The 72,089-nt window shown below is 32.2% G+C and overlaps 2 protein-coding genes, 2 long non-coding RNA genes and 2 pseudogenes across 6 annotated transcripts; 2 read left to right on the top strand and 4 right to left on the bottom strand.

The window, feature by feature from the left end:
- Positions 1-627, bottom strand: part of LOC144554483 (COBRA-like protein 7 pseudogene) — a 2,061-nt pseudogene extending 1,434 nt beyond the window's left edge.
- Positions 628-15,426: 14,799 nt separating this feature from the next.
- On the bottom strand, positions 15,427-17,294 carry LOC144554557 (uncharacterized). Its single transcript, XR_013511644.1, has 2 exons — positions 16,610-17,294; positions 15,427-16,162 (listed from the first exon to the last, which is right to left on the bottom strand). It is a non-coding gene; the product is annotated as an uncharacterized LOC144554557 (long non-coding RNA).
- Positions 17,295-27,392: 10,098 nt separating this feature from the next.
- Positions 27,393-29,704, top strand: LOC144554839 (uncharacterized). Of its 2 annotated transcripts, XR_013511777.1 has the most exons (4): positions 27,393-27,603; positions 28,183-28,602; positions 28,832-28,937; positions 29,122-29,704. It is a non-coding gene; the product is annotated as an uncharacterized LOC144554839 (long non-coding RNA). The 2 variants fall into 2 exon arrangements; XR_013511776.1 differs by having other exon boundaries at positions 27,393-28,602; positions 29,122-29,682.
- Positions 29,705-30,567: 863 nt separating this feature from the next.
- LOC144554734 (receptor kinase-like protein Xa21) lies at positions 30,568-34,494 on the top strand. The gene is made up of 2 exons (XM_078303055.1): positions 30,568-33,499; positions 33,798-34,494. Exons 1-2 carry the CDS (start codon positions 30,604-30,606, stop codon positions 34,151-34,153), a joined length of 3,252 nt encoding a protein of 1,083 aa, XP_078159181.1. The 5' UTR covers positions 30,568-30,603; the 3' UTR covers positions 34,154-34,494.
- Positions 34,495-58,118: 23,624 nt separating this feature from the next.
- LOC144554254 (COBRA-like protein 7 pseudogene) lies at positions 58,119-60,385 on the bottom strand (annotated as a pseudogene). The gene has a single exon (XR_013511588.1). The product of XR_013511588.1 is annotated as a COBRA-like protein 7 pseudogene (transcript).
- A 10,666-nt stretch (positions 60,386-71,051) lies between these two features.
- Positions 71,052-71,867, bottom strand: LOC144553932 (dirigent protein 23-like). Its single transcript, XM_078302107.1, has 2 exons — positions 71,581-71,867; positions 71,052-71,481 (listed from the first exon to the last, which is right to left on the bottom strand). Exons 1-2 carry the CDS (start codon positions 71,865-71,867, stop codon positions 71,289-71,291), a joined length of 480 nt encoding a protein of 159 aa, XP_078158233.1. The 3' UTR covers positions 71,052-71,288.
- Positions 71,868-72,089: the final 222 nt, after the last annotated feature.

Here is a 72,089-nt window from a genome sequence, read left to right as displayed (position 1 = left end):
CGAGATGAAATTCTCAAACTGGCCTTTGTAACGTGAGATGTCAGTACAATCCCAACTTGGGTCGGCCAAGTTTAAATTGGTAGGTAAAGGATTGGTTGAACCGAATAGTGTACCGGTGAAAGAAATATTAGCAATGAATTTACTAGGGTCACCACCCGTGGCAATCGGAGTTGGAAGGTCAGGATTGGGATATCCAGAGAAAGACACAAATGGAGATTGGGTCGTGGTCGTGTTGTAAGGTAACGGGTAGTTTTCGGTTAACACACCACCGGCCATAGTTACAAGAATTTCATGGTGCGAAAAGGCAATAAAAAGAGTGTAATTTCTGAGTGTGACGGTGTACGAGTTTTGTAAGGATGCGGTTGCACCGAATCCAAAGGGTTGAGACTTGCTATCGGCTATAAACGGGCGGATACGGGTGATGTTATCTAAGTTGTATGATAAGAGAATACCGTTGCAATCGACATCTGGAACTATTGCATTTGTGTCAATTTTTGAGGAGCCTTGTAATAGGTGTCTTTGAATGTTGTTTGGGTAATTAGAAGCTGAAGTCAGTGTTGGAATTACCAGAAAAATTACCAGCAAAGGAAGGAGCCTTAGTACCTGATTTCCACATGCTACACCCATTAGTAATGCCTCTCTTTTCTTCTTTTCTATGTATGTATGTATCTATGTATATGTATGTATCTATGTATATATATGTATCTCTCTAGCTACCTTTCTTTCTTGTTATACAATATCAATTTATATTTATATATATTTTTTGGACGGTAGAGAAGGAAGGTGAGTATAGAAAGTAACCGAGTGAAGAAACTGTCTGTTTCCTAATTTTATCTTTTATTCTTTTTATATTTTTAATTGGGCAACTGTTGCGTAATTTGAATTGGTATATGATTTGCCTAAGTATATATCATCTCCATTTTGAATTGGTGTATTATTTATATAAAAATTTAAATTTTGAGAAAAGCATGCATACAGTTTATAGGCTCAAGATTTCTAAAGTCTTCTCTAAAACTGGATCAATCTTTCATTTAATAGTGGAATGGAGAGGATTAGCTATATTTTTTTATTTTTTTATTCTGGTTGTAAAATTTAAATGGTAATTTCCCATGGTATATTCGGTTCTTTGACTTGGTTAATATATGCATGGACTTGGTGTACGAAGGCTGTGTGAGCTAGGCCAGTAGATCATAAGAGAAACAAACTCTAACACATATTTATAGTCTTGTGGTCTTTGTTGTCTGAAATGGACCAGATGCAGCTAGTATTTTTCACTTCAATTCAGTGCCTTTCAGCTGTTTGTTAGTATATATTAACAAGGGGCTGCTGCTTATAGCAGCTTGGTAAGACACCCATTTTCTTACGGAAGAAGTGTGTTTGAAAAATATTATTTTAGTTTTGTGTGACTTTTTCCAGTAAAACAAATTATTAATTAATTATTGGATTCACAAGAGAGAAGAGACCATGTCTAAGAATTTCCTAAATAAATATATAACATGATTATTTTTTTTTTTAATTTTTTGTAGTATTCTCCTTCAGAGTGTAATGCAATATTCATGATCTTAACTTTCTAATTAACGTGTAAAAAAAATGTTATTATTTTGTAAATAAAATAATGCACCGTGTATCTTATATTAATTTATCCCAAAAGTCTAACCTATAAAATGCATTATTTTGAAGCATTCTATGCAAATTATTTTTCTTTCCGGGCAACATACGTGAAGTTAGATTTTCATTATTTTTCTTTCCGGGCAACATACGTGAAGTTAGATTTTCATTATTTTTCTTTTCAGGTTTATCCATAAAATCCACCATTTTCAGAGCAGTAAAATAAAATAAAATGTCATTTAGTGTCTCAAAACTTGAATTGAAATTTCTATTCATTTTTTTAATTTTCTTTTTTTTCCTCTTTACCGAATTTGATTCTTCTGAATTAGTAATATACACTACTACATAATAAGTGATTATACACGGACATAAACAGGGGAGCTACATGGATTTCCTACCGTGTGAAATGTGAGGGTGTAGAAATCCCTGAATATTTACACACAGATATTTACCCGTGTGCAATTATCGAGAGCTACACGGATTATTACATAAACAACTGTGTACAAACACTTGCCAGCGTCGCTCTCAAAATAACCGAGCTACACGGATTATTACATAAACAACCGTGTACGATTACTCTTTCTACACGGACATTTAGCTAAATGCCCGTGTACAATTACTCTTTCTTTACAGATATTTAGCTAAATGTCCGTGTAGCTTTTTTTTTTTTAATGTTTAAATACCTTTCTACACGGACTTTAGTTAAATGTCCGTGTAGAATTGTCTTTTTTTTCAATTTTTTTTAATGTTTAAATACCTTTCTACACGGACTTTAGTTAAATGTCCGTGTAAAATTGCCTTTTTTTTTCCAATTTTTTTAATGTTTAAATACCTTTCTATACGGACTTTAGTTAAATGTCCGTGTAGAATTGTCCTTTTTTTTCAATTTTTTTTTTGGTGGCTAGTCTCCAATTTTGCTAGCCATTTAAAATTAGAATTCCAAAACAGAGAAACATTAAACAGAGGCCTTTTAAACTCAGAATTCCAAAACTATACAACAGTATAAATAATTCATGTACACTAAATTATATAAAATTATACAAATCCATATTGAGCATTACAAAATTTAAATTGAAACCACCTTACCCACATACATCTGACATCGTCGATTTGCTCCTTGGTGTAACACTTTTGCTTTGGTCCATACTACAATTATAATTTGGTATTAGTTAGTAACAAGAAAAGGTAGAAGATTACAATTCATGCAACATATATACACACAAAGCCTTTTGTACATGCAATCCCATGTGATAAAACATAACATATACTCCTCAGGATCCAATACAATATTTGTATAAAAGTTATATCCTTACCACTTAGTAACCACATGATCAAGCTTTGGCCCAAAATTGCCAAAACGCTTGGTTATGATCTAGATTGGACCGAAATTTCATACAAACTAAGACGTATTAGATCCAACATATCAAAAAAGAGTATGCATGTGATCCATGACATGATGTCTCTTGGTTAAAGATCTCCAATATATTGCGTCTCCAAATGACATTCATCAACATATATGTACATACATAATAGAGAATAAAAATTCTTAGTTAAAATTTTCGTCCAAAATTATAAGAAAATTTTTATACATAAAATTAATTGAATCTGTATAGCTTTTATATGAACCAATGAAAATCAATTTCGTAAAAAAAAATTATTGTATATTATATGAATTTATGATTGCTCTGATATCAAATGATAGTCTTAATAATTCATGACGTGTTTTTCAATTAAAAAATACAAGCAATCCAGAATCCGTAAATCCAAAATAAAATAGCAAAGTAATTTAAATCTTACAGTTCTGAAGTGCAGACATCTTTAGGCAGAAGCGTTAGTACTGATCTTCAACGGTTTTCCTCAGATCTGATGATGGAGACCTTAGGCGTTTTCTTTACTTCTCACTTTCAAAAATCTTAGATCTGGCCTCCTTATGCGCAGAAATTAGACCAACATTCAATACAGAGAGAGAGAGAATTAGTTGATCAAAACGGCGCTGGAAGGAGAAGGCCTTTTATATAACCAAAACCCTAAAATAACATTTCTACACGGCTCTTTATTAAACATCCGTGTAGCTCTCTCAAGACTTTCTACACTGTTATTTAAACATAAAACCGTGTACAATTTCTACCTTTCTACACGGCACTTTATATAAAGGTCCGTGTAACTCTCTCAAGCTTTCTACACTGTTATTTAAAAAAACATCCGTGTACAATTCCTACCTTTCTACACGGTTCTTTAATAAATATCCGTGTAGCTCTCTCAAAGCTTTCTACACTGTTATTTAAACAATAACCCGTGTACAATTCCTAATAAACGTCCGTGTAGCTCTCTCAAGGCTTTCTACACTGATTCTTTAATAAATATCCGTGTAGAGATCCTACAGATATTTCGGGCTTCCAAAAAATTAAATTTCTACACGGTTTTTATATAAAATTGTCAAATCCGTGTACAATGCGCAGTGTACAATGACCATTTTTGTAGTAGTGATAACTGCTTGTTTTTAAGTTTTTTTTAAAGTATTTTTATTTTTGTAGTTAGCAAAATAGTAGTAATCAGTTTATATGTATATGTAGAATTTATACTTTATTTGTGATAATGAGAAGTTTTCATACTTATTTCTGATATCTCATACTGTTTATGGTCAGCTATATATATTTGCAAAACGATTATAAAAAAATATATTTTAAAAGAAAATAATATAATCACTGACGATTTTGTAGTAAAACACTAAAACTGCCGGTAAAAGTAACAATCACAGGCTGCCTGAATACTAAGGATAAATATAATGCAAATTAAATTAATTTTGAACAACTGACAACAATCAAGGTTGGTACGTGACGACCTTTTAGAAAGTTGGTACGCCAATTGTAGCGTTTAAACCTCTGTTACAACCATTTAAAGTACAATCAAGCATTTAAACCTCTACCTACAAATTTCATTTTTTACAACCATTTAAAGTATAATCAAGCATTTAAACCTCTATCTACAAATTTCACTTTTTTTTTCGCTTCATAGGCCTTTGAACCTTTGTCACTTTCAGTTTTTTTTTTTTTTTTGTTGTTGTTGTTTCATAATCATTTAAATCTCTGTTTACAATCCTTCAAAGCTTTTGTGTTAAACCTTAAATCTCTATCTAAAAAACTTATTAAGTTATTTTTGTTTCATAATCATTTAAACCTATGTCAATAGTCCTTCAAAGTATTTGTATCAAACCTACAAACCTTACATGTAACTTATCGAAAAAATATTTTTGATGGTAAAAATTTATTGAAAGTTTAAACCTTTGTCTACAACACTTATCAAAAAATATTTTTGACAGTAAAAACTTGTACCAGCATCAAGTAAATAGAAATACATAAAAAATATGCATCACAATAATAGATGTTCTCAAGGATAATTGTGACCATAAATAGAATATTTCAACAACATAGCATACAAAGTAAGAACTAATAGTTCAATAAATTCCAACACATAGCATATACAGATGTAAACAAGGCAGAACAAAACCTTAAGCTCATTTAAAATATCAAAAATGTTAAAAAGTGTTGAAATAGAACTAATGAGTCAGACCATATTGAATATAACTAATGAGTTAAGAATGTTGACCAAGAAAATCATACAGATCTCCAGAAGAACCTGAAGCAATCTTCTCTCCTATATGCAACATTCTTCGGTGTAATTCCAAGTCACCAACATTCTTCGGTCAAATTCTTCAGTCCAAATCATGTAGCTTGTCTGAAGCCGATAAATGTGATTTACTAGATAATGATAACTGCTCAAAAATTAAATTAGGAACATAGATTTTGCACATTTTTAAGTAACTAAGTTAAATTTAATTAATAAAAGAAAACACAAGAAGCAATACAAAAAAATAAGCACACATTTTTTCTTGATGCAATCTCCTTGTGTCTCTTGAGCAAATATGTAGTTGACCAAGTAGCTTTGGCTAGTCTTGGGAAGAAAAATATTATCTCATGAAGAGGTATGATTTCTGCATCTTTCCTGCATTTATATAATATTTGTAAGATTATAATTAGAACTATACTGTGTATTCAGCATGCATAGCACAAGTATTTTGTCATAGAAGTACGTCAATGATTATTTGGATGACCAATTTGTCTGATTGGTCAGAGCTTTTATTTTTTATTTTTATATTTTTCCGGGAAATAATTGATAGTCTTACAATATCTCAATTTTTTTAGGAAAAGACCCGTAGGTATAATATATTAGTAAACTTACAGAGTTTACAATATCAAAATAAAACCTAAATAAAACTGATGCAGCATAGAACTAAAAACCTCACTACTACAGAATAAGTGATTGTACACGGACATAAACATGGGAGCTACACGGATTTCCTGCCGTGTGGAATGCGAGGGTGTAGAAATCCCTGAATATTTACATGCATATATTTACCCGTGTACAAACACTTGCCAGTGTCGCTCTAAAAATAACCGAGCTACACAGATTATTACATAAACAACCATGTATGATTACTCTTTCTACACGGACATTTAAATAAATGTCATTGTATAATTACTTTTTCTACACGGATATTTAGCTAAATGTCTGTGTAGCTCTCTTATTATTAATTTTTTTTATGTTTAAATACCTTTCTACACGGACTTTAGTTAAATGTCCGTGTAGAATTGTTTTTTTTTTTTCCAACTTTTTTTCAATGTGTAAATACCTTTCTAGCTACACGGACTTTAGTTAAATGTCCGTGTAGAATTGTCTTTTTTTTTTTTACAATTTTTTTTTTTGTGACTAGCCTCCAATTTTGCTAGCCATTTAAAATTAGAATTCCAAAACAGAGAAACATTCCAAACATTCCAATCCAAAACTATACAACAGTATAAATAATTTATGTACACTAAATTATACAAAATTTATACAAATCCATATTGATCATTACAAAATTTAAATTGAAACCACCTTGCCCACATACATCTGACATCGTCGATCTGTTCATTGGTGTAACACTTTTGTTTTGTTCCATACTACAATTATAATTTGGTATTAGTTAGTAACAAGAAAAGGTTGAAGATTACAATTCATGCAACATATATATATATATATACAAAGCCTTTTGTGCATACAATCTCATGTGATAAAACATAACATATCCTTCTCAGGATTCAATACAATGTTTGTATCGAAGTTATATCCTTACCACTTAGTAACCACATGATCAAGCTTTGGCCCAAAATTTCATACAAACTAAGGCGTATTAGATGCAACATATCAAAAAAGAGTATGCATGTGATCCATGACATGATGTCTCTTGGTTAAAGATCTCCAACATATTGCATTTCCAAATGACATTCATCAACATATATGTGCATACATAATAGAGAATAAAAATTCTCAGTTAAAATTTTCGTCCAAAATTATAAGAAAATATTTATACATAAAACTAATTGAATTTGTATAGTTTTTATACGAACCACTGAAAATCAATTTCATAAAAAAAAAATATTGCATACTATATGAATTTACGATTGCCCTCATATCAAATAATAGTCTTAATAATTCATGACATGTTTTGTAGTTAAAAAATACAAGCAATCCAGAATCCGTAAATCCAAAATAAAATAGCAAAGTAATTTAAATCTTACAGTTCTGAAGTGCAGACATCTTTAGGCATAAGCGTTAGTACTGATCTTCAACGGTTTTCCTCAGATCTGATGATGGAGACCTTAGGCGTTTTCTTTACTTCTCACTTTCAAAGATCTCAGATCCGGTCTCCTTATGCGTAGAAATCAGACCAACATTCAATACAGAGAGAGAGAGTATTAATTGATCAAAACGGCGGTAGAAGGAGAAGGCCTTTTATATAACAAAAAACCTAAAATAACATTTCTACACGGCTCTTTATTAAACGTCCGTGTAGCTTTCTCAAGGCTTTCTACACTGTTATTTAAACATAAAACCGTGTACAATTTCTACCTTTCTACATGGCTCTTTATATAAAGGTTCGTGTAGCTTTCTCAAGCTTTATACACTGTTATTTAAAAAAACATCCGTGTACAATTTCTACCTTTATACACGGTTCTTTAATAAATATCCGTGTAGCTCTCTCAAGGCTTTCTACACTGTTATTTAAACAATAATCCGTGTACAATTCCTAATAAACGTCCGTGTAGCTCTTTCAAGGCTTTCTACACTGATTCTTTAATAAATATCCGTGTAGAGATCAGTGAGATATTTCGGGCTTCCAAAAAATTACAATTTCTACACGGTTTTTATATAAAATTGCCAAATCCTTGTACAATGTGCAGTGTACAATGACCATTTTTGTAGTAGTGCCTGCAGCTACTCAATTTTAGAAAATAAAACTAAAAGGTCCAATGATTCCTGATTACCAGTATCGTCCGATTTCTTCTCCTTGATCTCCCAGTTACCAGCAACCGTCTGCTTGCCTTCACTGACCCTTTTACTGATCCATTAATTCCCAATATTATGATCCATTAATTCCCGATATTATGATCCATTAATTCCCGATTAGTAATATCGCTCTGCTGCCATGATCACCATGATGCTGAAATTCCCATACAAAAAATTAGCATCTATTGTTTCTCTCAATTGCAGTTGATTGAAAAAGTATCTTATAATTTGAATATAAGATACTTTAACAAATGAGATAACCTTTTCGGCTCCAGTCAAATAACAATAAAAAAAAAACTAACCGCCATTTGATATGGCAAACCATTTTTTTGTTAGATTTATTGCCAATCTCGTTGGATTTTAATGCCAACATTGAGAATATATGTAATATAATTATGGATTATTTATTGTCATATGTGGTTGTTAATTGAAGTAATTAAATAAGATAATAAACAATTAATATATTCATTAGGATGTGGTACATAAATGTGTAACACAATTTAGGTAAAGATCAAATCATTGATGGACTGATTTAGAAATTTGCAATTCAGAAAAGTACATTTTCAGAGGTGAGAAAAAAAACTTTTCAAAGGTCAGAAAACTGCCTTATGGAGGGTTGTGCAGTATGGATGGATATCGATGCAGTCGCACAGGTTTTGATGCGCTAGCACGGTTTTTGATGCACAACACATTATACCTTTTTCAAATTGGCAGATAACCATAAATGTTATTATATATAAGGATTGGTAACCAAGAAAAGCATAGAAACTGAACATACATTTTTCTCTTAAAAAAATACAGTTCTGTGTATCTTTTATTCTTCTTCCACCATTAAAGAATAGAGAAGAGAAATCTATTAGAAAATTTGGAGATGATTTATCAAGAGTCACACCTTATTGTCTTGGAAGATTTATTTCTCAACCTGACGACAAAAGATGAGAATGACTTTTTGTCATTTAAAACTTGTCTCGTGCTAATGGAGATGACTTGCTCTACCACAGCCTTGGATATTCCATAATAATTGACATGGAATCAGGTATTATGTTCCACATTATGATTTATGTTTTGGGTCTCTTTGGCACATGACGGTCCTTAGGTTAAGGCGGGGAACTGTTTCTCCTTCTCTGGAGTGTAAGTGTTTGACCCCTAGATGAGATGTAATTGTTTGATATCTAAATAAGACGTAATTGTTTGGTCTTTATGATTTCCCAACACTTTTGGTGTTCGCTATTTGAGGTTGCGGATGCCAAAAAAGTGCTCATCATTTGAAGTTGCGGACGTGCAAAAAATAGAATTTCTAAGATTCAATTCCGGGTACCAAATCAGCCGTAGTACATATAATTTTCATGTAGACGTACATGGACAGTTAAATGAAGAAACAAAAAAAAAAAATGCCAAAACAGCCCTTGCTCACGTAGCAAAACAGTTGGTCTAAACTAAGAAAAGATCTTCACTTGAAAAACAGCCATAGTGCGAAACAGTTTTGATGACATATTGGATCCTTTAATTTAAAACATTCTAAACTCTATGAATTTAAAATTTACTGCTTGCTATATTTTTAATGCGTTGTTTACATATGTTTTTTCCTTCGGTACGTAATTATGTTAATTCTTTAATGATCTTTGTTTTCTGCAATTATTTTATTTAAATGTACAAAGAGTCCAGTAGGAATTCCTCCAAAAAAATATTCCGGAATATATTAATTGTTGTGCATTGTCTTAAAAATTATCAAAATTTGAGTTTTTCTAATTTTGCGTTTGCTTATTTCAACATAAAATATTGTAAGAAATATTATTTAAATGTATTGAGTTTTATTACTATGTTTAAGTATTTATGTTCAAGAATTAACAAATTTTATAAACAAAATACCACATTTATAATATTTTCTTCAGTAATTAGATCAAAAATTTAATAAATAATTTGTATTAACATCAACATAATATTTTCATTTCTAAAACTGATATGTACATTATCTGATTAAATCCATAAAATAAAAAGCTAATAATTAAAAAATAGTTTGACAAGATGAGAGATTTTGTTTCCATGGAAGCCTATATATATAAATAGTTGACGCAATTTAAACACTAAACGGAAACTAATTTATGGTCTTATTAAATAATTTGATGTTATCTTTCATGATTACAACAGAAAATGGTTTAGGATGCAAATGATAAATTTCAGTTGTTAGGCACCTAAGTTATTGATTTCAGGTTTATTTTGTGAAAACAAAAGAATACTTTTATACATATTCTGACACGCAAATCAGGCATGAAATGCAGATGGAGAGGTAGAGGCTTTAGAGAGAATTAATTACTAGCTTGTTTTTTACTTTGCTCAAATATTTTAGTTAACAAATTTCAGTTTCTTACTACAAATCGTAGATAAACTTGGCCATCATGCGTGGTATTATTGGGGTTAGATTGGCACTGGTTCAATTAGTGGGAAACTTAAATCTAACAATGAAATCACGCATTTCTTGTCTACGATCCGTGCATCATCAATTTTACATAAATAAATTTTGTGCTTATCAAATTTCTATTGGTTTAGTTAGTTTTCTACTCAAGTAATGCAGTACTGCAGTAGTGGATAACGAAATTAGAAAGATCGCGGAAGTAATTGTAACGTGTGATGTTATCACCATAGAATCTATGAAAAATCGGAATCGGAATCGGTCATTTGATTGGTGTATCGGAATCGGATGAATCGGTCGGAATAAGTCAAATCGGATCGGAACTTCGGATATTTTTAGCAGATGCCACTACAGCAGAAATACCCTTCTGCGACCGGCCAAATGGGTCGCAGATGGGTGAAGCGCCGGTCGCAGAAGGTCTGAGTCGGTCCCAGATGACTGAAATGGGTCGCAGATGACCCGGTCGCAGTTGCTCCGTCACTGATGATTGCCTTGCTGATGTCACGGGTCTCTGAAGGGTATGGCGCCGGTCGCAGATGACCCCTTCAGCGACCGACTAAATCCGTCACGGATGCGTGGCTAGGGACCTATTAGAGACCAACTGATCGGTCGCAGAAGAGTCCAAATCGGTCGCAGAAGGTTAATTTTCTTTTTTTGGGTATTTTTTGGTTAATTTTCTTTTTTCCAACTGGTACGAAATGTACGAAACAAATATAACATTAAACCCATTATGTTCATATATTTTTCTCTAATTCCAATTAGTACGAAACATAATTCACAAGTATTTAACATCAAATATCAAACAATTCACAAGCAATTTAATTAGTACGTACTAAGCAATTCACATCAAATATCAAAAAAATTCAAAAGGTAATGTAAAATACAACTGATTTGTATCCAACTAAAATCACCATTGTCTAATTACAAAATAATCACATATTTATGAAACAATAAATGTAAAAGGAGAAATAAAAGAGTAAAAAGACAGTAACAAGAGAATATGTGTTGATCAATTCTCCTTGGTGTTCGTCGAGAGAGACTGAGACCACTACAACTCCATTGAAATCTGCCCAACAAATAATATAACTATTAAACTACTATAATTCATGTATGGTTCTTAAAATATCAAGGAGCAATTGTAAATGTTGTACCTATCTCTGCTTTGAACCTGAAAAAAACAGGACCAATGACCTCGCTCTTCCAATCATATAGAGTCTACAATCTTTATTAAGACAATGAGAAGTTTTAGCATATCGATAGCTCTTGTTTTGTTAAGACAGAGAGTACCTGTTGGTCGATTTGCCTAGGGCTTTGTCGAGAGAGACCGGAACCATCCTCCCAGAAACCTAATGGGAATTTTGAAAGAGTCTAAAAATATCTGAGCAAAGAAAGGAAGAGCCAAAACATTAAAAACAAGAATTACCCAGTTAAGTTCTACCAAAGAAAATCTGTAATAAACATAGAAACATGTATAAAAATTGAAATTATAAATGTTTCTCTCTGATTTAAGCCTAATGTCGTGACATGATTTGTAAAGGGTTTGAGCCTAATGTCATAAACCTATAACACTCTTATAAATGAGCTGATCTGTTGCTGCCTGTTCATCTCAAGATTGATAAAATAAAAAATATAGCACCACTATTAAAATGTATGCATTTTCATACACAAAAGCTGAAGTTCTATGCAAGAAGACACCAAGACCGAAGGAGAAAACAGCAAAGGTGTCTTGCACCATGACAATCAAATGCACATTCCCGAAATTCCCAAATTTGTCCCATAATCAAGCTGGGAAAATCAACAACCCGCACTCAATTGATCAATACCCCAATTCATCACAACAACTCACAATTTATCACATCTCGAGCAACAATCAATCAAGAAAAAGGGAGGTGCTTGAAATTACCCGAGAAAGGCTCCAAATGCAAAAAGGGCAGCAAGACTCGGCCGTCAAAAAATTCAGCAAGCACACCACAGAAAAGTCAGCCGGCACCAAGGTGCTGTAACTCTTGTCATTCCATTTTTACCTTAACAATCACACACCAAAGTTAAGATATAATTTAATACAAATTCACTGGAAGGATAAGCATAAAAACAAATTATATAGATAACTGGAACTTACACCAGTATATGCATACAAACAGGTGGTGGTAATTGGAGTTTAAACTAGTATATCCATCTTTTTGTTGTAACACTCATAGATTCTGACATACTCTTCCATTTAGATCCTCCAGCTTTGCTAACCTATAATAAATAGATATGATAAAGAAATTCATTTACAGCAGCTACACTCTTGTTGTTAGGATTCTTCTCATTGAATTCCTTCCTAAACTCTTCTCTTTAAGCCAAAAATACATGACAAAAATTTAGAAAAAGATAGAAAAAACGTAAGTGCATCAATTGACCAGTAGATCAGTACAAATGTGAAGACTTACATGAAAACAAAGAAGGCAGAGGGAGGTCTCTTAGTCATGTTTGGATCCTTTTTTACTTTCTTTGAAATTTTCTTAGGTGAAGGAGCCTTTCCAACCGCCCTTCAATCTTTAAAACAAAAATTCATTTTAATTTCCTGTTTCTTGTGCTCTGAGATGGGTGTGCGATACTACCTGTGTTCAAGAGAGTACCATCCAAATCAACAATGACATGTGAGACCAGCTTGCTGACTCACTTAGATGCTGCCATTTCCAGAATTTGGAGTTTAATGCAAGTTACAAAGCTATGAATTTTATCAAATACCTGACCTGACAAGACAAATGTATCTCAATGACAAAAAAGTCTTAACTCCTTGTAACAACCTAAATGCTAATTGCTCCAATTATTAAAGATACACCATTAACCCTATGAAGCACAACAGTGACAATTACCTTACTCGAGATTACTGAGCTGAGCTGATCCAACCAAAATCGTGTCTCTACTGAACAGGATTAGCTGAAACTGGAAACATATCAAAATAAATAAAATTTCATACATATACTTTTTAAGGTAATAAAACTATCTAAAGACCAAATTAGTAAAATCGTGTCTCTCCCACCAAAAACTAGCTGATCCAACCAAAATCGTGTCTCTCCAACCAAAATCTCGTGACTGTGATTTGGTACTTGCTGATTCTTCATACCCATCAAGACAGCCAAAATACAACATTTATTGTGCATATGCATTTATGCAATTTACAAATTTGTGTTTCTAAAAATTCTACAATTTTGACCATGCCTCAGATCTCAGATAGCATCAAGAAAATATTCCAATTTTATAAAATTGACATAACAGCTACAAGTATGAAGTATGTACTATTTGGGTAAAATAGCCATTGGTAAAAATAAGAGCCCTCTTTCGTCTACTGTATCTCCCTTCAGATAGAATGGAAGTGCATTTCACCTTATTTGCTAAACCCTCTTTGAAAAGACTACACAGTACAAACCACCAATGGCTATTTTACCCATCCGCTTAAAATTTCAATGACATAACAGCTACAAGTATAAAATTCAATTTCAAATCAGTCAAGATAGAAAAAGGGAACCAGACCTGCAAGCTCGAATTCAAGCTTTAAGTAAGCAATAATGGATATTTTACCCAAATCAAATAAAACAAAACTTTAAAAGACAAAAGGACGTATACCAGTATGAAGAGAATCGAGCAAATTAAGGAGGGGGTCTCGATCTAGCGCCTCTCCCTCAGTCCTGGCTCGATCCGACGACTGCACCAGTCACCATTTAACTAAGTTTTGCTTTTGCAACAATTTGTTTAAGAAAAATGGAGAGATAAGAGTTTACCTGGAGGAGGCGGCGAGATAGAGAGAGAGAAGCGGCGCACGGCGAGACAGAGAGAGGCGGCGATGGAGGGACGGGATAGGGTTAGTAGAGACCGGAATTTTTAGAAAAAGGAGGGATGGCGATCGATGGAGGGCGATGGAGGGACGCCTCTCTCTCTCTGTCTCACCGTGCGATTAGAAAAGAGGGATAGAAAAAGGGTTAGCGGTGATGGAGGAACTAGGAGGCGGCCAAGGGTTTAGAAACGAGCGGGATTTTTTTTTTTGGCTAACCTAAAATAAAACGCGGGATGAGTACCGCACTGGGAGAGAAACGCGTGTTTTTCAGGGGCGCCCTTGTGCGACCGGGCCAAATGGGTCACTGAAGGCTATAGGCGCCGGTCCCAGAAGGCTATGGGCCAAATCCGTCCCCGGTGCTTTTTTTATTTTTTATTTTTTTATTTTTCAGAGATCTTCTGCGTCCCTGGTCTCTAAACTCGGTCCCAGACGAGTCGTTTTGCTGTAGTGTGCTTGTTTTGTACTCCGTTTGATTTGGAATTTGGATTTAGACTTAATTTGAGTTTATTTAAGACAATAAACACTTGTTTGTGATTTTAGAAAACAGCCAAAATGGTTATTTAATGGGTTATAAAACAAAGGAAAATATGATATATAAAGATAATAGTAATAATATTAAGATTAAAAAAAAAAACAGATATAAGGATTCTTTTATTGAGTGTATTAATAGATATCTTTAATGGGCTTATCAATAGACTAGTAAGTGCCAGCCACGCGTTGCCGTGAAAATTAAAAATATGTTTTGATCATTTTCTTTAAATGTGACGTTTGTACTTTAATAAATATTTTGTTAAATTTAATTATCTTATTTTGAATTTATACTGTTGTATGTGATTTATTAATTATCTCACATATATGCCGTTTTTTTTTCACTTCTTTTCTTGTGGTTAATCGTGACAGAAAGTCACCATTAAATTTAACAAAGAAATTACATAAATATTAAATGTAATTACATAGATAAATAAGGAGACACGTTGTAAACATTCCCAAGTTTTTTCCTTTTTTTTGTTTGCATTCAAATGACCGTAAGCTTACATTTATTTTGAGATACACGTTTGATTGTAAATATAAAGATTCCCTAAAATTTATTTAAAAGCTATCCTTAAACAACTGCGGATATGTAAACCCCTTATAATCCCACAATTTGTTGTCAGTGTATAAGCCGCACTTTGATATCCTCGTTCTCAACCTTTGGGTAATATTTAATTTTTTAAGGAGACCTGCTATTGAAGCCATGCTCTAGGATCCGATTAATTTAAATGTCTTCTCTTAAACTAAACCAATTACTACATAAAAATCATAAGCAGCGAAACAAAGAGATTATTATCACCATATATAATAAACTGCAATGCCAATACGTGTAAACCAAAGTGAACTAACATTACAGAAAAAACTAAAAGAAAGGGAAATTCAACAATACCATCAGGATCTTCTCCAGGGTCATCTGATCCAATGTCACTCGGTGTTGTGTCAACGATAAATTGATCGAAACTACCAGCAAAAGAAGAACGGACGCATATGCCAATGGAGGGAATCAAGCTGGCAATTACTGGACCTTCAATCTCCCATTCATTTCCACTCTAACTTACTATATAAAGGTCAAATTGTTTAACTACAAAATTCCAATTATTGAAAACTGTAATAGGTTGTTCTTACCAGATCTTTTGGTGGTAGGCATTGTAATTGCAAGGCCTATAGAACTCTCCCATGTTGTCTGAGATTGCGCCACCTCAACACGAAAACGACCACACCAATGCTGAGTAACACAGGAAAGCATGAAGAAACTGTTATCACGGCAATTATCCAAGTGTTCAGTTTCTGGGATTTGGAAGTATCCCCAACGTCTGTTGTATGTGGCTGCTGGTTAATGCCTCTACTGCTGGTGGGACCCGCTCCTATGGACGGCTCTGATAAACTTGGTGGAGATGATGGAAGTCCTGTCATGGCAAAAATAGATGTTATCCTGAGGAATCCAGATGCATTATTTCCACAAGTTTATTTACATCTAAGCTTCCTTTAATCTGATTTAATATTAGATTAACACTTTGAAACCTATCAAAATAGGTCTCAAATTTATTTGTAGCTTGTAAAATACTCAATTGTTAAAGTAGGCTACACTATCACATTACCCACTCCAACATACACATCAATCATTACTATGCTGAATGAATAATTTGTGAGGATGACAGTACCAAAATATGCTGGGTAAAATTTTGTGTTAACATCATAAACACAACAATCTTTGCTCAGCACAATCATATTAAGAAACCATTCAAGATAATATATCACTATATATTCCTACAAAACAACTGAAGAAACCTGAACAAGGGCACAACATATCTCTCCAGAATACCAGCAAAGTGGCACGGATCAAAAAGACATACCTGGGTACTCAACCGAAACCATCGCATAATCCCCAAAAACAGAAGAAGAAATGGAAACCGCTTCTGCCAAAACTGAAATTTTATTAAATTAAATGCAGATAATTAGGACAAAAAAATAAGCACAAAGCATACCGAAATTACCCCTGATATACCATTTCTCACTCAATACACTTCATTTTTTCAGACATCATAGCACCAATCTGCCTTGATCTACTTATAGCATCCGAACTACAACAACATTTAGAAACAAAATTGTTGATTTAATTTCTATTTTCATAGAAAAAGAAGTAATCACCATGGCTATACAAGAAACGAAGGATCTAAGGAAACCCTAACCTGATTTGAGCAAAATTAAAAGGGGAAAGAGGGGGGTTTCATGCAAACATATCGCACAAAAATCGCGTAAGAAAACATAACACATAGGGAGTAAACTAACCTGATGGAAGAGCGAGGCAGATCGGCTGTGAGGGCAGGACTGGTGGCTTCGTGGCGGAGGACTGATAGCGGAGGCAGATCAGATCGGTGGTGGAGCGTGACTGGAGGCAAAAAGAGAAGGAGAAGAGAAGTGAAAGAGAGGGAGAGAGAGCGGCATCTAGATTTACGCATCTGGCAGCGAAGGTTTAGGCATCGGGCGCGATGCAAACGGAGAAGAGAGAAAAGAAGATTCAGAAGAGAGAAAAGAGGATGCGGCACCAGCCGAGAGAAGAGAAAAAATATTTCGGAAGAAGATCCGCTTCGCGTGTAAGGGAAGAGGATTCGCGAGGAAGGGAGAAACCGTGTGGTTTTGTATGTAGCACGTTGGGTTATAATTAATTTCAAACTTGTACACAAATGGATACATATAATACATATATAATATCTCATATTTAACACAATGATTTAGAATAGTTGGATCTGATAAATGAAAGGCTGAGATCGTCTCTAGACAGATACACCATTCAGTCCCTTTTATACCAAGGTGCTATTATAGGAGTCCTGATATCTTTAATGGCCCAGCCCAATTGAAGAAAATATTGCCTACATCTCCTGCACTAAAATTCACGCAAGCCTCTGCCAGTGGACCCCACCTTCTCTTTAACCCTTTGATACGCCCCAAACAACATTCAGTCAAAGGGTTGGGACTTGTTATCTGGTATAAACGGGCAGATACGGGTAATGTTATCTAAGTTGTATGATAAGAGAATATCGTTGCAATAGAAATCTGGGACTGTCGCATTTGTGCCATTTTATGAAGGGAGTTGTAATAGGTGTCTTTGAATATTGTTTGGGTAATTTGTAGCTGATATCAGTGTTGGAATTAACAGAAAAATTACCAGTAAAGAAAGGAGCCTTAGTACCGCATGCTACACCCATTACTAATGCCTCTCTTCTCTTCTCTTCTATGTATGTATCTATGTACATATATGTATCTCTCTAGCTACCTTCCTTTCATGTTATACAATATCAATTTATATTTATATTTTTTTTTGGAAGGTAGAGAAGGAAGGTGAGTATAGAAAGTAACCGAGTGAAGAAACTGTCTGTTTCCTGATTTTGTCTTTTATTCTTTTTATATTTTGTCTTTTATTCTTTTATATATTTGAATTGGTATATGATTTGCCAAAGTATATATCATCTCCATTTTGAATTGGTGTATTCTTTTCTTGAGCAAAATTAAATGTAAAAATCTTGTAGCTAGCTTGACTTCAAAGGGGTAGTAATGCATGTGCATGCATGTGTTTTATCAATTCATAAAAGCTGTCTTGTCCTTCTATGCCACAATAGGGACTTGTATTCAATGAGAACACTCCTTCATTTGTAAATATATGCATGGACCTGGTGTAGGCCGTGTGATCTAGTCCAGTAGATCATAAGAGAAACTATAACATATTTAGTATTGCGGTCTTTGTTGTCTGAAATGGACCAGATGCAGCTAGTACTTTTCACTTCAATTCAGTGCCTTTCGGCTGTTTCTTAGTATAAACAAAGGAACAAAATATTATTAGTTTCATTTTTTTTCTAAAATCCACCATTTTCATAGCAAAAGAGAAATATATCATTTAATGTCTCAAAACTTAAATTGAAATTTTTTTTTTTCAGTTTTTTTCCTCTTTACCGTATTTGATTCTTCTGAATTAGTAATTTAACTGTATGTTCTTGGTTTTACGTTTTTATTGTGGTATTTTTATTTTTGTAGTTAGCAAAATAGTTGTAATCAGTTTAGACTTTAGATGTATATGTAGAATATACACTTCATTTGTGTTAATGTGAAGTTTTCATACTTTATTTGTGTTATTTCATACTGTTCAATTAATTTTTATGGTTAGCCACATTAGCAAACCTATTATATAAACATATATTTTAAAATAAACTTAATTTAATCACTGACGAATTTGTAGTAATTAAAACTGCCAGTAAAAGTGACAATAACCATGGTTATATATGCAGTAAAAACCGTCAGTAAAAAACGTGTGTGGTGATCCAATCTGCTAGCCTGAAAATTCACAAGTCATTTGCAGGTCAATACCAAATAAAGGCATAAGCAACACGGTTTGTTTTTTCTATTTTTAAAATAAACAATTTGGAGGAGAGGACATTGGTTTTTTCTATTTTTAAAATACAAAATGACTAAATTCTCCATTTTTTTCTAGCATAGAGATGACATTTTGTTAGTGACATCCATTTTTCACATATCTCTATTTTGTTTCTGAAATTTCATTTAGCTGACCGATTTTGTTCATCAGTCCTTCTAGATTGGAATTATTATTGTGGACCCTGCTAGCCTGGAAATTCAGAAGTCATTTTCAGGTCAACACCAAATACAGGTCTCTAGTCATTCTAATTCCTTTATCACATTCACATGCATAAGTAATCAAAGTTGAAAAACACAAAACACAGTACTAATACCAAGAAAATCTCAAAGTGTTTCTCCTGTCTTTTCTTTTACATTCCTTCAAATCAAATAACTGGATAAGGAGATGACAAATTGGCAATTTTTTTATTTTTGGGGGAATTTCACGTATACCCCTCAAAAACTTCAAAATTACATATTTGCCCCTCTAAATTTAAAAATTACGTATTTCCCCTTCTAAAGTTCAAAAACTCACATATTTACCCATTTCATTGTCTTTTATATTAAAACTCACTCTAAATATATAAAATACCTATTTTACCCTTCATTAAAAGTATAAAATGCCCCATCGAACTCAAATTTGAATCTGAAGGGTTTCTCTACCGTCCGATCCTTGCACATCACAATAAGATTATTGTATGTTCGCTTCAAGATTCGTGCTAATCTAGCCCTCATAAATCTCAAAGCAATTTTAATCAGTGTACATTGCTTCAATTTCCGTGTTTGTTCGCTTGAAGATTCGTGCTGATCTAGCTCGCACGGATCTCAAAGTAATTCAGACGGTAGAAGAACCTTTAGATTCAAATTGGAGTTAGAATGGTGTTTTATGCTTTTTAATAAAAGGGTAAAATATGTATTTTATAAATTTAGAATGTGTTTTAATAGAAAAGACAATAAAATGGGTAATTATGTGAGTTTTTGAAGTTTAGAGGGGGAAATATGTAATTTCAAATTTTAGAGGGTGAGATATGTAATTTTAAAGTTTTTGAGGGGCATATGTGAAATTCTCCCTTTTTTGTGTGTGTAATAAGATAAGAAGGGGTCAGTGATAAGCTGAAATTGTATCTATTGAAACCTAGGGTTTGTTATGTAAATTAAGCCAAGTTTTGATTCGAATTAGGTTTAATTAGATTAGAAATGTCCAAAAGTTCAAGTTACTGCCCTAGTTGTGTTTATTTTGTAGGTAATCAAGTGCTTGGAGCTTAACGGAGCAAGACGGGTGATCTGGAGCAAGACAACACGAAGATGGAGTAGATTTCACATTTATTGCGGGCCGCAACCAACTCAGACAGAACCATCTTCAATACAGCATTTTCAGGACCTTTATTGCAGACCGCAATAACCTTATTGCGGCCCGCAATAACTTCTCCAGCACAGCATTTTCATTCCAGCACACTCATTGCGGCCCGCAATAACCTCTCCAGATTTTTCTGCGCAGTCTGTTAACTGCCTCCACTCATTGCGGCCCGCAATAAGTCGGTTCAGAGCCCGAATTTGCTATTTTTAGGGAGTTATTCTTAGTTTTTATGAGGGGTATAAAAGGGGGACTTGTAGAATAGATAAGGGGACGTTTTTTAGGCAGAATTTCTAGGGTTTTAAAACAAGAAAAAGCAAGGAAAAGCAAGGAAGAGAGAAGGAGGAAGAAGAGAATACCATTGATCAACCGGTTTTATTGTTTTCTTTCCTTTGGAACTCTTTTATTCTTTTGATTTGTGCTTTAGCCATGACTGGCTAAAGGCTTTTCTAGGGTTGATTAGGGTTGTACTTGAAACTTTTGTTATGATTTAGTTGGTTTTATTTTATATATTCTTGTTCTTTGTTGTGATCTATTCTTTATTTTAATTGATTGTGAGGACTTAATCGAAATCACATGAAACCCTAGGATTTGGTATTTGCAATTCAGAAATTGAATATTAGATCCAGACCATAAGGAATAGGGTATTTGATAGGCTAAGTTCCGAGAGGTGACGCTTGTCTTATACGGGCTTTACCTAATAGTTTAGAGAATTGTGCCAAGTACCGAGAGGTGAAAGATAGTTTTCTAGATTTATTGGGACAGTAGGAACTTAATGACTTTAGATTAGGGTAGCCAAGTACCGAGTTGTGACGTTTATTCTAATTTAAAGATGGTATTAATATAGAGATATTCCTTTGTACCTACAACACCCAACTGTGCCTTCATAACTAAAAGAACAAATTTAATAAACCAATTAGTCATAACACTAGTGGATAGGAACCCTAACAAACCCTAATTTCTCATACTTGTTAAAAACTCATATTTTGCTTTAAGACTTTAGTTTAATTCATTTTAATCGAAACCAAACCAACCTTTGAACAAACAAAAATCTTTTTACTTTCTTTTACTAAATTAAATTGTTAGGTTAGATTTGATATTCCGACATGTCCCTGTGGAGACGATCCCTAAGTACTACTTGACAAGGTTGTACACTTGCAACCGAATTGAGTGTAAATTAGGATTTATTACTTGTATTGTAAAATCCACATCAGTCAGTCTTATGTTTTATTGATAAATTAGGAATACAATACAGACAAAAGAGGCAAAAAAAGCAGGAATTTTGATTATAATTAATTTAAAAAAATGGAATAAATGTTACATCTATGATAATACTTGATAAATCAACTCAAAAATAGAATAAAATTTGTCTTTAAAATTTCAATTACTTCTCTCTTCATAATACGATAATTAGATGAAACTATTTCCTTAAAATTGCAGCTCCATTTCGTAGCAATTACACAAAACTATTTCTTTAAAGACATAAGAGACATGGTCACCGTCATTTTTAAGTCTTTGTGATTGCAATCTTGTCCTTCTAGACTGGAATTATTATTGTGGACCATGATATTCTGGAAATTTGCAAGTCATTTTCAGGTCAACACCAAATACAATTCTGTAATAATTCTTTATTTTCTTTATTTCTAGAGCACTAAATGTATGTACTTAAAAAAAAATAAACTTCGATCACAACACTTAAGTTAATTAAATCTTTATTTAGCAAGGTGCCACTAAGCAATTGAGATTTGTTGTTCTTTATGAAGATAATTTTTAAATCTATAATTAAATTCTTATACTTTAAGTAATTAAGATAATTTTCATTACTGTGTTGTACTGATATTGTTTTGCTTGTTGACTAGATATTCTGAGTTGTCTCATTATCATACTTTCATAGCAACTCATCTCCTTCTTAAATTCATATTCTGAATTTTGTCCTTTTGTGAGTCATATTCAACAGACTTCATCAGTACGTTCTGAGTGTAAAATGAGTCACAATTCCAGTTCCATGTCCTAACTTTCATAGCCAGTCATCTCCAACCCAGTCTTCACGGTTAGAAAATGAAGTACTTTTCAAAATTCCAAGTTCTTTCTAACAGTCAGTACTAGAACGACTCATGAGGGAATCTCTTGTGGTCAACTTTAATAACCTTACATCTACCTTTTACTATAAGAAGAGCAGCATCTGTGAGAGAGAAATACATTACCCTCAATACACAAATCATGGAACGTTGTTATATCCTGTTCACTATTCACCTCCTCTTAACCTTATCCTCCATTTCTCTCGCTGCTATAGTAACCACCATAGTAGGAAATATCGGCCGATACCGATCCGTATCGGTATGGACCGTGACCGATCCAATACTAGTTCAATACTCGCGGATTTTGTATTTTTCGTCCAATTTCTGCCATTCAAGTCCTATTCTGTTCATTATTCATCTGAAAACTTGAACCCGTGATTGATTAAATAGAGTATAAACTATTCACATGCTGAAAACTTGTCACACTCATTGATTAAATAGAGTATCAAGTATCAACTATGAACCCATGATTGGTTAAATATAGTATCAATTATATATGCACATGCTGAAAACTATTAATAAACTAAAAAGACGTCAAAATGTTAGTTCTTATGATGAGATGTCGAGTACATCAAGGTTTAGTGGCGGGTATAATCAGCTACCATGTGCATATGGATATGAAGATGTTAACAATCATTCATTTGGGTCTACAATGTATTCTTTTTTTGGTTCCTGACAACAATATTCTCAATTTTATCATAATACAGATGATGATGAAATAATCCAACCAGTACGACATGGTTTCTGGCAGTGAAAGAGTATGTTTATAGTTTTAATGCTTGTATTATATTGTATTAGTGGATTATTTGATTGTAATCATTTATATAAATAATTTTTTTTATCAATTTTTTCCTATTTTTTTTAGTTTAAAACAAGCTTTTAGCCAAAAAGTCCATTTTTCCGATCCGAATCGGCCGATACACAGATCCAGGATCGGGATACAGATATTTTCTTCTATGGTAACCACTAGTAAAACTGATCTATCAGCACTTCTATCCTTCAAGTCTCAAATACAGGATATTAAATGGCAAGCAGAAGATATTTTGAAATTTTTCAAGACTGTGCGCTTCCTAGCTATCTTATTATAGACTTTTCTTTTCTTGAGCAAAAGTGCAAAAATCTTGTAGATAGCTAGACTTCAAAGGTGTAGTAATGCATGTGCATGCATGTGTTTGATCAATTCATAAAAGCTGTCTTGTCCTTCTTTGCCACATTAGGGACTTGTATAGTTGTATTCATTCAGAACACTCCTTCATAAGTCATGAGTACATACTAACCATAGCAAAGAGAACACTTTATATATGTAAATCAGAAAAAAAGTTAAATGATTGATGCAAAGATAATAATTGGTGTAGAGATTTGGCTGCCCATCAGATCATTTGTAAATATATGCATGGACTTGGTGTAGGCCGTGTGATCTAGTCCAGTAGATCAGAAGAGAAACAAACTCTTAACATATTTTGTGTTGTGGTCTTTGTTGTCTGAAATGGACCAGATGCAGCTAGTCTTTTTCACATTATTTCAGTGCCTTTCAGCTGTTTCTTAGTATAAACAAAGGAACAAAATATTAGTTTTATTTTTCTCTGAAATCCACCATTTTCAGTGAAAAATATATATATATATATATATATATATATATATATCATTTAATGTCTCAAAACTTAAATTGAAATTCATAATTTTTTTTTCGTTTTTTTCCTCTTTACCGTTTTTTATACTTCTGAATTAGTAATATATCTGTATGTTCTTGGTTTTAGGTTTTTATTTTTGTAGTTAGCAAAATGGTTGGAATCAGTTTAGACTTTAGATGTATAGGTAGAATCTATAATAATTATTTGTGTTAATGTGAAGTTTTCAAACTTTATTGGTGATATTTCATACTGTTAAATTAATATTTATGGTTAGCCACATTAGCAAACCGATTATATAAAAATATATTTAAAAGAAAATAATATAAACACTGACGATTTTGTAGTAAAAACTTCCAGTAAAAGTGATAATCACCACGGTTATGTAGTAAAAACTGTGTGGAAATTCACAAGTCATTTGCAGGTCAGCAACAAATAAAGGCATAAGAGACACGGTTTGTTTTTTCTATTTTTAAAATAAAAAATGACTAAATTCTCCATTTTTTCCTATTCCTAGCATAGAGATGATATTTTGTTAGTGGCATCCATTTTTCACCTATCTCTATTTTGTTTCTGAAATTTCATTTAGCTGGCCGATTTTGTTCCAGCTCTTCTTCTAGACTGCTGGAATTTTTATTGCCGATTTATTTATTAATAGAAAATAAATAAATAAAATATCAAAAAAGGATGGCTTTTGGGTTTTATCGATATAGGTAAATCGGGACGAATTTTCCTGTCCGACTTTCTTTAATCTACTCGACCAGATTAGTTGCTAATTTCCCTTAGCAAATATATATATATATATAGGGTCTGTCTAAATTGCTGCTGGCAGCATTTCAGCAGAGGTGCTGCCGGGGCTATATTTAGCCGTGTGATGTCCAAACAACAAATCCAAACCGTTAGATGTTTAATCTATATTATAATCTACTTGGAGACCAAATTTTATATTTTTTGGAAATTTTTTACTATATATTAAGCTGGTTTGAAAACCGCTGATTTCAATGCTGCAGAAATTTACTGAAATCAGCGGTTTTCAAACCAGCTTAATATATAGTAAAAAAATTCCAAAAAATGTAAAATTTGGTCTCCAAGTAGATTATAATATAAATTAAACATCTAACGGTTTGGATTTGTTGTTTGGATATCACAAAACAGAAAAATGGGCGGCAGCACCGCCGGCAGAAATGCTGCCGGCAGCAAATTAGCCACAGCCTATATATATATATATATATATATATATATATATATATATATATATATATATTTCTTGGACGGGATAGATTATCCCATCCGGCACTGTAGCATTTTTTTTTATTATCTAAGATGAAACCAGAAACCAAAAACCGAAAAAAAAAGAGCTAGGGAATTTTTTTTTCTACTAAGCAAAATTAGTGGAGCACTAATTTGGACGGGATGGTTTATCCCGTCCAGAACACTGTTGCTGGACGGAATAAACTATCATGATCTACCTATATATCGATAAAACTCAAAAGCCATCCCCTTTTTCGATATTTTATTTATTTATTTACTATTAATAAAAAATTCAGACACTAGCTTGGAAATTCACAAGATACAGGTCTCTAGTTATTCTAATTCCTTTATCGCATTCACAGGTGTTAGTAATCAAAGTTGAAAAACACAAAAGACACAGTACTAATACCAAAAAACTCTCAAAGTGTTTCCCTTATTTTTTCTTTTACATTCCTTCAAATCAAATAACTGGATAAGGAGATGACAAATTGGCAATCTTTTTTTTTTTGTGTGTAATAAGACAGGAAGGGGTCAGTCTTCTAATCTTATATTTTATTGATAAAGTATAAATACAATACAATCAAAAGAGGAAAAAAAGAAAAAAGAATTTTGATCATAAAAAAATTGAATAAATGTTACATCTATGATAATACTTGATAAATCAACTCAAAAAGAGAATAAAATTTGTCTTTAAAATTTCAAATACATCTCTCTTCATGATACGATAATTAGATGAAACTATTTCCTTAAAATTGCATCTCCATTTCGTAGCAATTACAAAAAAACTATTTCTATAAAGACACAAGAGACACGGTCACTCTCATTTTTAAGTCTTTGTGATTGCGATCTTGTCCTTCTATACTGGAATTATTATTGTGGACCATGTTATCTTGGAATTTTGCAAGTCATTTGCAGTAGGTCAACACCAAATACAGTTATGTAATAGTTCTTTATTTTCTTTATTTCTAGAGCACTAAATGTATGTACTTAAAAAAATAAATTTCGATCACAAGTTAATTAAATCTTTATTTAGCAAGGTGCCACTAAACATATTTAAATAAATTTTTAAATAAATACATATATAAACATATACATATATACATACATACATACATATATATATATATATATGAGATAGGCTACCATGCTTTGTAAATTAATGTGGGTGTTTTAATTTGCGCTCATATCTCTAGTTTTTAAGTTCAAATAGCTAATCAAAACTTCTCAACATGTTTTTCATATTGAAATGTGTTTGAAGACCAAATTTGGCATTTTTTTGAAATTTTTTACTATTTTTTTTAGAATTTTTCAAAATCAGTGTTTTTCATTATATAAAAAAAATAATAAAAAATTTAGAAAAACACTGATTTTTAAAGAATAGTCATGAATGTTTAATTACTAGAGAATACTCATTTTTAAGTCTTCGTCATTGTGGACCATGCTATTCTGGAATTATTATTGTGGACCATGCTATTCTGAAAATTTGCAAGTCATTTGCAGGTCAACACCAAATACAGTTCTGTAATAATTCTTTATTTCATTTTTAAAGTTCATTGGCAAGGTGCCACTAAATAATTTTATTAATAAAAGTATTTCCAGAGCACTACTACAAAAAGTTTAATTACTAACAGGTTATTAGCCACGGTTCCGATATTTTTTTAATGAGCTGTGGGTAAATAAGAAAGTGAGATGGTCAGATGACATGTATACACGGTTGAACCGTGGTTGTTATGGTTCAAACAATTTGACCGTGGGTAAAGGATTGATATTATCAACGGCTGGGTTAGGGTGCTATTTACCCACGGCTGGGATTGGAGGAGCCGTGCCTAAAGAGGTGTGGGTAAAAAGACTAAAGGGTGTAAAGAATCGTAAATCTCCTCAGTTACTGTTTTATTTTCGCTCCCTCCTCTCTCACTTGGGCGATAGTTTCATTTTCCTCCTGCTCTCTCTCTCCGAGGGTTTCCAATATCGATCTCTCCGTCACTCAACCCAAATCTACCCCTCTCTATCCGCCGCTCAGCCCAAATCCGGCTTCCCTCTGCCTGCCGCTCAGCAACTTCGCCCCCCCTCCCCTCTACTCCCTCCTCCGCTCCCTCCGTCGCTCAGCACAATGTCGCCCCCCCTCTCTCTAGGTCAGTACCGTTTCTCTTCGTTGGGTTTCTTTTAGTTCATCTTCATCTTTAAAACAGTTTCAATCACCACGATTGTTTTTCCCATTGTAGCTTATTCTTGATTTCTTGTTATCAGGACAGGTAATAGTCTTGAATCCAACTACTTATCAGTGCCTTTTGTAAGCATATGCATATGAAGTAGCAAATTTTGTGTATTGCAATCATTACTTGGCTTTTTAATTTCATACCTGAACAAGATCAGTACTTAACATTCTAGATAAAATTTATATTAGTCTAGATCAGTACTTTGGTACCAGTCAGATCTACACATTTTTTAATGCATGAACATTAGTATCGTTGGGGTATGAACAATTATGTGTGCTTGCTACTATGAACAACTAGTATCATGTATGAAACTTGACTAGAGTTTATATGCATTTTTTTTACTATGCTTGCTGACATATCTTGCTGACATATAATATTGTTTATCATGTGTTAATTAATCTTGTTTTAAGCTATTAAATTTGTCTTGTTAAATTTCAGATTTGTTAAACCCCATATCAAATCAATCAGATGAATTAATGTCAAATGGGTTTTCAGGTGTTGAAGTTCATAGTGTACAACCAACAAATTGGAAAAAGAAAGGCCCTTCCCTGTGCAAAAATCATGAAGTAGTACAATTAGTAAGCAATCAATTAAAGTATCTTTTATTTCCATTCTTGTAAATAGTTATTCTTCTAATCTATAATTAATACTAATTACTATCCTTTATTTTTCTTAAGGGCTTTTCTGAAATACATTAGTAAAGGAGGGTCACATACTAGCTAGAGAGCACAAATTGAAAATGATTTGGTCCTGGATCATGGTAAACACACTAACTTAAAATTAAGTTAGTTATGAATACAAAAAACAGTTTATGATGAGGGGATGAGAGTTGTAAAGTAGCATGCAAAGAGAAAGCTCGGGCAAGAGTCTGCTAAGAATTTAAGAGAGAATTGATGATGAGTACTGGATCAATATGTAAGTTTAAATATTATTTTAATTTTTTATTGTCAATTTTATTGCTATGATCTATTTTTGCATTAATTTTAGAGAGTGTGGCTTAACCATATTATTACCAGTATCAAGCAATGTTGTGCTCAACAACCTCTTTTTGGTTACATCAGTGGCCATTATTTTGGTGTTTGTCAATTAGGGTTACTTGAGATTTGAGTTAAATTTATTTTTACTGAATCTTTTTTTGCACTAGTCAATAGTCACGGTGAAATAGAACATTTGCCAGTTTCTGTTCCTCAACAAAGAAGGGATGGGAGCCAAACTCCCAGCTATGAACACGCTACAGAGTCAGTTACAAGGTAACTTGCATGTTATGATTTATTTCTTGTTTGGGCCCTTCAGAATTCTTTTAAAAATTTGGGTATAAGTATAACCTGCAAATTAAGAAACATCTTCTGTGCCCTCAAAAGTATGAACTTGTCTAAAGTACTTCGGCAGTACTAATGTCTGAGATTTATAAGTACGTTTCTTGTATGTTTCCAGGGTGAGGATGATCAGTATTTCATAAACAATCTTGAGCTTCAGAGTGATGTACCATAAATAAGTGTTCTCTTCTATTGCAAAAACTTGACTGATAAAAAATTAGATATTGAGTTTGTTGAGATTTGAAGGCCTGTGGGATGTAATGGAGGTGTATTTGCATCGTGAGTAAGACTGGAGGCTACACACCCTTCTAAGGAAGGTGACACAACTAAAACTGCACTACCTTCTATGGTCATTAGGTTGTAGAGAAAGCAAAGGATATATTGTGTGGTGAACAAGGGTCAGGGTCCCTTAACACTCTTCTAAGGCATACTCTGTTGAGACAAAGTTGCAAAGATGGATGTGAGGAACAATAGGAGGAAGAAATAATTGAAGTACTAGTCTAGGAGAAAGTTGCTCTAACTTGACCCGTATTCAATTTTCTTTTCTTTATGACAGATTCAAATTTGATGGTGGTTTGTACACACCTAATTTATAATTCATTTTTACAGATTATTATTTACTTGATACAAGCAAACCCTTGTTTGATATGTGGTTTGTGTTTATTATTTAATGTTCTCTGTAAATTAATTTAATTCAATTAATGAAAAACCTAAGTTATTTCAATATTTCTAATTCACATTATGTATGTATCTGCTATTTAACTAATATAGCTAGATCATCTTTACCCACGGCTTAACCTGTGATGAATTTAAAAAAAAAATAATAAAAAAAAATGAATCACCATTATCCACGTTTGCTCTGGAGTCAGCCGTGTGTAAATAAAAATTTAGTCACGGTTAAGGGACCGTGGGTGTACTCTGGAATCAACCGTGGGTAAATGAAAATCTAGTCACGGTTAAGGAACCGTGGGTGTACTCTTCCACTTTTACAAACGCCAGCATTACTCACGGTAGCGAATCCGTGAGTAAATTCAATTTTTGACCGTGGCTAATTTGTTATTCTGTACTAGTGGCACTAAAATGTATGTAATTAACGCAATGAAAAAACAGAGGTAAACTCTGAGATTTGTTGTTCTTTATCAAACTTCGATCAGAAGTTAATTAAATCTTACTTCAAGTAATTAAGATAATTTTAATTATTGTGTCGTACTGATATTGTTTTGCTTGTTGACTCTAGATATTCTGAGTTGTCTCATTCTCATACTTTCATAGCAAGTCATCTCCAGCTTAAATTCATATTCTGAATTTTGTCCTTTTATGAGTCATATTCAAAAGACTTCATCAGTATATTCTTAGTGTAAAATGAGTCACAATTCCATTTCCATGTCCCATCTTTCATAGCCAGTCATTTCCAACCCAATCTTCACGGTTAGAAAATAAAGTCCTTCAAAATTCCAATAATCACATAATGACAGTCAGCACTAGAACGACTCATGAGAGAATATCTTGTGATCAACTTTTCTAACCATACAAATCTACCTTTAACTATAAGAAGAGAAGCACTCTGTCCGAGAAATACATTGCTCTCAATACACAAATCATGGAACGTTGTTATATCTTGCTCACTATTCACCTTCTCTTAACCTTATCCTCCATTTCTCTCGCTGCTATAGTAAGCACTAGTAAAACTGATCTATCAGCACTTCTCTCCTTCAAGTCTCAAATACATGATGACCCATTTGGTGTCTTCTCCTCATGGAACGAGACACTGCACCACTGCCAATGGCAAGGAATCTTGTGTGGCCGGCACCATCCTGATAGAGTGACTGCTCTCTTTCTCGATTCCAAACAATTGTCAGGTTATATATCTCCATCCCTGGCAAACCTCACGTTCCTCCAAAAGTTGAGTCTCTCTGATAACCAGCTAAGAGGAAGCATACCAGTAGAGATTGGATACTTGCGTAGGCTACGATTTGTCAATTTGAGTGTGAATTTTCTCGATGGTACCATTCCATTTACTCTAAGTAATTGTTCAAATCTAAAAGTTATTTCTTTGAGAAATAATAATCTCAATGGAACCATCCCATCTAACTTAGCGCGATGCAAAGAACTTAAAAATATCAATATGGGGAATAACTTCCTCACAGGAGGTATACCATTGGAATTAGGCCTCTTGCCACTTCTCCAAATATTAGGCCTATATGCCAATAATCTCACAGGATCAATTCCTTCTGCCTTGGGCAACCTTAGTAGCCTAATATATCTTTATCTTCACGAAAATAGCATTAGTGGTTACATCCCGTCTACCTTGGGAAACCTTACTAACTTACAACAACTTCTTCTTTATGAAAATAAATTTCATGGTTCCATCCCACATAACTTGGGTAACCTTCAAAGTTTAATAGAGGTTGATCTTTCTGAAAATATGTTAAGTGGATTCATCCCTAATGAACTAGGGAAGCTTCAAAACCTTCAAATTTTAACCATTCTTGATAACAACATTTCGGGCAACATACCACACTCCCTTTACAACCTCTCCGCATTGATTGCTTTGCAACTTGGTAATAACCAGCTTGATGGAACTCTACCTTCCGATATGTGCAATTCTTTACCAAACTTGATAAATCTACACCTGTATTACAATCAACTCAAAGGACAAATCCCACCATCAATATCCAATTGTTCTGCCCTTATTGATGTTGAATTAGGCGTTAATTACTTCAATGGCGTGATACCACCTGGGTTTGGAGCCTTACAAAATCTTCAGGTTTTTTTCTTTTATTCTAATCAATTAGAAGCCAAGACACCACATGACTGGAGTTTCATTGATGCTATGACCAATTGTACTTTGTTAGAAAAGTTATATCTTGGAAACAACCAACTACAAGGAGCATTACCTAGTTCTATAGCAAACCTTTCTACTAGCCTTCGTGAGCTCTCACTGAGTTTTAACCCAATTTCAGGGAGCATACCAGCAGAGCTCGGTAAACTCAATAACTTAATCAGACTTAATCTAGACGAAATGGAGCTCAATGGCACAATTCCATTAGAAATCGGTGATCTTTTCAAATTGGAATTATTAGATCTGGGTAATAACATGATTTCAGGTCAAATCCCATCAACTTTGGCCAACCTCACCCAAATGACCAAGCTAGGTCTGGATAGTAATGTACTAGAAGGGAGTATACCACCAGAATTAAGTAGCATGAAATTCTTAGAAATCCTGAAGTTTTCAAATAATAAATTGGTCGGTGAAATTCCCAAAGAAATCATGGGTCTTTCTTCTCTTTCTATCAGTTTGGACTTGTCACACAATTATCTAACTGGCATCTTGCCACCAGAAATTGGTAACTTGAAAAATCTACAATCAATTCATCTCTCAAATAACAAGTTACTTGGAGAGATTCCTAGCACAATTGATGGATGCCAGGAACTTGAATCCCTTTATCTTGATAGCAATTTGTTCCAAGGAACAATTCCAACCAGCTTGAGCAAACTAAAAGGGTTGCAAAACCTTGATGTCTCCAACAACTCACTCTCTGGTCAAGTCCTTGAATTCCTGGGTGCAATGAACTTGCAATATTTGAATATTTCTTTCAATAATTTTGAAGGGGCGTTACCAACAAAAGGCATTTTCAAGAATGCCAGTGGTCTAGATGTAAGAGGAAATCCCAAGCTTTGTGGTGGAGTACCTGAAATGCATTTGTTACCATGCATCTTACAACCTTCCACACAGAGACATCACTCTCGACAAAACATTGTGCTCATAAGTTCTATTGTTGGTTCTTTTATTTGCATAACCATAGTAATTTGCTTGTTAGTAACTTATTATACTAGAAACAACCCTCGAAATAATCCACAATCTGATATAGCTTTGAAATATGGGTTAAAGCCTATTTCATACAACGACCTTCTTAGAGCTACTGAAAATTTCTCTTCGAAAAATCAAATTGGAAGAGGTACATTTGGAGAAGTCTACAAAGCCATTATGAGCTTCGAGAATGTGACAACCGTTGCGGTGAAGGTGTTAAACCTTGAGAAACACAGTGCTTCTAGAAGTTTCTTCTCTGAATGTGAGGCTTTAAAAAATGTGAGACACCGGAACCTTATAAAAGTGCTGAGTTTGTGCTCTAGCATAGACCACCAAGGTAATGATTTCAAGGCTTTGATTTTTGAGTTCATGCCAAATGGTAGCTTGGAAACATGGTTGCATCCAAATGCATCTACGGATCAGCCACTCAAAAGCCTCAGCTTCCTCCAGAGGTTGAACATCGCATGTGATGTGGCGGTAGCCCTAGATTATCTCCATTACCATGTACCTGCACCAATCGTGCATTGTGATCTCAAACCTAGCAATGTACTTTTGGATGATGACATGAATGCACATGTGAGTGATTTTGGATTAGCAAGGTTTTTGGTTCCAGCTGATACCATGCCTTCTCAATCAATGTCGAGCACCGGTGGGATCAAAGGTTCTATTGGTTATATTCCTCCAGGTATTACAGAGCTTATTATTTGAGATGTACTTTTTTAAGTATGTCCCTACAATAAAATTATTCATCTGACTTTGTTAAGGTTTAAAGAAACAACTGTCCAAGTTTGTTCCACTAGTGAGGCTCAAGAGAAAATATCTATTGTCTCATTTATACTTACTATGTATACTTTGAAAACTTATAATTTAAAAACTTATACACAAATATAAGCACGACCATGTGAGTCCAAATTTGAAAAACTAGGTGAATATGTTTTAGTATTAAAATTGGGACTGTAACTAATAACTTTTCATTGTCTAAGAGTATGGGATGGGTGGTCGGCCATCGGTAGAAGGAGATGTTTATAGCTACGGCATTCTTTTGCTTGAGATGTTCACTGGAGTAAGTCCCACCGACGAGAGAATCAGAGATGGTTTGAGCCTTTTGAAGCATGTTGAGATGGCTTTCCCCGTCCAAGTCATGGACATAGTTGACCCCAATTTATTCTCTGAAACTGATGGAGAAAATCTTTATGTACCTAGAAATGTTTATAGTTGTTTGGTTTCGGTGATTCAATGCGGGCTTTTATGCTCCAAGGAGTCACCAAACGAGCGCATTTCTATGCAAGATGTTACCAAGGAGTTGAACTCAGCACGAACAAAGATGCTTAGACCATAGAGACAGAGAAAAGGATCAAAGGAGAAGAAGAAGGCCTCCACTAAATATGTATTATCTGTAAAATTTGGATTGTGGTAATTTACGGTGTTATAGTATATATATATGTTGTAATGACGAATATTATTTCTTTCTATTAACAAATTAGGGTGTGGGTGGGGGGGTGTAAATATTTGAATTGAAAGACCTTGGATATGCACTCAATTAAATAAGAATATATTAATGAGTTAATTGGATTAATGCTGCATATTTTTATATTGGAGTATTGTCTTGTTCTTCTGAAGGAACATATAGTAAACAACTAATTAATGTTAATGATCTCATCGGAGTTTTTGTACATCTCCTTACTAGTTGCCTTCGCAATCAATAAAATTCCATGTTTCTAAAATTGAACCCTTAATCAGAATACTAGCCAACAACTTAACAAATTAAAGAATTAAAAAAGGAATTTAATTACATGCATACTAGAATTTTAAAAACTATCACTTTTCGAATCACACTGGTTTTACTGTTGAGTCCAGGATCACCAATTCTGGTATATAATATGACACTATATATACACATTCGGCATCCAAGAGATCCTTGAGTAAACAAACTAAGAACGAGTTTATAAAATTAAAACAGTAATATTATTAGAACACCACATACTAGTTACAGCTAATTAGCCAAATCTTTTATTTCCTTTCTACAATCCCTCCCTGCCATAGTTTTGGTAGCTCTGAGAATTATACTCCTGAAAAGAAAATACACACGTTAGTAATGCCTCTCTTCTCTTCTCTTCTATTTATGTATATATGATGTATCTGTGTATATATATGTATCTCTCTACCTTTTGTTCTTGTTATACAATATAACAATTTATATTTATATTTATTTTCGGAGGTAGAGAAGGAAGGTGAGAAGAAACTCTGTTTCCTGATTTTATCTTTTATTCTTTTTATTTTCTATTAAATGGGCGACTGCTGCGTAATTTGAATTGGTATATGATTTATCATCTCCATTTTGTGGCAGATTATTCATATAAAAATTTTAATTTTGAGAAAAGCATGCATAAAGTTTATAGGCACATAATTTCTAAAGTCTTCTCTAAAATTGAATATTATTATATTTTTGTTTCTGATTGTAAAATTTCAATTGTATTTCCCCTGGTATATTCGGTTCTTTGACTTGGTTAATATATGCATGGACTTGGTGCAGACCGTGCATGTGAGCTAGTCCGGTAGATCATAAGAGAGAAACTCTTTACATATATATATATATATTTAGTCTTGCAGTCTTTGTTGTCTGAAATGGACCAGATGCAGCTGGTATTTTTCACTTCAATTCAGTGCCTTTCTGTTTGTTAGTATATATAAAAACAAAGGAACAAAATATAATTATTTTTATTTTTCTGTGACTTGTTCCGGTAAAAGAGATTATTAAGTAATTATTGGATTGACATGAGAGAAGAGACCATGTCTAAGAATTTCCTAAAAAAAATATATAACATGAGTATTTTTATTATTTTTTTTTTGTAATGCAATATTCATGATGTTACAGTACTTCCTAACGTGTAAAAAATGTTATTATTTTGTAAATAAAATAATGCACCGTCTTTCTAATGTTATAATTTGTTCTTTTTTTTTATCCCACATATAAAATGCATTATTTTGAAATATTATATGCAAATTATTTTTCTTTCGGGGCAACATACGTGAAATTAGATCTACAAAGATTTCAGGTTTATTCCTGAAATCCACCATTTTCAGAGTTAAAATTTTTTTTGTCATTAGTATATATAATGTCTCAAAATTTGAATTGAGATTTCTTATACTTATTTTATTTTCGGTTTCTTTCCTCTTTACCGTATTTGATTCTTCTGAATTAGTAATATAACTATGTACTTGTTTTTAGCATTTTTTGTACTATTTTTATTTTTGTAGTTAGCAAAATAGTTGTAATCAGTCTAGATGTATATGTAGAATTTATACTTTATTTGTGATAATGTGAATTTTTCATACTGTATATGTGATATTTCATACTGTTGAGTTAATATTTATGGTTAGCCACATTTTCAAATTGATTATAAAAAATATTTTTTAAAAGAAAATAATATAATCACAGACGATTTTGTAGTAAAACTGCCAGTAAAAGTGACAATTAACAACAGTTATGTAGTAAAAACTATCAGTAAAATTCACAATCATTGACAATTTACAGCGGTCTGTGATGAACAAGTGACAACAATTTGACGCAATATTAATTTTGAACAACTAAGAATCAACATAATGAAAATTTAAAGAATTTGAACAACTGACAACAATTTGATCCAATATTAATTTTGATTGTATTACTAAATTGTTGCCACCTGAAGAAGCATGCTCTCTTTAGCAAAACATAATGCCTTGGAATTGGCTTCCATAACCCAGTTTTACTTAGAAAGAAAATCAGAAACCGAATTAACAGCCTCGACATACCGAGGCTCAAGAAAAGCAACCACCCGTAGAGCATGAGCGCGTACCAGTAAAACTTATTATCGTACTTTCTTCCTTCGTTGAGCATGAGCATGTACCACCATTTGTAAGCCTCTGCACTGCCTCCCTACAGGCTTAATTCCAAAGACAATAATTGGTGTGGAGATTTGGCTGCCCATAAGATTATTTATGTTCTTCTCTTCTTGGATTAATTTCACGATTTGAGATTAATACTTTCATGTAGTTAAGTTGCATGAAAATTTTTGGAATAAATTTTCAATACAATCATAAACTATTTTTAGTCGACCTTGTGCGACTGTATCCATGAACCTCAGCCTATATATGATTGTGAATCCTCCGTTGCAAAATTTATTTTTCTAATTATAAAGACACTTTCAGTAATAAAAAATAGTAATGGTTTTTCTACTTAATTTTTTTATTTTATATTTTTTAAAATTTTATTATATGTTAATTATCATATTATAGAATTGATCACAAAACTATTAGAAACTATTTATCAGTACTGATAACAATCTTTCAAAAAGAAAAAAGAGTGTTCATGAATATATTTCTTAAATTAGGATTTTTCACAATTATTCACACGGTACATCTGAACATTTATTGCGGCACAATTTTGTAACCATTCTTGTGCATAACCATGAGCATGGGTTCCCGTACCCAAAAAAATGCATCCCACACAATCTCGTGACAACCAAACCGACTCTCAAGATTTATATTCCCTACCAGTATCAATAAAAGGATGTGTATACCAGTGGCACAAGGTGGTTAACATCATCCAACAAGCCAACTGTTTAAGTCTAGTAAAATAAAAAAATAAGGTTCTGAACACAAAAGGAGAAAATTAATGTGCTCAAAACATTTGAGGTAAAAGTAAAATATAAAGAAATGAAACATAAAACTAACATGTAAGAAAAATGTATGAAAGCGGAAAAGCATAAAACGAACTAATTTAAAATTCTGAAACCACTACCTTAAAAAAAAAAACCAACTTAAACCATCAACCTAAGCTGACAAAATGTTACTATAGTAGTACGAAACCTGATGTGCTACTTCAACAGCAAAAAAAACCAAAAAAAAAAACACAAAAAAAAATCTTACTATTTACCAGTTTGTAGTTTTTTCCTTTTTCATTTTCTCAAACACATTCTATGCATTGTAGCCTTTTATTTCCTAATTCACTTCTTGGCTTTTTCTTTGAGCCACAAACCCACCCCCCAATGGAAAAACAAGAAATAATGATTAGTAAAATCATTATATTTTCTCCATTTAACTAGATTAGAATTAATTAATTAATATTACAAACAAACAACTAATAACAAAAAAGGGTCAACTATTCCATGATTTATATATAGTCGATTTTATTGCAGCAAACATATGAACAGGTAAAATCACAAGTAAAATCACAAGAAAATGAACAGGTAAAATCACAAGAAAATGAGGGAGATGGGTAGGCTGACGAAATGGGGCCTACCTTTCAGAGAATAAATGAAAAGGGAGGCTGAGAGGTGGGGTCCCGTTAGTCAGTTTAAATGGGAAATCTAACAAAGGGTTAGTTTAAAAAGACATGGACTATGTGAACTGTGACAATTAGAGGTGGGCCTTTTTTTCTCAGTTCTTTAAGACCAGGCCCAAGCCATTTTTATGTTTTTGTATTAAATCAAATTCCTCTTCTTTATTTCTCTCACCACTCACCAATATACTGATGGGGTCCCTTGTCAAGTTGGGCTGTTAGGGACCACCCTCTATTTCATCTCTCTCACCCACTGAAAACTGGGCCCTATGACCAGCTCTGACTCGCACCTTCCACATCATGAATCCCATTATATCTCCAGCCTCTTATAATCTTGTTAATTGATATTCCTTTCGAATTTTTGCTTGTTCTTTTAATCAAAATTCACGATTTGAAATGTATGTCTTTATTGCTCCCAACTAATACTGATTCAAATTAAAAACTAGGTAATTTTACTTGATTTACATGAGACATGATCTTTTTGTACACAATATAGTAGTACTGTAGCATGATTTGCGTGAATTTTTTTTTTTTCCATGATGTAGGGTTGTGGCATGATATAAGTGGGACATTTATCATGACTCTTTAATTCATTTGAAGAACACATTAGTGTGACAAACAACCACAACTCATAATATATATGTGTGATATGCTTATATATTATTTATATTTGAACAATTGTTTTGTATATTTAACACAAGTAGAATAAAAAACATTGTTGAATGATTTCAACAAATAAATACATACTTTAAAGTAAAATCTTGGAGAAAACTAATTTGAGAATATTATGAAGTAATTTCATTTTTTAATTCTATTATCTTTATTTTTACTAAAGTTTATTATGATTTATCATGTATTTTAGCATTAATTATTATAATGTTCTCATGAATACATGTTTTTCTATATTTAATTATTTATTTCTTCTCCAATTTATAAATTGATAACATAACTTAGTAATTCAAATAATATCATATGTAAAAATAACAAATTTTACCCCATAAAATAAAAAAGTTCCTAGATAATTAAAATAAAGGCTGAATTCATGAATCGTTTGATTATTTAACTATTTAATTTTTATAATATGAAAAAGTTTGATAATAATATACAATAAAACATAGTGAATGATAGTATTTTAAAAATTATTTATACAATAAAACATAGTGAACTCTAACTTTTTTTTTTACTCATATTACAAAACATAGGAGTGGTGGATTTACTACTTTACAAGAATCATTTCTTTTAATCGGAACATTTTTTGGTCTGCTCTTCTAAAATGGTACCATTATTTGAAAGATTAATTCACATCTATATTGGAAATTGTTGGTTGATCGTACCAAAATCTAAACCCTTCGTTACAAATCTTAAAACAAATCCAAAATTTTATATATTAATACTATTCCTTGCATTTAAATATGCATCGAAAATACTTATTGGACTAACCCAATTTGAAAGGGATGGCGCCAAATTTGCACTGTTCTTAATAAACCTTATGTTATCATAATTATTTTTATCTTCTTTGTTCTTTCTTGTACTGTGCAATTATTTGTCCATCTATTATTGCTTTAGGCCCTGAGAAAAGAAAACATTAACACTATCATGGTTTGGTCACTGTACACAATTTAAGCATATCGTTTCAAATTTATCAACTCATTCTAACTATATGTTGCAGAATCATAAGTTCCACATAGGTTTAAGAAAACTACTAGCTCTCCAAACAATTGCACATCAAATGAAGAAATCAGAAGCAATTACCTTGTGACAGAGCTAAAAAATTGCTTGTCATATGAATACATTTGAAGCAAGCAGCTTGTGAATTATGTGATAAAGGATAAAATATATATATAATTATTTAACAAATTATGATTTTTATTTATTTAAATATTGAATTCTTGTGTAATAATAACATGAAATATCAAAGAAGTAAATATAAAAAAAGTAAACTACAATGATATGTCATCACCATATATATTTGACTTGAATATTTTATGCATTTTTTCTGGACTTTGACCTAAATAAGCACCATTAACAACAATTAGCAATAATAGTCTTAGACCATGTTTGCAAATGAAGCTACAAAGCTAAACATAGTCTAAAAAAGAATTCGAAAACATAACTAACATAAATTGGCGAATCACAGAATTCAAATTGCTAAGCATCAAACTGTTTTTTTGAGATTCCAGTTCTAGCTTAACAATCTTTCATCTTTGAGGGTCTTTCTTATCTAACTCAAGTGCACAGTATTTCAATTATTTGTTTCAAATCTTAATTCTGATTGATAGCTTAAAAAAATTGTTTACTGATTGAACGGAATTGGGGGCGGTCTGATGCTAAATATGATCCGCCCAATTTGTATTAAGATTTGTGCAATTAACTTTAAGATTTGTACTGATCAAGCTTCCACGAAGCTTCACGTGGACTGAACGTTGCCGAATTTCAGTTCGATGCGCATCAGACTGTCCCCATTTGTGCAGTTAAATTTAATCTCTGTCATTTCTGCAGCTGATTGTTTAAATTTTCTTTTTCAATGTCTTAAAACTACAAAAAGAAATTCAAAATAAATGCAATTCATTTAATTCATATCTTATATTATTTTTATATAATTTTCATAAATAAAAAAGCTCTGCTTAGTTTGATGGGTTCCTAACAGCCGAAAGCAGGTTGTAGGAAACAATACAAATTACAAAGCCATTGAGCCCAAGGCCTAATTTAAGTTCATATGTTATATTCTTTGTCCATAATGGCTAATAACAGATTTTTTTATTTTTTTATTTTTGTATTTTTTTTATTTTTTGAGCTTCGATCTGTATTCTCATTTTGATGTAATTATAGCAACTCAAATACTTTTCATATTCTTGCAAGAAATGGAGCTTGATGTGTAGATGGAAGGATTAAATGTGACCAATCCTAAATAAAACATGCAAAGAGATGCGGAGAGGTGGGTCCCATTAGTCAGTTTAAATGAGAAATATAACAATGTCTTAGTCTAAATGGATGGGGAGTATGTGAACTGTGCAACTTAGTCTAAATGGGACTTATTTCTTTTCCAGTTCTTAGAAGATCAGACCAAAACCATTTTTTTCTTTTTGTATCAGCGCAAATCCCTCATCTTCATCTCCTTCACCCACTGAAAACTGGGGCCCCATGACCAGCTCTGACTCGCACCTTCCATTTCGTGAAACCCATTATATCTCCAACCTCTTTTAATCTTATTCATTGAGGTTCCCTTCTGAATTTTTGCTTGTTCTTTTAATCAAAATTCACGATTTAAAATGTATATTATCTTAATTGTGAATATTTTTTAATGAAAACTAAACTTTTTTTTAGTTTCCAAGAAATAAATTATCTTAGGTGTTTTCTTCACCAAATTTCAAGAAATTGATTTAGTAAATTCCAAATCTCTTTTCAATTTTTAGGATCCAACAATAATACTACATAAACATACAAACCTAAACATGTAACTTGAAAAAAATATTATAATTAGCGGAAGAGAGTATAAGAGAGACATATTTCCATTTGTATATGACTGTCCACGTGGATTGGCCCTGTACTTTTTATTTGTATTTAATTATTTTTCTAGATGCTTTTCATTACTTTCGAATGACTACTCTAATACTACAATCGTGTGAGTAGAAAATGAATTGTGCATGACACATGTATTTTGTTATTGTTGAAATAAATAAATATATTCATTCCTTTTATATACCATTTTTATGTTATTCTAAATTGGACTAAGAACTTTGCTAAACTTATATGTTATTATTAGAGATTCAAATGTTTCCTTATTTAATCATATATTTCATGTCATCTCAGATATAAGAGAAAATTAAATAAATTTTGGATTATAAAAGTTGTAGCTTTTAAAATTATTTTTTTAGTTAACTTTTGTTGCAAATCTAATTATGGGTTTTTTGATTTTAAACTCTATAAAGTTTTATTAAGTCAAGTTTTTGATGGTGAAGGTTTCAAACCATTTGGAGTTCCTTCTATAGAGTTATGGTGAAGGTTTCAAGTTTTTAATGGTGAAGGTTTCAAACCATTTGGTCAACTTTTTTTGATTTTAAACTCTATAAAGTTTTTGAATTTACTATGTTGTATACAATTATGTTTTTTGTTTTAATATTTTATGAATTTGTAAAATTTTATCTTGATTTTTAAGGTTATAAAAATGGTATTATGTTTTATATAAGTGAATAGTAGGAAAATATATGTAAGAGAGAGGATTAGGAGCTGATAATATAAAAAAGTTTGTTTGTTTTATTTTTCTCTCCACCTAAAGAAAGACTGTTGTATCGACCCTCTATTTTTAACATATTTTACAAAAGTTTAATTATTTTAGAAGAAAAATATGAATCTGGCTACGCTAATTATAAAAACATATCAATGTATATGTTTATAAGTTATGTATTTGTTTTTAAAGTTCAAACTAATCTCCTTATTGAGAGCTTCTTTTACATAAACAAATTTAAAATTTTGAATTCATTTAGTATTAATTCTAGCAGTCAAAAAATGAAGATTTTGTGCACATATTAACGCATTATTGGCATGTCAAAAACAGCTATCTTTCAAAAATAATGAGCTACTTGACGTTTTAAATATAAAAGTTTTAAATTTGGTATGTAAGCATATGCCTTAATATACTGATGTAAGTAGCATAGCCGGACTCTATATAAATCACATTTCATGTTTTTTTTTTATTAATAATAACTTCTATTATTAGGTATTTAAAAATAGTCATGATAAGAAATAAAAACTGATCAACCCTCCCTTGAATAACTCTGTGCTATTTATGAATTACATAAAGTCAGGAATGCATGTGACCTATGTATAGAGCATGATAACAATCCATGGTAAAATTATCTCACTTGTGGGTTGGTCAAGGTGACACAATTTATAGAGCATGATCCCACTGCTTCCTCTTTTACTCTTCCATTGAAGTAGGCTGGCTGCTTAGGTTTTGGTAAAATTATAGTTTCTGAGATAAGAAACAAGATCACATCTGACATGATGGGTCGATCAACAGAATTTTATTGTATACACAATAAAGCCACATGAATGCATATCTCTATGTCTTTGGGACACTTGGGTTAATGTTGAACAAATTAGTTCACAAAAACTCCTATCTTTCCATCTAACCCATGCTTGCAAAAGGGAAAAGAAAATGCTAGATTTTAACAGGAATTTTATTTTGTTCCAGAGATTAAATTAAGTAAAAATAATTTCAATGTATAAAAGTGTGTTATTATATGTCAATATATGAGCTCCTTACATATCCAAGGAGGTTGAGAAAGTGTCAGTATTGGTGGAAACTCATATTCCGTTTTCAACAACTGACAACAATTTGATCCAATATTAATTTTGATTGTATTACTAAATTGTTGCCACTTGAAGAAGCATGCTCTATTTAGCAAAGTATAATGCCGTACGTGGAATTGGATCCCATAACCTGGTTTTGTTTAGAAAGAAAATCAGAAACCAAATTAACAAACCCGTAGAGAAACCGAGCCTCAAGAGAGGAGCAACCAATTCCACCCGTAGAGCATATTATGTTAATTAGTCTTTTATTAATTACCCGGCTAATCTACTATATAGCTACTAGTTTATTACAATATCGGAGATATAATGATGTCTTCAAATTTTTCCTCAAAATGGGGCTCTCCTCTTTCCTTGTTATGTGCATTTTTATGGCTATATTTATCAAAGAGCACTTGGAGCATGCATGTGGGTGTTTTTTATTTTCCCTTTTCCTCCTTCCAAAACAGTTATAATCTATTCAAGCACAAGATTTTAATACACCCAATTAATTGCAGGAAACATAATTAATGTAAAAAGGAAGACATACTCAACTTTCTTTTAAGCTCGAAGTTACCTTAGTACACGAACTATTGCTTTTTCATAGGCAGGTTAATTGGGCTGAATAATTCAAGCCCAATTGGTGGCCTAAAAGCCCAATGCTAATTAATAATGGTTTGTAGCTCTACTATACGCGCACAAAATATTATATTATTTTGACTTTATAACAATCCCCGTTCTTGGTAACAACATCAAAACAAAATCTACATCCAATGATTTTTTTATATGCATATAATTAAGTTGATGTATAACACATTAACAGTTTAAATTTATCAATTAAGTACGAATTCAAAAATTAGAATCGTTGACATAATAGTTTATAACTCATTACTTTTTAATCCTTAGATAACTGGAAAAAAATAAACAGAATATGCCAAACAGTTCTCTGCTTTGATTGTAATGGAGTATGGTAAAATCTATAGTGTTGTTTCCTGTGAATGGGCAGTTGATTGTTCCCGAATGAATATGTACTTGCAGACTGATTTTTTTTTTTTTATTATTTTTTATGATAGAGAGAAAATCATTATTTTTGAATGATCTCGAATTTTCAAATCAAGTAACTTTTTTATCTATTGTAAAAAAATAGTAAAAACAAATTCTAAAAAAAAAATTTGGTATACAAGTACATATTCATATGGGAATCACATTGAACAGTTCAGATTGACTTTTATAATTTTAAAAACGAAAATATTGATCAGTATTACCGACCAATCTGTACTATGCATAGTACCACACTAGTGGAGAACTTGGAATTAGTGTCGGCTGTTTATGGGTATTAGTGTCGGACATTAGGCGACACTAATCGGGCTGATACTAATACTTTGTAAATAGCCGACACTAAAAGTAAGGCATTAGTGTCAGCTGTTTATTAAATGGCCGACACTAATACTAACTTTTAGTGTCGGCTATTTATTAAAAAGCCGACACTAATACTTATTAGTGTCGGCCATTTATTAAAAAGCCGACACTAATACTTATTAGTGTCGGCCATTTATTAAAAAGCCGACACTAATACTTATTAGTGTCGGCCATTTAATAAATAGCCGACACTAATACTTATTAGTGTCGGCTTTTTAATAAATAGCCGACACTAATGTTTTTTTTTTTTAAAAAAAAAAAATTTCAAAAATTCACTATAAATCATAGGAAATTCTAAAAATGAAAATTTTTGTTCTGGAATGCTCATATATTTTTGCTGAACTATATATAAAACAAAGATATCAAATAATTCATCATAATTTACAAATAACACTCACTAAATAAAATATCATCCAAATTGCTCATTTATTGTTATTCTTATAAATGGTTTGTGCAAACCCTAAAATAGAAAATACATAAAATCTGTTTAAATACAAACCCTAAAACAGAAAATACATAAAAAATACATAAAAGACCCTAAAAACTCTAAAATTATAAAGACTATAAGTTAGATCGGACTGAAATTGTAAAGAAAATTCGAAAAATCTATATCCGACGGTCGGATCGGGCTGGAAAGTAAGTTAGCTTGGATTTGGGGCTGCGGAGCTCCTGTCAAAATTTCAGCCCGATCCGACGGACGGATCAAAAGTTACGCCCCTTGGACTGAAGCATGCTCGGTTTGAGAAGATCTTCTGGTATTCGCCTAGAAGCGGCTCGGTTTGAGAAGAACAGATCGGAGAGAAGCGTGAAGCGAAGTGAAGGAGATGTTTTAAACCCTAGGCGTGCGTTTGAAAGAGGTGCGCGGGACTTAAAATGAAATTTTTTTAGCTTTAATGTCGGCTGTTTATAAATAGCCGACACTAATAACTGAGAATTAGTGTCGGCTGTTTGTAAAAAGGCGACACTAATGTATTAGTGTCGGCTGTTTATAAAGAGCCGACACTAATTGTTAAGTATTAGTGTCGGTTGTTTATAAATAGCCGACACTAATACATTAGTGTCAGCTGTTTATAACAGCCGACACTAATTCTCAGTTATTAGTGTCGGCTACATCTAAATAGCCGACACTAATATTATTAGTGTCGGTTTTTTGTAAATAGCCGATACTAATGTATTAGTGTCGGTTTTTTAAGGCGACACTAATTGTATGTTCTCCACTAGTGCCAAAGACTCATTCGTGGGACAATATCTCAATCCCAAAATTATGATGGACATTTATCTAAATTTTTACACATGAGACATGAGCAACACATCCAATATAGTATTGTAGCAAGATTTGCGTGACAATAGTTTTTTGCACGATTTAATTAGGATTGTGGCATGATTCAAGCGAGACATTTTCTTTAATTGATTAATTAGAAGGTCACATTTGTGTGACAAACAATCACAACTCATAATATATGTGTGATATGCTTAGTATTTATATTTAAGCAATTGCTTCGTCTATGTAACAATAGTAGAATAAAAATCATTTCTTGAATTATTTAAATAAGAAAATACATACTAAATAGATACTTTGAAGTAAAATATTGGAGAAAACTAATTAAAGAATATTATCAAGTAATTTCATTTTTAAAATGTTATTATCTTTATTTTCATTTTTGCTGCAATTTATTATGATTTATTAATATAATTCTCTCATGATTATTGTAGTGCTAAATACATGCTAAATACATATATTTAATTCATTATTATAATGCTCTCATGATAAGTTGTTTTTATTTATTTTAATTATGTAATTTTTTCTAATTTCTAAAGTAATAGATAACTTAATAATTCAAATAATATCATATTAAAAAACCAAGTTTTACACATAAAATAAACAAGTTCCTACAAATTTATGAAAATAATTTAGCATATACCATAGTATAAAGGCTGAATTTATGAATCTTTTGATTATTTAATTAATTTTATAGTATGATGAAGTTTTACGGTAATGTAAAATAAAACATAGTGAACTCAACTTCTCTTTTTACTACTATTATAAAACATATGTATGGTGGATTTTCTTAATATGTTATTTCCTTTTAATTTGTTTTGATTTATATTGTAAGAGGAGGATAATTTATCTTGATAACATCATTGTTAGAACTACTCTTCTAAAATGGTACAATTATTTGAAAGAATTCAGATCCTTTTACATATAGTAAATTTTTAATTTATCCATCATAAACCAAAACCGTTCAGCATTAATCTTAAAGCAATCTATTTGATATCAACTGAAAAGTATTCTTAGCCAGTTTTGACATCAACTTAAATTTGAAGTAGATGTCAAAATAGATCTATTTGAAAGGGATACTGCCAGATCTATACTGTTCTTAATAAACCTTATTTTATCATGATTATTTTTCTTTAATTATTGTTTTTCTTGTACTGCTAGACTAATCTTGTCCCTACAATGATCTATTAATGCTTTAGGCCCTGAGAAAATAAAACATTAGCATTATCTTGATTTTAGAATCAAACATTAGCAATATCATGATTTTAGCATCAATGGTCACAATTTACAATTTACTGATACTGTTTCAAATTTATCCAATCAATTTAATTATGTTGCAGGATCAGAAGAAAGTTTTACATTGCTTCTATTTGGCTTGCATTTGAAATTGTTGTACCCTAAATTGTTGCCAAATTGGCAATATGTAAATACTTGGAAAATGCCGAAATATATGAAGGCTCACAAGATGAATGGATAATGGCATGTTAGAATACATGATAGTATTCTACATGAATTTTGATATATTATACACTCTCTAACTCAAGATGGTCGGAGAGTTATGGAATTTTGAAAATTAAATAGAATGAATTGGAGGTGTCCATTATAATTGGAAATGGATACATTTATTTGAGCCATCAAATTGAGTCACGGCTTAAAGCAAAGAAACAAAATCATTACTTGGATCTGTTGCTTTGATACATAGGCGCTGATCCGATTAAATAAACGTGTTTTGATTTGCTTTGCTACATGGGCCGATGCAACTGGGACTTTGCTTCTCTTCTATGGTGCAGCCTCCGCAGCAATTATAATGTTGTTTCTCATTGAAGCCGACAGCTAGGTCCCATGCCATTCGACCAATCAACCAAGCTCGCTGAATGCAAATTGAATAATGCACTCACGCGTCTCACGCTGCCTCCAAGCTGTACACTCGGTTCATGAAGGACCATCCTTAGGTAGTCCCATGGTTTATGACACTCCATGTTGACGCAGAGAAGAGGTATCTTCCTCTCCAACGGATCAGCTGAATGGAAACAAAATGAAGGACACAGCTGGCCTGCCAAAGATGCCCTTTGCTCCTTCCTGCGCCTCAAAATCAAGCCGCCAATCAAGTGGAGAATGGGTGCCTCAGATCATGCCAGCTCCTTAATCCGGACCATGCCTATTGAAACCCTAATCCGTGGCTATATAAAGCCCACAGCTGAAAGAAAGAAGGGATCAGAGATAGCCTCCATAGCCGAAATACACCCATAGATAGAAATTGCCTAATGGCATTCCTCAAATCAGAAAGCACAAAGCTTTGCTGAAAACCATATCACATCCCCAAATTCGACACAAAGTCTCAAATCCAAATAGAATAGGCAGAATTTTATGCAATTTTGCAATGTAGATGCCTTAAGAGGCTTATGTTTTGTAAATAAATCATGAAATCAATAAAGGTTCTTACTTGGAGAGTGAATTTCTTTTGTTTATCGTCTCATCCTTCTTCTATTGTCTTTTCTTCTTTTATTTCTATTATTTTGGCATTTGTTTGGTTTGATTAAGCCTCTTCTTCTTTCCTTTGACTGTCTCATGTTCTTTTTTGTTCTTGATGCCTTTAAAACAATAAAAAAGGGAGAGCTTGCATGATTTCTAGATTTGTCTCATGACAAATTAAAGAACATGAAAGCTTGATGATCAAAAATACATTTTTCTTGTATTTTCAGTTTTAAACAGCAATAAAACTATATAAAAATGTTATCTTAGCATAGTTTAGATCCCTTGGTTAATCCTCTTTACTTATTGTTGATCTCATGTGAAAATAATTATTGTCTAAGATGAGTGTAGTGAGACATATAAAGCCTTGGAAGCTTTTAGTAATAAAACAGCAATAAAACAGCAATAAAACAATAAATTATTGTCTAAGATTAATCCTCTTTACTTCAGTTTTAAACAGCAATAAAACAATAAAATGTTTTCTTCTTTTTCTTCCTTATCTCCCTTGGAAGCTTTTAGTAAAGTAATTATTGTCTAAGATGAGTGTAGTGAGCCAGCCGGCATTCTTGCACATCTGATCCTCTAGTTATTTTACTCAAAACTTCCATTCAAGGGAATAAAGTGACTTAAAACAAAAGATAAACACACAAGGGCTGTTTAAAGTGAGCCATTGGCATCCTTTGCAGTTCCTCAACCTAATGACCACTTGAGGGGCCTAATTACAAAGGAAGGAATCAAGAATATAAGGGGTTATGTCGCCAAAATGCTGACCTTTGCTATTCTTGAGGACTTATTTGTAATTGGTGAAAGACTAAGGTCTAAAGTGTAAAAGGATAGCAGCTGATGTTGCTAGATCCTATTTACATCTTTTGATTCATGAAGTCTTGATGATCTTGCCCTTTCAATCAAGTGAGAAGGCTCAAAAACATGATTTTGATAAAACCAGGGACCTCCTTGTAATATTTGATTTCTGTTTATGTTTTGAGATACTCAAACTTTGATGCGCATGGTTTTCTTGGAGATTTGGTCTTGTCTCTATGTTTGTTCATGTCAAAATGATGGCTTAAATTCATTAAAACCATGTCATAACCCTAACCAGCCCTTTAAAGCACTTGAGAACTGTAAAATATGTGATATATGACTTGAACTCAGCAACCAAATGCATAACAAGTACCATTGGTACCATGCCATGCCTCAAAAGTGCCATTTTTGCCCTCTGCTGGTAAAACAGCGATTCTGGACTGATAAAGGGGTCAAATTATAAAAATAATCATACCATCATGTAGAAAATAAAAAAATATGCGAAATGGACTCAAATTTCATATTATTTGGATTTTTATTCAATTTATTATGAATTTTCGAAGTTCAGCCTTTTGAAATGCCGAAAACCAGCAAATACCAGTAAATACCAGCACAGTTCTTAAATCTGCCCTTGTGTTCAACCCCCTGTCTGATACAGCTAGGTAGCTCCAAAATTCATGAAATTTTACTAGAATATAGAGGACTCTTTCCTGAGAATTTTCATTTAAAGAACATAAAATTTGGATCAGCAGAACTCTTGGAATTAAATTCTGAAGTTAGCTACCAGCATGGTAACAGCAGCTGTTTACCAGCAAAGCTCTTCTGCACAAAAACACATGTTTCATATAGCTCTGAATTGAGTTTGATTAAACTGTTTTACATGCATGTAGGTCATGAATCAAGGAGTATTTTCATATAAATAACATGAAATTTGGTGTAGCCAATTGATGGGAATTGATCGCCAAAGTTCAGCTGTTCAGGAAATACTGCTGTCAGAAAATGGACATTTAACCCCTGACAGTTGTATTACCGGTTTGAGACCCCTGAAAGGGATGAAATGTCAAATAAATCACATATTCAAAAACTAGACTTCAAATCAATCATGATGGACACCAAATTTGTGCCATTTGGACTCATATTCATCTCTGAATTGAAATTCAAAGTTAAATCAAAATTAAATACAAAAAAATACTGCTGCACCAATCTTAAAGCAAATCCAGAGATTCTGCACACACTCAAAGGCCCAAGAACCCAAATCTTGATACTACAGCACAAATCTCAAAGCCCATTCGATTAAATAATCTCTACACACATCTCAAAGTCCTCATGTGACCAGAAGATGTCTTTTCGCATATAAACCCCTCTCTGTTATTTAAAATATGCACAGAAGTCCCTATAAATTTACAAAAAGACCCTGCCAGCATAAAGCCTTCTCAAACAAACCCTTGAAAGCCCAATTTACAATCCATACCCTATCAAAAGCCCAAATCACAGTCCCAGGTCGTCCAGAAATTATAAAAAAGTCCCTGAAAACATAAAATCTTTACAAATAAGTCCTCTTTGACCATAACTTTTTCATACTAAGTCCAAATCAATTCAAATCAGTCCCAAATGAACCCAAATTCAATCCTTTATAATTCTAAACAATATTTGAACATGTCCATGCCTCGACCATAATCTGAAATGACCAAAATGCCCCTCTCTGACATATTTTCATAAATAAAAATATAAAAAATGATATTTAAATGCCCCTTCCAAATTAAAAACATATAAATGACATTTCTCGCGAATATTCTCATATTTTAAATATGAAATCCATATTTTCATGCACACATCATGGTAACTGACCAAAGAGAAATTCAAAGTCAAATGAGAACTAATCACATGACCAAAATAAATCATACATGAGCCCTTTTTAGCTCCATTATTCAGTTCAACCCAAATAGGCACACATTCCGGAATGCATGAGGTGTTCAGTCTGACTCGAAAGGTCTTTCTGATCTAATTAACGGCGGGGGTTTGCGCCTGTCGGGAGTAAAACGTCCTTACAATCGAAAATAATAAAACCTCCGACAACTGATCATGAACATAGGTTGTCACAAGGGGTGAACCGGAAGGAATGCAGAAAGAAATCCCCAGTGGATGTCTTCCCCTAAGTTCGGTGACCTGCTCACGTTCATCTCAAAGAACCAGAGCACTGAACCCACGCGGGAGAATTTCCACTCACCCACATAAAATCCGCACCGTTAGCTAACCTGACGCGGTGCAACTTTCTGCGCCCTACATAAATGTTCTTCACTGGCCCATAAGGAATCACTCAACCGAAACTCTGTCAGCTTAACTAAATGGCGCATGTTAATTTTTTAGTTTTGACAGATCATGATACTGAGCTGGCATTTAATAACACAAGATATCCCCACAACAGATTCTATTTTGTCAACATTTTTAGCCCTAGCCTTTAAATAAAACGTTGTCGGCCTTTTCATACCAAACAATCCATTTTTCCTCTCATTAGATAGTTTTCATGCATGAAAGTATAATCCAACTGCATTTGGTTTATGATTTTTCCGTAAATTAAATGTTCTTTCGTCCATTTAATTCAAGTATAATAAAATTTATTTTTGAATGATTTTAACAAATAAATATATTTTAAATTAAAATATTGGAGAAAAATAATTTGAAAATAGTATCAAGTAATTTCATTATTAAAATGCTATCGTCTTTATTTTCACTTAACTTTATTATGATTTATTGTATATTAACATTCATTATTATAATATAAATTCCTTAGGCTACAAACCTAAACACAATCTAAAAATAGACTTAAAAAACACAACTAACATAAATTGGCCAATCAAATGATTCAAATTGCTAAGTAGCAAACTGCCTTTTGATCAGCTCTTATTAGTTCTATATTAGCAATTTCCCCTTTTTCAGGATCTTCTTTATCTAACTCAAGTGCACAGTATTTGAATTATTTGTTTCAAATCTTAATTCTGATTGGCACCTAAAAAAATTATGTTTTTATGAAATTGGGGGCAGTCCGATGCTAAATAAGATCTGTCCGATCGGTATTAAAATTTGTGCAGTTAACTTTAAGATTCATATTGATTAAATTTCGCCGAAGTTTGATTTTTGATCAAATGGCGCTAAATTTAGTTTGATGCTCATCTAGGGAAGTGTGTATGTTGGAGTGGGAGAGAGGTGATAGAAAATATAAATAAATGAAGAGAGGCTTTAAGCTGGGGGTAATATAGTAAGAAAAGAGTTCTTTTGGGCGCTAAGGAGGCGCTAAGAAAGTGAATTCCTTAAGGAGAGAAGAAAGCCAGCTTAATTTTCTGTTCTAAGGAACCTAAAGCTGAAAGCCTTAAGCCCATCTAGGCCTCACCTGTTCGGCCCGCTTAAGGCCTTAAGGAAGACAAAGGAGGCTAAATCCAGTCTGCCGAACACGTACTATTGTTTCTGCAGTTGAGGGAAAATTTAAGACTTATATATTGTTTAAAATATGAAAAATTCAAAGTCTTAGAACTACAAGAAGAGATTAAAAATCCGAATGCAATCCATTTAAGATATTATATTATTTTAATATAATATGTATAAATTATAGCAACTCCCAGATTTTTATATAATTTCTATAAATTATATACCAGAATGGAAAACCACAGATTCTTTTACTTTGTGAGCTTCTGTTGTCTCATTTTAATATAATTATAGCAACTCAAATACTTTTCATATTCTTGCAAGAAATGGAGTTTGATGTGTAGATGGAAGGATTAAATGTGACTAATTCTAAATTAAAAAATGCATAGAGAGGCGGAGTGGAGGGTCCCGTTAGTCAGTTTAAATGAGAAATATTAACAATGTCTTAATTAGTTTAAATTCTAAATGGACGTAGAGTATGTGAACTATGCAGCTTGGAGGTGGGACTTCCATTTTCTAGTTCTTAAAAGATCAGATCCAAACCATTTTTTTTCTTTTTGTATTAGCGCAAATCCCTCTTCTTCATCTCCTTCGTCCACTGAAAACTGGAGCCCTATGAAGCTATGACCAGCTCTGATTCGCACCTTCCATTTCGTGAAACCCATTATATCTCCAACCTCTTTTAATCTTGTTCATTGAGCTTCTTTCTGAATTTTTTTCTTTTTTTTTTAATCAAAATTCAGGATTTAAAATGTATATTATCTTAATTGTGAATATTTTTTAAAGAAAACTAAAACCTTTTTTTTTTAGTTTCCAAGAAATAAATTATGTTAGGTGTTTTCTTTACCAAATTTCAAGAAATTGATTTAGTAAACTACAAATAACTTTTCAACTTTTTAGGATCCAACAATAATACTACATAACATACAAAACTAAACATATAACTTGAAAAAATATTATAATTGGCGGAAAAAAGTACGAGAGAGACATATTTCCATTTGTATATATATGACTGTCCACGTGGATTGGCTCTCTACTTTTTATTTGTATATAATTATTTTTCTAAATACTTTTCATTACTTTTGAATGACTACTATAATACTACAATCGTGTGAATAGAAAATGAATTGTACATGACAAACTTATTTTGTTATTGTTGAAATAAATAAATATATTTACTCTTTTTATATATCATTTTCACATTATTCTAAATTAGATCAATAGCTTTGATAAACTTATATTTTATAATTGGAGGTTCACATTTATATATAATCACATATTTCATTCACCTCAGATATAAGAGAAAATCAAATAAATTTTGGACTATAATTAAAGTTGTAGCTTCTAAATTTATTTTTTAGTTAGCTTTTGATGCAACTCTAATTATGGTTTTTCTTATTTTAAATTAAAATTAGTTTTATCATCTAATGTTAAATGAGTTTTATCTTCAAATTCAAAGTGGTACAGAGATATATTTAGTGAAGATATATTTAAAATTAGCTAATTTCACTAAAATTTTATATTTATTTTATCGTTATCTTCACTTTTGTTATGTTTTTGAAATTCTCCCATGTATGTTGTTGGTTTACTTTTTTAATTGTATATAGTTGTAAAATAAATTAATATATTATTAATATATACTGTTTCAGAACCATAAAATAGATTTATATTGAAATCGGTGCATTATCTTATTTTTCTTAAAAAAAAAAAAACATTGATATGATTGTAAAAATTATTTCTAATTTTTAAAAATATGCCCATAAAGACAAGACAAACATTTTGAAAATAAATTTACCTAATCTCTCAAACCAAGCATATACTTAGCAAAGATTTTTGCACTAGTCTGTTACATGTAAATATGTAATATATAGCAGAGATATCGATTTTTGCGGATTCTATCCCATTCTTGTAGTGTATCATGATGTCTTCAAAATTTTCGCCAGCAAAGTGGCCCTTCGTTATCCATGACTCCACGTTAATATTCATGTGTAGACTCGATGCTTTTGGTTTTTGATGAAGCAATTAATCTAGCCATTAATCCCATTATTTTCTTCTATTCTTGGTGCATGATCATTCATTCTTTTTTAGAGACCCTGTTGTTTTAATAAATGTGTGGTCTGATTCCTGTTTGTACACCGTGGCGTACAGTCATGCACTGCTGCTTTGACAATATTCTTCCCAAAATGGAGCTCTCCTCTTTCCTCTTTCCTCTTTCCTTGGCATGTGTCTGTTTATTGCTATATTTATGTTCCTTATCATTATGAAAGAGAACTTAATTAGAGCAGTGCCTTTCATGCCTTTTATTTTTATTTTTTAATCTCCTTCCAAAACAGTTTTTATCTATTGAAGCTTGCACAAGATTTCTAGTGAAGTCAACAATACACCCAATAATTTAGTAATCAATTTATAAATCAATTTAAATAAAGTTAAAATTTACAGAGTAAACTTTTAAGTGTATACTATTGGACATATAGACAACCAAATAATTAAAATCTACGTATATATAATGCATTATGTACTACTAAGTTTAGATTGTTAAAATTTCAATTTATTTGGTCTCCATGTATAGTGAAATATACAATAATTTTTTTATGATTTTTATATATAGGATATATGCATCAGAATATCAGATATATCATACTTACAATATTTGATTGTAACTTTACTTTCCTATTATAAATTATCATAATTGTCAAAATTGAAAATTTACAAAATGATCCACAGTTTTTTTTTTTTTTTTTGTACTTTCCAATTGTGTTCTTTATTTTAGTTGACCAGAATAAATTCAACAGTAATTGCATACAGGTGTCTTTAAAGTGAACTTCTTCATAGGCAGGCTGGGCTGCACAATTCAAGCCCAATTGGTGGCTTTAAAGCCCAATGCTGATTAATAATGGAATTCATAGTATACTGTGGATGCTCCATGAAAATTCTAATCAAGGATGCTAGCTATAAAATGTAAAAATGAAATGAATTAAACAAATTCCATTGCAATAAAATGATGTACATCATATATAGTCATACAAAAAAAACTAGGTTTAAAACCAGTTTGAATTACTATGACCTTTTTTACATTTACCATAGCTCCATTTTGTTTAGAAGTTTAAGATATCAATATTATCATTTCTAAACAAATACTCATATTCACAACCACAAATTAAACAACCAGCGGATGGAAAATGACAATATCACTGTATTACCATTGCAATAAAATGACATCATATATACATCATTTTACCAGCAACAGAAACAGAATAATACTAAAAGAGTTGAAAAAAAAGGCACCAAGTAATACAACAAATTCATGAGTCCTGACATTTGGGGTGAAAACTGATCGGATAGTGGTAAGACCATATATGTATCTTTTTTTTTTTAGATGCGGATTAGACGGATATATCCGTATAGTTCGGATATTTATATTTGTAAATATATACATAAATATTTTAATGAAATATATTAAACTATATGGTATATATCTACTATTCGGATACTGGTAATTTTATATTCAAAACCATACCCGCACTGATATTCGGATATTGGATATCCGTATCTAAATTTTGAATATGGATTTGGATTTGGTCGGATGCTATCTGACCCGTTTTCACCCCTACCTGACATGGCCTTGATCGATTCTCGAATCAGTATCCGCAGAACTCGTTTATGTTAGGCTGGCCTTTAGAGGCGAGACATAAGCACATCTGATCGCAAGCTTCTCCACATGCTTGACGGCTGACGTTACCAAGAATCATGCACCTGTACTTCATACACTGACAAAAACAATCGGCTCCTACCTTAGCATGCACTGTCGGGCCCACCATGGCTGCGGCAAGCAACACAACCAACATCACGATGATCGTAACATTGTTTTGGAAGGCCATTATTCCTTCGGTCCCGCAGCTTGCTTACGGGTTCTTTCTCTCTTGTCTATGTTTTGTGTGTTCGATCGATTTCGCATGGTATTTTCTTGCGAAATGCATGGCTGGTGGTGAAAGGGGAGGTTAAAACGGAGAAAATTTGGCGCGTAAAATGCGGGCAGTTGATTGTTCGTTACAAAATAGCTGTCAAGATTGGTCAAAAAGAAAAAATACAAGAAAATTTAAATACGGAATGCCGTTTTTTTTTTTCAATATATAGGAAAAGGGAAATGAAAAGCTTCTTCCCTCGTGCTATTTTAAATAGTTGGTTGTGGTGGTGTGAAAATATTCATTCATATATAACAATACAGTGAATCTAAATAAAATTTCAATCTCTCTCTGTCTTTTTTTTTGAAATCAAAGGCAGAGGCTGCCTGGTTTTCAATCTCTCTATGTCATAGTTAAATTTTGTACAATAGTAACATTATAAGGAATAAAGATGTAACAAACAATCTAAAGTTTAGAATTTACCGAAATTTTTATCACCTAAAGTAACAGAATATTTATGTTTTTATCACCTAAAGTAACAGAATATTTATGTTTTTATCACCTAAAGTAACAGAATATTTATGTTTGGATCTGGATGGTCAAATCAGAATCCGCACAACTATTAAAGCAGTGGACTGCTTTCCACATCGAGCTAGATTCGCCTGGATCTCTATCAGACGACTGTAATCCAAACAAAAATATTTTGTTACCGCAAAGGATGTGTATTTATTGTACACGACTTTTAAGGACACCGTTGCAAAACCGTGCATAAACTCATTTTTCAACCGTGTGTGAAAGCATATTTCATAGTAGCGAAGCTTTCCGTAAAAAAAAAAAAAAGTTATTCTCTTTAAGCTGTACAATATGTGGTGTAGGGAAAAAAAATAGACACAAAATGAAGGTGCAGGAGAAAAAGGAGAAGGAAAGAGGTATAACTGTCATTTTATTTTATTTAGTAATCTATTGATTTGTGTTTTTGATTGATTGAATTAAGAAATTGGGATATTTATAAATTATGTTGGGTATATATCTAAATTTCTCTTAATTATATATTGTATTGACAAATTAAGACAATTAATGTCTTGATGCATGCTTGAAAATGAGATTGTGTGCTGGATTATTCTAATTAAGCAATTTGTAAAACTAAATATAACATGCTATCATATAATGTTTTGACTTTTGACGCATTCTGTGCAAGTTATTTTTCCTTCCATTCTCATTCCTCAATAAACTAATAAACTATACTACATGTAAATAAGCATCAAATTATATATTAAGTATTGTATACAACTTACAAATGTTACAAAATATTGAAAACAAATTGCCTAGAGATATGTATAGCTATAAATTGTAAAAATGAAATGAATTAAACAAAACAGATGCATGCTAACCACATATCCGGCCGGATCGATCTCTCCCCCCCTCAATTCAACACCTTAATTAATTAATTATGAACCAATCATAAAAAATGCAAAAATGAACAGGCCCAAAACAGAATGGAAAACACTATTTGTACCCAAGTTGTACCCAGAAGTAGTTACATCACTTAAGATCCCTTCAGGCATAGAACACTCCTCACCATTAAAATATATCTTGACAGGATTGCCATCTCCACTTTTGATTTGTGCTCCCATCAATTGATTGAGCATAAGTATACCTTGGTGCATCCCTGGACGTGTCTTGTTGTCCACTCCTAACAGGTAACTCGAGTTGACATTGCCGATCAAGATCATCGTGTCGTTACCCGATGTCGACACGTTATAACCGTCGCTATTATAGTACTCCGTATATGCCGGATTCATCTTCACGGCCACGTACCAGTTGACATAGCTCGTGTTATCCCAATTTATGATTGTTAATCTTGCATTGTAACCTTCTTTATCCGACGTCTGGTTTAATATGTGCCAATTAAGATTTACACCGCAGTAGTCTCCGCAAGGAAGGGTTTCTGGCAGGGTGAAGTGGTTCTTATCGGCCCATTGGATTTGCTTTAATGTACGATTATCGTATCGTTGTAGAAGGGCTTCTTGTGGCATCAGAAGTGCTGGTTCCGTGGTGCTGCAAGGGGGACCAGGTTTTCTTGAAGGGCACCCGCAAGCACAAGTTCGGCATGGCATGACCGATTGATTGTAATAGGCCGAGAAGGACACACAACATTTGCGAACGGGGGTATCTGTGATGTTGCAAGTGACTTGCCATGATGCCACTGCCGTTGAGTTCATGGTCAGACCGCTCGGGTCAGGAAAGTCATTCGGGTTCACAAAAATAGGGTCGCTGCAGTTGTACTTGCGGCTAAGAGGGTTTGTACCTTTTATGGTGAAATTTTGGGGCGAGTATAGGCGAAACCGATCAAGATCAGGTGGCATCTTGAAGACCAACAACTGAAATGCTGCTTTGTATGCCGACGCATTGACCATCTTCGGGTAAATTGTTCCATTGCGACAACAGAATGGGATCCTACCAACATCTGAATCATTGTACCGCCACGGTGGTAGGTCAATGAAAGTCGGTTTTCGCTGACAATTTGTGACATTGGAGAAGTCCATTCCGGCGTAGTACTTCCCCTGGGGACCAAACAAGCACTCCGATGAACCCGTCACAGTGGTGTAAGCTCCTTTGATATTGTATATGAACTCGTTGCGCTTCCACTCCCAAGACAGCCGCCACCCGTCTAACCGCGTGAGCAAATCTTTGTTCTCTATGGTCACTTGCGCCAAGTAACTACCCGAATAGGTAAGCATCACATCATATGAAATGGTAATATTACCCGTATTACGCGGTTGGTAATCACCGGTAGTGATCAACGGGTCATACATTTTATCGCTGGTGATGCTATCTTCCTCGGGCAAGTTCAATGGGTTCGGAACACAACAAGTGGAGGTGAAATTAGGGAAACTTCCGTAAAGCGACATGTTACTGCAATCCCAGTGTGGGTCACCTAAGACCATCTTCTTCGGCAAGGGGTTGACCCAACCAAACATTGTGCCCGTCATTGTAATATTGTGCACATATTCTTTTCGATTACCACCGGTAGCGATAGCGGTGGGAAGGTCCCCCTCGGGGTAACCCGAGAAAGAGACATTTGGAGCTTGGCTTGTGTTGTAAGGTAAGAAATAGTCATCGGTCAGCACGCCGCCACTCATACTGACAATGATCTCGTGGTGTTGATAGATGATAAAAAGAGTATAGTTTCGGAGAGTGACGGTGTACGAATTTTCCAAACCGGCTGTTGCACCGAAACCAAAAGGTTGCGAACTCTTATCGGTTGTAAAGGGTCGTATCTTGGTCATATTATCTACATTGTAGGTTAAGAGGATACCGTTGCAATCTATCTCCTCTGGTCGATCTAGTTTTTTTGGTGGTGGAGGTGCTGCTACATTATCGGTGGCAGTAGGCGTAGTGGTAGACGGGGTTGTTGTAGACGGTGTTGTTGTAGCCGGTGTAGATGTAGATGGCGTAGTTGTAGAAGGTGTAGATGTAGACGGTGTAGTTGTAGAAGGTGTTGTTTGTAAAAGATGTCGTTGCGTGTTAAATCCGGTTGGTGGAAACGACTCCGACAATGTAAGAGTCGGTGCAAGGATTGATAGGAGGAGAATGAGAAGAGAGATAGTGTGTTTTTGAGGTGACATGGCCATTGTTGAGCCTGCCTTGCCTCTGCCTCTGTGTGGATCTTTCTTTTGATCTCTTGATGGTATATATGTATATATATATGTTCAATTTGGTTGTTGGGGTCGTAGTGGGAGGCATGCAGAGGGAAAAAAAAAAACAATTGGATACGGCATGGTTTGTTTGATTGGGTTTCAAAGGGCTTCAATTCAATAATTCTCCTTCTAACTAACATATTCAAATCATAGTTATTATATGTTTATTTCTCTTATAGTTGTTATGTATGGTGATTCAAAATTAAAACTGATTCGAATTATTCATTTACCAAATCACATCCCACTTCTTCTTGCTAAAATTTGAATCTGAAATTTTTCTATGTATATATATAGATGATTGATGTATTCCACAACCATTAATAATATATGAAATATCAGAACATAATGATTAAAAAAATGCCGATTAGCTATCACTTTTTTTTAATTTATATTGATATATGGAATTTAATTTTAGTTGTTTGATTTAAAATGAACGATTATAATGTATAAAAAACATTTCAATTAATCTAACAGAAGTGGAGCCGAACCCAGAAGTCAAAAATTAAACAGTGATTAATTGTGCTCAACATGTTTAATTTTACCAAAATAAAAAATTAAATAAATAGGAGAATGACACACATGTGTTTGTCTGTCAAACTAACTAATTTCTTAATAAAATGAGGTTGTGCTCTATATACATTTATAAAACCATTTGTTTGTAATAATAGATTAAATCTGACGTCTAGTAATGACAGCATCATCCCCAATTTAAAAAATCACTTTGAAAATTGTATGCTCGGTAAAAAGTGTATTGTATTTATACCAAAAAGGTTGCACTACCAAAAAAAAACATGGAGTAAAAAAAGAAAAATACAGGATCGATTGTTAATTATTTGTTATACAATTATTTTGGTTAGTTTAAGCATATTATACAAGGAACTTTTGACCGTCCAATTTGATCCTATGGTTCCACATATCATGGAAATTTATGACTATATATTTTCGACATATACAAAAAGGATTGAAATAAATGAAAAATTATGATTTCCTAGGTTTTGATCACGAATTGTACTTGAATTAAATTTCTTACAGAATCAGTGTATATATAATTGAAAAGGTACGGCTACGCCAAGCCAAGAACACCTACATAATTAATATCATATATGAGTGTTAAAAAATAGAATAATTAAAATATTGCAATGAGAAACCTGTGTGCATGTATGACTAAATTTTTTATGATCAATGATTAATTGCTTACCAATTCAGCAAATGAAACTTTATGTACCGCTCGTTACAATAAATATTCCCACTAATAGCAATTATAATTTATTTTTGTTGATCCTTGAATTGAATATATTAATTAAAAAGTAATGCTTTCCATGAATATTCATATACTAAAAAAAAATGTACATGTGTTATAGTTGCTTTCACGATTAACCGCTTAATGTTTTTTCTTTCTTTTCTTTTTTTTTTCCTTTTTTTAGAGAAATTTGTAGACTCGTTCAACAAAAATATTACTTCGTTAATTCATTTCTGACAATATTTTAGTGCCACTTATATGAAACTTAATTGGTGGCGTACGTAGTGCCATTATTTAATTAATTTATTTCTCATAAAAAATGATTGGGAATTATAACTTCCCAACACCTTTAATCCCTACATTTTTATTCTTAAAATTTTGTTTGATTTGTATCAAGATTGGTACATGATATCAATCAAATGCCTAAGATTTATTTTCACTTTTTCCCAAATATTAATATTATAAACAATATTTTTAATGCGATAATTAATAAATCATTGTAACGTGTAAATTATGCAGAATATATATGCTTATAATTGATATAATTTATTCCCCACTTTGATATATTTATTCTTTTAAAAATATTAATATACAATAATTTTAATATAGAATGATGTAGTTTTTTAATGTATATGCGTATGGTTTGATAGATTAGTTAAATTCAAAATGTTTGCTTCGTCTTTATGGATAATATTTTTTTAAATTTTCAATAGTTTTCACAATCATATCAATGATATATATATATATACACACACTAGTATTGTGTCCGTGCTTTGCAACGGAGACATATTATAATTAAAGGTATGTTCATGTGTCACATAATTGTACGAAATAGAATTTGATGAAATAGAAAGCTACTTTTGATAAAATGGCAACCCATGGATACAAGCCGAAATTTTTATAAATATCCAAATCAAATAACAAATTACGGAATTTACCCTGTTTTGCAATGAAATTCGAAAAATACCCAATCCGGTTATCCAATAACCGGATTTAATACAAATGTCCGGTTACCCACTCCCCGGACTCAACAAAACAAATCCGGTTAATGGTTAACCGGATTTGTGCATTTTTTTTTTTTTTTGAAAACAGAAATTTTTTATTATATTTTATTTTTTGTATTAAAATATTAGAAATGTTGAATATATTTCTTTAAAAATAGATGGAATACAATATAATTTGATTTATTAGAAAGACTGCAACAAATAACCCGGATCAATATTTTTCAAATCGAATTTTTCGCGGCTGTAAGAAAAATTAATATATTTCTTTATGTGTTATTGGAAAAAAAAATAAAAATAATTAGATTCTGAGTTATTGATCCCGGTTCAAAAGTCATTTCTAGCTAATCCAGAAAATATTGTGACTTTTCTAGTACATTTAATTTATAAAAAGTTGTATCTATTTTTTTAAAATTTTAAATAGTTTTCACAATCATATCAATGATATATATATATATATATGAGATGGGCTATGGTGAGTTGCGAAGTAAAACGCGTTTCTACTTCACGCCGTAATTTTATTTTGAAAGTCCAAATGACTGATCCGAACCGTTAGATGTTTAATCCATATTGAAATGTGCTTGGAGACCAAATTTTACATTTTTTGGAATTCTTTTACTATTTATTAAGCATTTTTTAAAATTGCTGTTTTGCTGTGAACAATAAAAAACAGTAAAATTTTCTGAACCATTAGATCAGCGACTTTCAAAATTGCTTAATAAATAGTAAAAAAATTCCAAAAAATGAAAAATTTGTTTTCCAAGCACATTTCAATATGGAGAACAAGATATGAGATTGAAGTAAAATAGTCGTTTTACTTCACAACTCATCGTAGCCCATCTATATATATATATATTTATAAAAGTGGGATAACATGTCGATTTAGTTAGAAATTAATGGTACTCAGAAATGCTGATATCGAAATGATATCAATCGATCACCTATGAATTGTTTTTACAACTACAATATTAAAAAGGTAAACTAACAATATGCAATTAGTAAAATCTTATACAAAAGCACTGCATCAAACTAAAATTTCAAAAACATAACAAAATTTAAGATAACAATATAGAAAATTTTAAAACTTTTATTAAATTAGTTCATGCCAATCACCTATGAATTGTTTTTACAACAACATAAAGAAAACCTCTACCACCCCATCCTCTTCATTTACTTGTTCACTTCTGTTACTTTTGTATCACTCTAAATTTGAAATTGAAAATTATCGACATCACATATTATATGTAAAAATGTTTAAAATAAGATCTATTATTATTGGATTTGCATAGAAACTAGCTAAAAAAATAATTCTAGAAGCGAAAATACCATATCATTGCTCCTCTATTTAATTTTATGAATATCCTATTTTTTATGAAATTTTATTATTTATAATTTAATTAAATTTTATAACCGCTTCATTTTCATAATATTTATATTACTATTCGATTAATATTCATTTTTTTATATGAATATTTTATATTGTCAATCTCATATAAGCATCTCCCATGTTATTAAATTAAGATTAAATTATAATTTAAATATGCAGTAAAATCAATATTTAAAGTATATATAATTAAGTACAACTTTTTATAGTCCAAAATTTATTTGATTTTCTCTTATATCTGAGATGACATGATATATATGATTGCATATAAACATTTGAGCTTCTAATAGTAATATATAAGTTTATCAAAGTTTTTGATCTAATGTAAAATAATATGAAGATGGTATATAAAAGGAGTGAATAACTGAATATATATATATATATATTTATTTCAACAATAACATAAGAAATTAGTCATGCACAATTCATTTTCTACTCATACGATTGTAGTATTAGAGTAGTCATTCAAAAGTAATGAAAAGCATCTAGAAAAATAATTAAATACAAATAAAAAGTAGAGGGCCTTCCACGTGGACAGTCATAAACAAATGAAAATATGAATCTCGATCTCGTAGGTGCGTAAACGGTTCATTATTGTTGGAACCTAAAAAGTTGAAAAGAGACTTTTGTAATTTACTAAATTAATTTCTTGAAATTTGGTAAAGAAAAGCACCTCAGATAATTTATATCGTGAAAACTGAAAAAATTAAGGGGTTATAGACTTATAGTTTTCATGAAATAAAATTCACAATAAAGATATACATTTTGAAACGTGAATTTGATTAAAAGAACATCCAAAAATTCAAAAGGAAGCTCAATAAACAAAATTAAAATTAAAAGAGGCTGGAGATATTATTCAGTTGACGAAATGGGAGATGCGAGTCAGAGCTGATCGTAGGGCCCTTAGCCCCTAACAGGTCAACCTTATAATGGACCCCAGTGAAAGAAATAAAGAAGATGAGATTTTGAGGCCCACCTCCAAGTTACACGGTTCATATACTCCACGTCCATTTAGACTAAGACATTGTTATATTTCTCATTTAAACTGACTAACGGACCCCACCTCTCTCCCTCTCTATGCATTTTTTGAGGATTGGTCACATTTAATTTAACCCTTCCATCTACACATCAAACTCCATTTTCTTGCAAGAATATGAAAAGTATTTGAGTTGCTATAATTATATTAAAATGAGAAAACAGAAGCTTAAAAGGTTAAAAAAAAAATGTGGTTTGCCATTATGGACAAAGAATATAACATATGAACTTAAATTAGGCCTTGGGCTTATCTAATTAGTTCAATGATTTGTTACTTGGGCTCAATGGCTTTGTAATTTGTATTGTTTCCTACAACCTGCTTTCGGCTGTTAGGGACCCAAAAAACCAAGCAGAATTGTTTATTTATGAAAATTATGTAAAAAATAATATTAGATATGAATTAAATGAATTGCATTAATTTTGAATTTCTTTTTGTAGTTTTAAGAAATTGAAAAAGAAAATTTAAACAATCAGCTGCAGAAACGACAGAGATTACAGTTAACTGCACAAATGGGGACAGTCTGATGCGCATCTAGGGGTGCAAACGGATCGGATAGTGTTCAACCCATATCCGTATCCGTATTTTTTTTCGGATACGGATACGGATCGGATAGTAACCGGATACGGATACGGATCGGATATTAAACGGATACAGATACGGATCGGAAATTTTCGGATACAAATACAGATACGGATATAATTCGGATTTCTAATTAACTTGTTACACCATTACAAAATATATATCTGATTAACTAAAATTCACCAACATAACTATAACTTTAACTAAAAATACCAACACAAAAGATATTCTAATACAAAAGATAAATAGACACAAATTTTTTTTCTCAAATCTTAACATATCCGGATGAAATATGCTAGCAATATGCTATGCATATCATAGAACCCCTCCATGCAACGGCTTGGATTTCGAGTTTTCAAAATCCTAATGGTCGATCTGAACCGTTCATCTTGTTCTCCATATTAATATGTGTTTGGAGACCAAATTTTATATTTTTTTGAATTTTTTTACTATTTCTTTAGATTTATTGAAAATAGCTGTTTATATTTCTATCCGGATCCGGATCCGGATAGTTTATATTTCTATGCACATCAATCTACACATCAAACTCCATTTTCTTGCAAGAATATGAAAAGTATTTGAGTTGCTATAATTATATTAAAATGAGAAAACAGAAGCTTAAAAGGTTAAAAAAAAAATATGTGGTTTGCCATTCTGGAGAAAGAATATAACATATGGACTTAAATTAGGCCTTGGGCTTATCTAATTAGTTCAATGATTTGTTACTTGGGCTCAATTGCTTTGTAATTTGTATTGTTTCCTACAACCTGATTTCGGCTGTTAGGGACCCAAAAAACCAAGCAGAATTTTCTTTATTGATGGAAATTATGAAAAAAATAATAGTAGATATTAAATTGATGCATTAATATTTTGAATTTCTTCTTGTAGTTCTAAGACTTTGAATTTTTTTTTATTTTAAACCATAAGCCTTAAGTTTTTCCTCATTTGCAGAAACAATAGAGATCGATTAAAGTTAATTGTACAAAATGATGGCGGTCCGATGCGCATCAAACTGAATTTGGCGCTATTTGATTCACATCAAGCTTCGTGGAAACTTCATCGGTACAAATTTTAAAGTTAACTGCACAAATCTTAATACGGATTGGACGAATCTTACCTAGCAACAGACCGCTCTTAATTCCGTTCAATTAGGACAAATAATATTTTAAGCTAACAATTGGAGTTAATATTTGAAACAAATAATTCAAATACTTTGCACTTGAGTTAGATAAGGAAGATCCTCAAAGAGGGAAGATTCTCATAATAAACTTTAGTGCAAATAAAGACAAGCATTTTAATAGTGAAATTATATGATAATATTTTCAAATTAGTTTTCTCCAATATTTTACTTTAACATATGTATTTATTTGTTAAAATAACAATGATTTTTATTTTACTTGCATTAAATACATTAAACAGAACCTAATATAGGGAAAAAATCATGACTCAAACTTTAGTTGGGTTGCGATTTCATGAATAATATCTAATTAAAGGAAAAATGGATTGTTTTGATATAAACAAACCGACAACATTGTTTATTAAAGATTGAGCTAAAAATGCTGATTAGATATGAGTAGATAGAATCTGTTGTGTAGATATCTTGTGTTATGAATTGCCAGCTCAGTATCATACTTTGTCAAAATTGAAAAATTAACATGCGTTCTGATAGAGTTGTGGCTGAGTGATTGCTCATGAGCCAATGAAGAGCATTTCAATTATGCTTTTGGAAAATGCAACAACTAAAAATGAAAACCAAATATAAGTAGTGTGAAATTTTTTTCTCATCCTGCAATATAATTAGAACATAATTAGAGCAATTGGATAAATTTGATACGATATCTGTTGATTTTTATGAGGTCATGAGGAGAAGGATTTATGAAGAACAGTATCGATTTATTTATGTGGAAATTTCATTTTTATTGTATTGAATCTCTCTCTTTACACAAGTTCTATTCTATATTTATACAAAAATCTCTAACGGTAACATATTGTACCGTTGGTACTCTACTGTTCCTAGTCTACTTTATTCAATTTAATTATCCTATCTATTTGATCGATGATGGATGGCTGAGATCAATTCATAGTTTTAACAATATCAGTAAATTGTGTATAGTGACCACTGATGCAAAAACCATGATAATTAATACTAATGTTTTTAATGTTTTTTTTCTCAGGGCCTAAAACATTAATAGATGGGGATAAGAAATCTAGCCGTATAAGAAAAAAAATAAGAAGGGAAAAATAAACATGATAAAATAAGGTTTAATAAGAACAGTCCAGATCTGGCACAATCTCTTTCAAATAGGTCTGTTTTGACGTCAACATAAAACTTAAGTTGATGCCAAATAGATTACTTTCAGATTCGTATTGAACGGCTATGATTTTGTACGGATCAATTAAAAATTTACTATATCTTAGAGGATCTGAATTCTTTCAAATAATTGTACCATTTTAGAAGAGTAGACTCAACCGTGATTCTATTAAGATAAATGATCCTTGTCTTCAAATAGAAATCGCAAACAAATTAAAAGAAAATAACACATTGAGACAAATCCACCTTACCTATGTTTAATAAAAGAAGTTGAGTTTAATATGCTTTATTTTATATTATTGTAAACTTCTTCATATTATAAAAATAAGTAATTAAATACTCTAAAGATTCATCAATTCAGCCTTTATCCTCGGTACATATATGCTAAGTTATTTTCATAAATTGGTAGGAAATTGTATATTTTATTTGGTAAAACTTTTTTTTTCATATGATATTATTTGAATTAATAAGTAATGTAATTAAAATAAATAAAAACATATAATCATGAGAATAAACACAATAACATTTTAATAATAAAATTACTTGATAATATTCTCTAATTAGTTTTCTCCAATATTTTACTTCAAAGTATGTATTTAGTATTCATTTGTTTGTTGTAATAATTCAAGAAATGATTTTTATTTTACTAATGTCAAATAGACTAAATATAAATACTAAGTATATATCACACATATATTATGAGTTCTGATTGTTTGTCACACAAATGTGTTCTTCTAATTAATCAATTAAAGAGAATAGCTCGCTTGAATTAATGATGCCACAATCCTACATCACGCAAAAATAGTTTTGTCACGGAAATCATGCTACAATACAATAATAATTTTCTATCTATCTTAAAAATTATAAAAAATTTATAAAAAATTGGTCTGCAATTTCATATTCATATGAGAATTTTGTTAAACGGTTCGGATCGACCATTAAAATTTTGAAAAATAAAAATATTAATTCGTATTATGGACCAATCTCTGCTATGCATAGTACCATGGACTCACTCATTTCCCACCATTAATATACAACCCATTGTTTAAAAAAGCACGAGAGAAGAAGTTTTTCTTCCTTCTTTCTATTGATAAAAACGACATTCTATCTTTAAAGCATAGTAGGAATTATCGGCCGATACTGACACGTATCGGTACTCACGGATTCGATACTGAGCCGATACTCACGGATTTTCTATTTTCATCCAATTTCTACTATTTTGGTCCAATTTTGGTCATTATTCGTCTGGAAACTTGAATCCGTGATTGATTAAATAGAGTATAAACTATGCACATGCTGAAAACTCATCACATTCATTGATTAAATAGAGTATCAAGTATCAACTATGCTGAAATAGAGAAATAAGAACCTGTGATTAAAGATGTTAATAATCTTTCATTTGGTTCTATAATGTCTTCTTTTTTTTGTTCCGAACAATAGTATCCCCATTTTTATCATAATACAAACGGTGATGAAGTGATCTAGCCAGCACGACATAGTTTCTGGTAGTGAAAAAACGTGTTTATAGTTTTAATGGTTGTATTATATTGTATTAGTGAATTATTTGATTGTAATCATTTATCTAAACATAAATTATTGACAAATTAATTTTTTATCAATTTTTTTTCTATTTTTTAGTGTAAAACAAGTTTCTGGCCAAAAAGTCCGATTTTCTGATCCGAATTGGACGATACCGGCCAATACCCCGATCCTGTATCGGTATCGGCTGGAACCGATCCTGATCCCGATACCAATAATTCCTACTATGAATTAAAGTAATGATCCAACAATTAACTGCCCCCATTTCTTGCGCCAAATTTTCATGTACCCATCCACTCTGTAAACAACACTAGAGATTTTTACCATACTCCACTACTATCAAAGCAGAGAACTGTTTGTCATATTCTGCTGTTTTTCCAGTTATTTAAGGATTAAAGAAATTAAGAGTTATAAACCATTATTGCAAAGGATTCTAACTTTTGAATTTGTAGTTAAATTTGATAAATTTAAACTGTTAAATGTGTTATACATCAACTTAAATATGTGCATATTAAAAAAATCATATATAGGATGTAGATTTTATTTTGATTGTTACCAAGAACAGCGATTTTTATAAGGTCAAAATAATATAATATTTTTCTGCGTGTATGATAGAGATACAAACCATTATTAATTAGCATTAGGCTTTAAGCAATAGTTCGTTTACTAGTGAGGTAGCGCCTCGAGCTTAAAATAAAGTTAGACTCGGTTATTCTCTAATGATATGGATTTTAGTAAAGAGATTCATAAAATTCTGGACTTTATAAATAATATAGATTTTTATCTGACTTTTAACTACATATCATCTGACTTTTTGGAGAATACAAATTTTTATTAGGCCTTTAAAATACAGTTATCAATTTGGAAACTAATAAATAAAAACAAAACAATTGAATACTTGACTAATAAAAATTCAAATAATTGCATATACATTAATTTCATCAAAGTAAAACAATATAATAATTTCAAGAAAATCGTGTAGAACTTGTCATCATACACAGTTTTTATGTTTTAACCGTTTGGGGGATAACAATATATGAGAAAAGTTTCATTAGGTCTCTCTCGTAAGTTTACTAGTAATATTTTGTGATATGAAACAAATTAATGTAATTAATTAGTGTGAAAAATAAGAGCATTGTTGCTAAGAGCGAACATATATATATATATTCTTAGATATTACTAAGTCCGAAGACTTAATTAAGCATGTAGTAATTATTTATTGGTCACGTTCTTAGCATGTATATATTCTTGTAGTGACATGCAAATGGGTTGATATTGCGCAAGTGCATTCCATAATTTTGCAGCGAAAGATTGGTGAGGCTCATGTTACATAATTTGCATTCTTTAAATTCTTGGACACACCTTAATTCCGAGAAGGTGAACAAACGAACTGACCATTGAGTAAGAAATTATTTTATTTTGATAAAAGCCATGCATACGACGCGCCCTGTTTCATTAACATAAAACAGAAAGTTTTACAATTAACCCAACTTAATTTCTGAAATGAGATCATCTCAGATCAAAAGTGGATCAGTTATTCCAGCAAAATACATCAACCTTAATTAAATTAAATACTCCTATCATTGGCTGAAAGAGCCGTGCAACATACAACTTATTTTATAGCTAAACATGCAGCTCTGAACCGAAAAGCAAACACTAAAGCAAAGGCAATTAAGCAAAATACAAAATGACAGACCTAGAAAATGGAAACGACCAACCAGCTCAAACTAAGTGTGCAAGTGTGCAATTCACACTGACTTGCACATATTCTAGCCCGTTTTTTATGCCTCTATGGTGCGATAGAATATGTGGAATGCAAGCTCTAAAATACGGCCATTAGCATCTTCGCTTAGATTTGTCGCGGATACAGTGCCTTGTGCTAGCTTGAACTGTCCAGTCCCGCCAACAATAATCCACTCCTTTGGAGATGAAGCCTCATACACCCCTTGCACCCCAAGTGTGGATCCCTTGAACCTGTCATTATCATATGCATGTCAACTTAATTAATTATATATATATATATATATATATATAAATATAAATTAATTGAAGCCTATAGATAGATGTACATACCTATCATCCTCGAAAACCATGTTGAAAGAGCAATACCATTGTTGCTTGTTCTTACCACACTGTACCTGCATCCCTTGTGCACGCGCAACAACCTTTGAGCCCCGGTCACTCCCTTCCTCTATGCTCCAATCAATAACATTAATCTGACCAAAATCATTCGGTTCTGTAGGAACTACTGGCGTTGTTTGGTTTCGATTCGTTCCTAAATAGTCGTGATGTAAGTATAGGCGTAACTTGGCTTCATATAGCGCGCTTCCTGTTATGATACAACTTTGAAAGTATGCCATTGCTGGTATTAATTAATAGCGATTGCTGTATGAGACAGAGTGAGAGAGAGAGAGAGAGAGATGTAGTTGATTGAATATCTGATTCTTATCTTTTTGCTATGGAATGGAGGAGTCTTCGTGGGGGTAGATATAGTTGCCTTGGTAATTGATGGTCTCAATAATTATAAGACGTTTCCCACCTGATCTCATCAGTCTGCAACTCGGCATGTGATAATTCCGGTT

The sequence above is a fragment of the Carex rostrata genome, chromosome 5 (assembly GCF_964058835.1).
Source record: "Carex rostrata chromosome 5, lpCarRost1.2, whole genome shotgun sequence".
NCBI lineage: Eukaryota > Viridiplantae > Streptophyta > Magnoliopsida > Poales > Cyperaceae > Carex > Carex rostrata.
Note: the sequence above shows the minus strand (reverse complement) of the source record. Positions and strands in the feature narration are given on the sequence as shown.

Coding starts and splice junctions, on each gene's coding strand:
- LOC144553932 (XM_078302107.1), bottom strand. CDS start 71,867: ATGGCATACTTTCAAAGTTGTATCATAACAGGAAGCGCGCTATATGAA. Junction 71,482..71,580: donor ATGGTTTTCGAGGATGATAG/GTATGTACATCT, acceptor TGATAATGACAG/GTTCAAGGGATCCACACTTG.
- LOC144554734 (XM_078303055.1), top strand. CDS start 30,604: ATGGAACGTTGTTATATCTTGCTCACTATTCACCTTCTCTTAACCTTA. Junction 33,500..33,797: donor TATTGGTTATATTCCTCCAG/GTATTACAGAGC, acceptor TCATTGTCTAAG/AGTATGGGATGGGTGGTCGG.